The sequence below is a fragment of the Gorilla gorilla genome, chromosome 15 (genome assembly GCF_029281585.2).
Source record: "Gorilla gorilla gorilla isolate KB3781 chromosome 15, NHGRI_mGorGor1-v2.1_pri, whole genome shotgun sequence".
NCBI classification, from domain to species: domain Eukaryota; kingdom Metazoa; phylum Chordata; class Mammalia; order Primates; family Hominidae; genus Gorilla; species Gorilla gorilla.
Genome location: NC_073239.2, coordinates 30,807,654 through 30,879,742, shown reverse-complemented (window position 1 = coordinate 30,879,742; position 72,089 = coordinate 30,807,654). Strand labels below are relative to the sequence as shown.

The window sequence follows — 72,089 nt, the reverse complement described above, 5'->3', positions numbered from 1 at the left end:
TGGTATCTCATTGTGGTTTTGATTTGCATTTCTCTGATGGCCAGTGATGGTGAGCATTTTTTCATGTGTTTTTTGGCTGCATAAAGGTCTTCTTTTGAGAAGTGTCTGTTCATGTCCTTCACCCACTTTTTGGTGGGGTTGTTTGCTTTTTCTTGTAAATTTGTTTGAGTTCATTGTAGATTCTGGATATTAGCCCTTTGTCAGATGAGTAGGTTGGGAAAATTTTCTCCCATTTTGTAGGTTGCCTGTTCACTCTGATGGTAGTTTCTTTTGCTGTGCAGAAGCTCTTTAGTTTAATTAGATCCCATTTGTCAATTTTGGCTTTTGTGGCCATTGCTTTTGGTGTTTTAGACATGAAGTCCTTGCCCATGCCTGTGTCCTGAATGGTAATGCCTAGGTTTTCCTCTAGGGTTTTTATGGTTTTAGGTCTAACGCTTAAGTCTTTAATCCATCTTGATTTAATTTTTGTATAAGGTGTAAGGAAGGGATCCAGTTTCAGCTTTCTCCATATGGCTAGCCAGTTTTCCCAGCACCATTTATTAAATAGGGAATCCTTTCCCCATTGCTGGTTTTTCTCAGGTTTATCAAAGATCAGATAGTTGTAGGTATACAGCATTATTTCTGAGGGCTCTGTTCTGTTCCATTGATCTATATCTCTGTTTTGGTACCAGTACCATGCTGTTTTGATTACTGTAGCCTTGTAGTATAGTTTGAAGTCAGGTAGCATGATGCCTCCAGCTTTGTTCTTATGGCTTAGGATTGACTTGGCAATGTAGGCTCTTTTTTGGTTCCATATGGACTTTAAAGTAGTTTTTTCCAATTCTGTGAAGAAAGTCATTGGTAGCTTGATGGGGATGGCATTGAATCTATAAATTACCTTAGGCAGTATGGCCATTTTCACGATATTTATTCTTCCTACCCATGAGCATGGAATGTTCTTCCATTTGTTTGTATCCTCTTTTATTTCGTTGAGCAGTGGTTTGTAGTTCTCTTTGAAGAGGTCCTTCACATCCCTTGTAAGCTGGATTCCTAGGTATTTTATTCTCTTTGAAGCAATTGTGAATGGGAGTTCACTCATGATTTGGCTCTCTGTTTGTCTGTTATTGGTGTATAAGAATGTTTGTGATTTTTGTACATTGATTTTGTATCGTGAGACCTTGCTGAAGTTGCTTATCAGCTTAAGGAGATTTTGGGCTGAGACAATGGGGTTTTGTAGATACACAATCATGTCATCTGCAAACAGGAACAATTTGACTTCCTCTTTTCCTAATTGAATACCCTTTATTTCCTTCTTCTGCCTGATTGCCCTGGCCAGAACTTCCAACACTATGTTGAATAGGAGTGGTGAGAGAGGGCATCCCTGTCTTGTGCCAGTTTTCAAAGGGAATGCTTCCAGTTTTTGCCCATTCAGTATGATATTGGCTGTGGGTTTGTCACAGATAGCTCTTATTATTTTGAGATACATCTCATCAATACCTAATTTATTGAGAGTTTTTAGCATGAGGAGTTGTTGAATTTTGTCAAAGGCCTTTTCTGCATCTATTGAGATAATCATGTGGTTTTTGTCTTTGGTTCTGTTTATATGCTGGATTACATTTATTGATTTGCGTATATTGAACCAGCCTTGAATCCCAGGGATGAAACCCACTTGATCATGGTAGATAAGCTTTTTGATGTGCTGCTGGATTCGGTTTGCCAGTATTTTATTGAGGATTTTTGCATCAATGTTCATCAAGGATATTGGTCTAAAATTCTCTTTTTTTGTTGTGTCTGTGCCCGGCTTTGGTATCAGGATGATGCTGGCCTCATAAAATGAGTTAGGGAGGATTCCTTCTTTTCTATTAATTGGAATAGTTTCAGAAGGAATGGTACCAGTTCCTCCTTGTACCTCTGGTAGAATTCGGCTGTGAATCCATCTGGTCCTGGACTCTTTTTGGTTGGTAAGCTATTGATTATTGCCGCAATTTCAGAGCCTGTTATTGATCTATTCAGAGATTCAACTTTTTCCTGGTTTAGTCTTGGGAGGGTGTCTGTGTCGAGGAATTTATCCATTTCTTCTAGATTTTCTATTTTATTTACGAAGAGGTGTTTGTAGTATTCTCTGATGGTAGTTTGTATTTCTGTGGGATTGGTGGTGATATCCCCTTTATCATTTTTTATTGCATCTATTTGATTCTTCTCTCTTTTCTCCTTTATTAGTCTTGCTAGTGGTCTATCAATTTTATTGATCCTTTCAAAAAACCAGCTCCTGGATTCATTAATTTTTTGAAGGGTTTTTTGTGTCTCTATTTCCTTCAGTTCTGCTCTGATTTTAGTTATTTCTTGCCTTCTGCTAGCTTTTGACTGTGTTTGCTCTTGCTTTTCTAGTTCTTTTAATTGTGATGTTAGGGTGACAATTTTGGATTTTTCCTGCTTTCTCATATGGGCATTTAGTGCTATAAATTTCCCTCTACACACTGCTTTTAATGTGTCCCAGAGATTCTGGTATGTTGTGTCTTTGTTCTCGTTGGTTTCAAAGAACATCTTTATTTCTGCCTTCATTTCGTTTTGTACCCAGTAGTCATTCAGGAGCAGGTTGTTCAGTTTCCATGTAGTTGAGCCGTTTTGAGTGAGTTTCTTAATCCTGAGTTCTAGTTTGATTGCACTGTGGTCTGAGAGACAGTTTGTTATAATTTCTGTTCTTTTACATTTGCTGAGGAGAGCTTTACTTCCAACTATGTGGTCAATTTTGGAATAGGTGTGGTGTGGTGCTGAAAGAAATGTATATTCTGTTGATTTGGGATGGAGAGTTCTGTAGATGTCTATTAGGTCCGCTTGGTGCAGAGCTGAGTTCAATTCCTGGATATCCTTGTTAACTTTCTGTCTCGTTGATCTGTCTAATGTTGACAGTGGGGTGTTAAAATCTCCCACTATTATTGTGTGGGAGTCTAAGTCTCTTTATAGGTTACTCAGGACCTGCTTTATGAATCTGGGTGCTCCTGTATTGGGTGCATATATATTTAGGACAGTTAGCTCTTCTTGTTGAATTGATCCCTTTACCATTATGTAATGGCCTTCTTTGTCTCTTTTGATCTTTGTTGGTTTAAAGTCTGTTTTATCAGAGACTAGGATTGCAACCCCTGCCTTTTTTTGTTTTCCATTTGCTTGGTAGATCTTCCTCCATCCTTTTATTTTGAGCCTATGTGTGTCTCTGCATGTGAGATGGGTTTCCTGAATACAGCACACTGATGGGTCTTGACTTTTTATCCAATTCGCCAGTCTGTGTCTTTTAATTGGAGCATTTAGTCAATTTACATTTAAAGTTAATAATGTTATGTGTGAATTTGATCCTGCCATTATGATGTTAGCTGGTTATTTTGCTCATTAGTTGATGCAGTTTCTTCCTAGCCTCAATGGTCTTTACAATTTGGCATGATTTTGCAGTGGCTGGTACTGGTTGTTCCTTTCCATGTTTACTGCTTCCTTGAGGAGCTCTTTTAGGGCAGGCCTGGTGGTGACAATATCTCTCAGCATTTGCTTGTCTGTAAAGTATTTTATTTCTCCTTCACTTATGAAGCTTAGTTTGGCTGGATATGAAATTCTGGGTTGAAAATTCTTTTCTTTAAGAATGTTGAATGTTGGCCCCCACTCTCTTCTGGCTTGTAGAGTTTCTGCAGAGAGATCCGCTGTTAGTCTGATGGGCTTCCTTTTGTGGGTAACCTGACCTTTCTCTCTGGCTGCCCTTAACATTTCTTCCTTAATTTCAACTTTGGTGAATCTGACAATTATGTGTCTTGGAGTTGCTCTTCTCAAGGAGTATCTTTGTGGCGTTCTCTGTATTTCCTGAATCTGGATGTTGGCCTGCCTTGCTAGATTGGGGAAGTTCTCCCGGATAATATCCTGCAGAGTGTTTTCCAACTTGGTTCCATTCTCCCCATCACTTTCAGGTACACCAATCAGACGTAGACTTGGTCTTTTCACATAGTCCTATATTTCTTGGAGGCTTTGTTCATTTCTTTTTATTCTTTTTTCTCTAAACTTCTCTTCTCGCTTCATTTCATTCATTTCATCTTCCATCACTGATACCCTTTCTTCCAGTTGATCGCATCGACTCCTGAGGCTTGTGCATTCTTCACGTAGTTCTCGAGCCTTGGCTTTCAGCTCCATCAGCTCCTTTAAGCACTTCTCTGTATTAGTTATTCTAGTTATACATTCGTCTAAATTTTTTTCAAAGTTTTCAACTTCTTTGCCTTTGGTTTGAATTTCTTCCTGTAGCTCGGAGTAGTTTGATCATCTGAAGCCTTCTTCTCTCAACTTGTCAAAGTCATTCTCCGTCCACCTTTGTTCCGTTGCTGGTGAGGAACTGCGTTCCTTTGGAGGAGGAGAGGCACTCTGATTTTTAGAGTTTCCAGTTTTTCTGCTCTGTTTTTTCCCCATCTTTGTGGTTTTATCTACTTTTGGTCTTTGATGATGTTGATGTACAGATGGGTTTTTGGTGTGGATGTCCTTTCTGTTTGTTAGTTTTCCTTCTAACAGACAGGACCCTCAGCTGCAGGTCTGTTGGAGTTTGCTAGAGGTCCACTCCAGACCCTGTTTGCCTGGGTACCAGCAGCGGTGGCTGCAGAACAGCGGATTTTCGTGAACTGTGAATGCTGCTGTCTGATCGTTCCTCTGGAAGTTTTGTCTCAGAGGAGTACCTGGCCGTGTGAGGTGTCAGTCTGTCCCTACTGGGGGGTGCCTCCCAGTTAGGCTGCTCGGGGGTCAGGGGTCAGGGACTCATTTGAGGAGGCAGTCTGCCTGTTCTCAGATCTCCAGCTGCGTGCTGGGAGAACCACTGCTCTCTTCAAAGCTGTCAGACAGGAACATTTAAGTCTGCAGAGGTTACTGCTGTCTTTTTGTTTGTCTGTGCCCTGCCCCCGGAGGTGAAGCTTACAGAGTCAGGCAGGCCTCCTTGAGCTGTGGTGGGCTCCACCCAGTTCGAGCTTCCTGCCTGCTTTGTTTACCTAAGCAAGCCTGGGCAATGGTGGGTGCCCCTCCCCCAGCCTTGCTGCCACCTTGCAGTTTGATCTCAGACTGCTGGGCTTGCAATCAGCGAGACTCCGTGGGCGTAGGACTCTCTGAGCCATGTGCGGGATATAATCTCCTGGTGCGCTTAAGCCCGTCGGAGAACTGCAGTATTAGGGTGGGAGTGACCCGATTTTCCAGGTGCCGTCTGTCACCCCTTTCTTTGACCAGGAAAGGGAACTCCCTGACACCTTGCACTTCCCGAGTGACGCAATGCCTCGCCCTGCTTTGGCTCCTGCACGGTGCGCTGCACGCATTGTCCTGCGCCCTCTCTCTGGCACTCCCTAGTGAGATGAACCTGGTACCTCAGATGGAAATGCAGAACTCACCCGTCTTCTGCGTCACTCATGCTGGGAGCTGTAGACCAGAGCTGTTCCTATTTGGCCATCTTGGCTCCACCCCCTATTTCATTTTTTAAACCTGTTTTTTGAGGTATGTGTACATAAAATACAACTATTGTAATTGTACAAATTTAATTATTTTTAGTATATTTGAACAATTGTGCAACCATCACCACAATTTCATATTAGTTCACACTTTCCCAGGAGACTGTAAAGTGGCTCTGCTGTTGACGGTTGCCTTGCTCACTAAGGAGAGACCAGTTAATCAACTGTCGGAATCAGTCTTATTGCTAATTTTTGTTGGACCATGGATTGACAGAACAATTGGTGGTGACATGAATTAAAATGAATCTGTTGCCTGCACCCAAAACTAAATACCTCTGTTTAAAAAAAAAAAAAAGTGAAAATGTTAAACATACAGAGCACAGGAAAGAAAAAAAAAAAACATGAACTCTTGAGAATTAATTGAAGATGTTATTCCTAAGAAAGCTAAAGATCAATTGAAATGATACAGTTAAACTAGCTTCCAGCTTCATGACACCATAGTGTTCCTTTACCTCTGTCTGTTGTCAATTCACATGATCACCCCCAGGCTTAGGCAAGCACTGGTCTGCTTTCCTTCTCCATAGTTTGCCTTTTCTGGAAATTCCATGTAAACATAATTATATAATATGTGGTCTTTTGTGTCTGGCTTCTTTCACTTAGCATAATGTTTTGAGGTTCATCCATGTTTCAGTAGTCCATTCTTTTGTATTACAGAATAGTATTCCATTGTAAGGATATACCACACTGCATTTATACACTTTGACAGGCATTTAAGTGTTTCTAGTTTATTATTATGAAGAATAAAGTTATTGTTCACATTCAAGTCTTGGACAAAAGTTGTCACTTTCTTTGGGTAGATACTGATGCATGGAATTGATGGGTGATATGGTGTGGATCTGTGTCTCCCCAAATTTCGTGTTCAATTGTAATCCTTAATGTAGGAGATGGGGCCTGGTGTGAGGTGATTAAATGATGGGGGTAGATTTCTCAATAACAGTCTAGCACCATCCTTCTGGTGCTGTTCTTATGATAGTGAGTGAGTTCTCTTGAGATCTGGTTGTTTAAAAGTATATGGCACCTCCCTCCTTGTTCTCTCTTGTTCCTGTTCTGATCATACAACATGTCTGCTCTGCCATTGACTTCCACCATTATTGTAAGCTTCCTGAGGCCTCCTTAGAAGCCAAACAGATGGTCAGCATCATGTTTCCTATAAAGCCTACAGAACCTTGAGCCAATTAAGCCTCTTTTCTCTATAAATTATTCAGTCTCAGGTATTTTCTTAAAGCAATGCAAGAATGGCCTAATACAATGGATCATATGACAGTTTTGTGTTTAACTTATGAAGTTTACAAGCTGTCTTCTACAATGTGTATACCATATTTCATTCCACTTTAATGTTTCTTCATATTCCTACCAACGATTGGTATTATCAGGCTTTTTGATTATAGCCATTCTAGTGACTGTGTAGCTCACTGAAATTTTAATTTACATTTCTCTAATGACTGATGACATTGAGCATATTTTAATGAGATTATTGGCTTTTTAATATTTCCTTTGATAAAAACTGTTGCCAATTTTCAATTGGATTGTCTTCTTATTAATGAGCTATAAGTGTTCTGTAAATATTTATGATTAAATCCTTAATCAGATATATGATTTGCAAGTATTTTCTTCCTGTCCATAGCTTGTTATTTTATTTTTAACAACGTCACCGAAAGTTTTCTTTTTTATGAAGTCTAATTTGCTACTTTTTATTTCATGAAATGGGCTCTGTGTGTCTTATCTAAGAAACATTTGCCAAACCCAAGATCACTGATATTTTTTTCGTATGATTTCTCTGAAAGTTTTATAATTTAAGCTCTTAACACTTAGGTCTATAACACATTTTCACATTTTTAGCTGATTTTTATGTAGGACGTGAGGTAAAGGTGTGAGTTCATTTTTGCAGATGAATATTCAATTGTTCTAGCACCATTTGTTGAATAAACTATCCTTTCATCATTGAATTGTCTTTGCACCTCTGTCAAAAATCAACTGATTATAAACTTGAGGGTTTTCTTCTCCTGCCTATCCTTAAGCAAATACCACATTGTTTTGATTACTATAGCTTTAGAGTTTGTTTTGAAATGGAATGGTATAAGTTATCCTATGCTGTTCATTCTAAAAATTGTTTTAACTATACTAAGTCTTTCATGTTCAATCTATAGATAAATTTGAGGAGAACTGCCATCTTAATAATATGGAGTCTTCCAGTCTGTCAGTATGGAATTTTTCTCCACTGATCTTTCTTAACGTGTCTTCCAAAGTTTTGTAGTTTACCATGTACAGGTCTCATATTTCTTTTGTTATATTTATTCTTAAATGTTTTGTTATTTTTATATTATGAATAAACAACTTTCTTAGTTTTACATGCAAATTTTTTGTTGCTAGTATTTACAAATAGAAGTGACTTTTACATTGATATTTTATCCTTTGATTTTTAAAAACATTTATTAGTTCAATTATGTTTTTGGTACATATCTTAGAATTTTCTATATGTAACGGTATATTGCCTTTGAATAAAAACTGTTTCGCTTCTTCTTCTCAAATGTCTGTGACTTTAATTGCTTTTTCTTACCTGAATACATGGGCTAGAACCTTCTGTGTGTTAATAATAGACATTCTGGCCTTGTTTATGATCTAAAAGAAAACATTGTCTTGCACAGTTAAGTATAGTATTAGTTGCAGTTTTTCATGAATACTGTTTAGCAGATTGAGGATCTTTCCTTCTAACATTTTTGAGTTTTTATCATAAATAGGTGCTGAATTTTGCATTTTCTCTGTTCTTATTAATATCAATAATTCTACTAATTGGTTTTGAATGATAAACGAACCTTACATTCCTGGGATAAATCCCACTTGATCATCATGTATAATCCATTTTATATGTTTCTGGAATGTTTGTTAAAATTTATTAAGGGCTATTGCATCTGTATTTATAAAGAATATTGACCTATAGTTTTATTGTGATGGGTTTGTATGGCATCATTTTGAGAGAGATATTAGACTCATTAATTTGGAAAGTATTTCCTTTTTTTTCTGAGTTTGAGTAGGATTATTTCTTCTGCAAATATTAAATAATTCACCTGTGAAACCACTTAGTCTTGGACTTTTCTCTGTTGAAACATCTTTAATTACTAATTACTAACTCAGTTTCTTCTTTTTTAATTAAAAAATATATTTAGGAGGTACAAGTGCAGATTTCTTATATTTATGCATTGCAGAGTGGTAAGGTCTGGGCTTTTAGTGCACCCATCACCCAGATAGTGAATACTCTACCCAATAGGTAATTTTTCAGTCCTCACATCTCCACCCACCCTCCCACCTTTTCATAGTCTCCAGTGTCTATTATTTCACTTTGTATGTCCATGTGTAGTCATTGTTTAGCTCCCACTTATAAGTGAGAACATACGGCATTTGATTTTGTTTCTGTAACTCAGTTTCTTTATAAATCCTTCATGTCTCTGTGGATTTTCTATTTCTTCTTGAGTTAGTTTTGGTAATTTGTGTCTTTCTAGGCACTTGTCCATTTTATTAAATATCTACATGGTCTAATTTGTCTACATTAACATGTTATGATATTCCATTGTGATTATTTTAATTTCTCTATGTTAACAGTGATGTTCCCCATGTTATCCCTGATTTTTGTCATTTGTCATTTGGTCATTTCTGTTTTCCTTGGTCTCTAAAGTTTTACCTATTTAATTGATTTTTTTAAGGAATCACATCTAGGTGTCATTGATTCTCTGTTGCTCTGATTTCTATTTCATTGATTTTACTCTGGCCTTTATTATATCCTTCCTTCTGGTTACTTTGGGTTTCTCTGGTTTTTCAAAGTGGAATAGATTATTGATTTGAGATACGTATTCTTTTCAAACATAGGCCTTTGAAGCTATAAATTTGCCTTTGTGACCTTGAAAATAATGTGTATTCTGCTATTGTCAGGTGAAGTGTTTTATAAATGTGAATTAGGTCGAGTTAGTGTTGTCCAAGCCTTTTATAGCTTTCCTGATTTTCTGCCTAGTTGTTCTAGCAATTATTGACAGGTACTAAAATCTCTAACTATAATTTTTTGATTTATCTATCTCTTCTTTTAATCCTGTTAGACTGCTTCCTGTATTCTGGGGCTTTTGAAAATTAACATGGCCATTATATTTATCTTATAATTAGAATTTGCAAAAACTATATATATATATATATATATATGTATATATATATATCCTTTTACTTTCAATCTGTGTCTTTGAATTTAAAGTATGTCCCTTGTAAAGAGTATATCATTGGGCCTGCTATTTTGTTTAGTTTTACAATCTGTCTATTGATTGCTGTTTATCCCATTCACACTTAATGTCATTGATACATGAATTTACATCTGCCATTTTGTTATTCATTTTCTTTAACAGTCTCATATTTGTTTCTTCATTCTTCTTTCATTTCTTTTGTATTAAATACTATTCTTTGTATCCTTTTAGTTTCTCTGTCAATTTTTTAAATGACATGTTTCAAAGTTATTTCTTAGAAGCTGCTCGAGGGGTTACAATATATATCTTAATTTATCAATATCTATCTCATACTGAAACTCCTTAAATACAGTTAAATATAGCAATCTTGCTATGTTATACCTTCATTTCTTCCCCATTACTTTTTGCTAGTTTGTACATATATTTTTGCTAGAAATATAGATTTAGAAGAGGAAACACATATTACTTAATGTTTTTGATTTCTTCACATACTTCCCATTTATTGTGCTCTTCCTTTCTTCTCATGGACTTGGGTTACCACATCCTTTTCTTTCACCTTTTCAGTGCTGCTAACAATAAAGTCTCTCAGCTTTTGTTTATCTAGGAATGTATTGTTTTCATATTCATTTTTGAAGGATAGCTTCACTTAATATAAAATGCTTGACTGACAGTTTTTTTTTCATTCAGCACTTTGAATATGTCATTTCACGCCTAATGTTTCCTATTGTTTCAAGTAGGAAGTCAGCAATTTATGCTATTGTTGCTCTCTGTACATGAAGAGTCACTTTTCTCCTGTTGCTTTCTAGAGTTTTTGTTTGCTTTTGGCTTTCACTAGTTCAACTATGATGTGTCTAGGTGTGAAGTTCTTTGTTTTGTTCTGCATGGGATTTGTTAAACTATTTGGATCTGTTGTTTAATTTTTAAAAATTCAAATCTATAAAGTTAGAATTATTTTCTTTTTTTTTTTTTTTTGCTCCCTTTTCATTTGTGGCCCTCCTAGGACCCCATTACAAATATGTTTATATAAGTAATACTTTCTACAGATTTCTGTGACTTTCTTCGTCTGTCTCTCTGTATTTAAGATTACATAATTCCTATTAATCTGTCTTCCAGTTCATTCTTTCTCTTGCTGCTATATACAGTCTGTCATTAATCTGATTTAGTAAAATGTTATTTCAGTCATTGTGCTTTCAACTTTATAATTTTATTCAGTTCTTTTCTATAGTTATTTATTGATATTCTCTATTTGAGTCATTATCATTATATATTTATTTTTTAAATTCTTTGGTTATATCTATAATAGCTGCTGTGAAGTGTTTTTTTGTTTGTTTGTTTGTTTTTATTTTTTGAGACAGGGTCTCACTCTGTTGTGTAAGCTGGAGTGCAGTGGTATGATCACAGCTCACCACAGCCATGACCTTCCAGGTTCTGGTGATCCTCCCACCTCTGCCTCCCAAGTAGCTAGGACTACAGGTGTGTACCACCATGCCTGGCTAATTTTTTGTATTTTATGTACAGTCAGGGTTTCATCATGTGCCCAGGGTGGTCTCAAACTCCTGGACTCAAGCGATCTGCCTGTCTCCGCCTCGCAAGATGCTGGGATGAGGCGTGAGCCACCATGCCTGGCCAGAAGTTTTAATTGCTAAATTCATCATTACCCACTCTGAGAGAATTTATACAGACTTCTTTTCATGTTTTCCGCATATGTCATACTTTTCTGTTACTTTACCTGATAGTTAATTTTATGTGTTAATTTGCTGGGTTATGATGTCTGGATGTTTAGTCGAGCATTATTCTGGATGTTTCTGTAAAGATGTTTTTGAATGAAATTGAGATTTAAGTCAGCGGACTTTGGGTAAAATAACTTACCATCCACAGTTTGGGTGGACCTCATCCGGTCAGTTGAAGGCCTTAATAGGACAAAGACTGATCTCCCTGAGAAAGAAGGAATTCTGCCAGCAGACTGCCTTTGCACTTGAACTGCAATTCTTTCTGGAGTCTCCAGCCTGCCAGCCTACACCGTCATATTTTGGATTCACTAAGGCTCCGTAATTGCAGAAGCCAATTTCTTAAAATAAGTCTCTCTATATATTTACACATCCTGTTGGTTTTGATTCTCAGGAGAATCCTGACTAATATAATTTGCATACCTCATAATTTTTTGTTGAAAACTAGATTATATGATATATGTAGTAATTCTGGAATCTTGTTTTGTTTGTTTTATTAATTTGACTAGATTTAGTCTGTGGAATCTGTTTCCTCCACACTGTGGCATCGATATCTCTGCTCAGTTTTTAAAATGCTATTCTTATGTTTAAGCTTGGTTTTCTAGGGTTGCTCCTGTTTTATCATAGTCTAGCGGTCAGCCAATGATTAATCACAGGTTGTGCTTAAAGATCTTGAGACTGCGTAAGGCTTCCAACCTCCACCAATGGATGTGTGAGTCAGTCAGAGAGCAAATTCAATGTTATGATAACACGACTTGGTTTTCCTAACTACACTTCATATCAAGTCATCCCCCTCTAGCAGCAATGCTGCTAGTTTTCATGGCTAGCCCCATCCTGGTTACATTAACTGTGCCAGGGTTACAGAATCTTTCTGTTCTTATACAAAGTTAAGCAGTTTTTCTTGAATAAATGCTTCTAAGTTTATTGCTTGCCAATGGTTAATTTCCAGATAACTAAAATGGTTATGGCAATTTGATCCAGTTTTATGAAAGTTTTTCTGGAAGAGGGCTGGCTGATTTCTCTACTCTACTATTGCTTGAAGCTTCACTCTGAAAATCTATTTATTATGAATCTGCATCTTTCATGTATAACATGCATTTCATTCAAGTTTGAATCGGCACTTTTGACTTCCTTCAATCTACTTTCTGCTCTGATCACTCAACAGCAAATGTCACAGAGGTCCATTCTTAGCTCTGGTCTTTCAATGTTAACTCTGGCCTATATGAAGTTGTAGAAAGCAAACTTGTCACATTTGCTGAGATCCCAAGGTGTAAAATGGAAACTAATTATATAGATGACAAAAATCAGAATTTTATCAACTGGTTAAAAAGCAATAAGGATTAACATAAAAACAAGTGTTTAGGTTCTGAATTGCACAAGTATCGTTGACTGGTTTGCAGCCTCTCTGCATTACTTCTTTCCCCTATATATCTTCCTAACCACCCAACCAGGGAAATCATTTAATGCCTAGGTTCAGGTTTATTTCCTGACTATCCATATGATGTTTAAGCTTTCATGTCAGGTAAATGTTCATGAGTGTGTCTATTTCCTTGCTTGTTTCATATATTAGGCACTCAGTGAATAGAAGTTTTATTATTGTGAACCAAGTGTTTTTGGATTCCTCCTCTACTTCCTTATGCTTTCTAAAAATTCTAAGCATCTGTCTGTAGAATCACAATTTTTCTCTTCTATGTTGTTAAGAAAACGAGGAGAAATGCTGGCTTCTCCTTATCTTTCATTCCTTATATCCATTCACTTTGCTATCTTATATTAGTTATTTTATCTATAAAATATTACTTCTTGAATTTCTGTTTCCACTAACCTAACCAGGCTCACACCACCTTATACCTATATTATCACAATCACTTTGTAATACTCACCTGACATTGGTCAGAACATGCAGTGGGGTTTTCAGGGATAGGCAAGAATGAGCAATTCAAGTTCTTTTCTTTTGATTTACTCTTGAAGCAGCTATAAAGCAGGAGGCAATGTATATGAAAAAGACAAAAATGCAAATGCTTGGTCACAGTTTTTAGATTTTCTTGGTATCTTGGGGAAGTATGTTCACATTGCATTCTTGGCATCCCACATGGTTTGAAATATCCACATGGTTTGAAACATCCATCAGGACAAAGAGTTCAAGAATAATGATATCGCTGTCTTTTAGAACTCAGTTATATCGGCACCCAGAAGTGAATTATTTTTATCATATAATACTATAATTCTGCTCCTCGGTTTGCCTGATATTCAAACAAAGGGCTTGGAAATTCTTGCTATGTTTGTAGACATTATCTATATTCAATGCCCCCTATTCTTTTTCCATTCACTCCTAGCCTCTTGCTAATCTAGCTTTTGTCTCCAATATTCTGTTCCAAATATATCCCCTTTTTAAATTTTCAATTAACTCCACATTGTTAAATCTTATGGCCAAATTTCTGTCTTCACCTTATTTGTGCCACCTAAGAATTTGACATAGTATCTCATTCCATCCTCCTTATTTGTGCCACCTAAGAATTTAACGCAGTATCTCATTCCATCCTCCTTGATATGTGGTCAATTATCTGCCAAGATGCAGGTGCTGCTGATCTTCTATTTGCTCTTCCCAAGGCACACTTGATTCATCTCCCTTCTCCTGTCTGGCCCTGTGAGGCTAACCTGCATGGATTACATCAGTAGGATCTTGTGCCTTCTGGCTTTCAGTGACATCCAGTCAATAGGAAGCCCTAGTAAGACATGAGAGGGAGAAGAATGAAGTCAGGTATGGATTTTCTTGACTCCCTCCCTTGAAGGTTGCCTTGAGCTGATTATATGCCTTCTCTCACAGTAGTGAAATCTACCCGACTCCCTCAATTTATAATCAACTCTACCCAACTGTCTCCCTCAATTTATAATAAATTCCCTCCTTGACTCATGAAGTCTAGAGACAACTAGCATTGGGACACTTTACTATTGCCTGTGATTTCCTGAACCCACACCTTTGTAAACAATTTTCACTACCTCTATTTCCACTGGTATCACTCTACTCCAAGCCTCCTATTTTATGTGGATTATAGCACTAACCTCGTCACCTGTTTCAATTTGTGACCTCTTAGCTCTATCCATGAGTCTATTCTCAACACAGCAGCCAGAGTAACCCTTTTGAAATCTAAGTTAATATCATGTACCACTCTGTTTCAAAGCCTTTTAGGAAAATTTATTAAAAGTTCAAACCAAAGTTCTTATTGTTTTCTTAAAGCCTTACATTCCCTTGCTTTTTTAACCGCTGTGATTTGATTTTGAAGGGGTGGCCTGCCACTCCACACCTGTGGGTGTTTCTTGTCAGGTGGGACGCAAGACTGAGAAAAGAAAGAGACAAAGTATAGAGAAAGAAAAGTGGGCCCAGGGGACCAGAGCTCAGCATACGGAGGACCCGCGCCGGTACCAATACTGAGTTCCCTCAGTATTTATTGATCGTTATCTCTACCATCTCGGAGAGGGGGATGTGGTAGGACAATAGGGTAATAATGGGGAGAAGGTCAGCAGGAAAACATGTGAACAAATGTCTGTGTATCATAAACAAGGTTAAGAAAAAGGTGCCGTGCTTTGATGTGCACATACATAAACATCTCGATATATGAAAGAGCAGTATTGCCGCCAGCATGTCTCACCTCCAGCCCTAAGGCGGTTTTCTCCTATCTCAGTAGATGGAATATACAATTGGGTTTTACACGGAGACATTCCATTGTCCAGGGACAAGCAGGAGACAGATGCCTTCCTCTTATCTCAACTGCAAAGAGGCCTTCCTCTTTTACTAATCCTCCTCAGAACAGACCCTTATATATGTACATATATGTATGTGTATATATATATATAGATATATGTATATATATATACACATAGGTGTATTTATACATATTGTCTTTGTTATTTGTAATATATATACACATATATGTATTTATAAGTGTGTATACATATTGTCTTTCCAATCAGCTTATAAGCTTCTCAATGGTAATTATGCCATGCAATTTTTTGGTGACTTCTGAATGTCATATAGAGAATGTTCAAAAATATTGTGAAATTAAATAGAATTTGAAATTTTTTCTTTTAACAATAATTAATATAACTTTAATTCATTCAAACATACTCAAAATACTTTCTCAAATATAAGATCAAATTTTGCTAAATTTATGTGACTTTGTATTTGCTTTTGATATAAAATTCATTATATGCTTGCCCTGAAAACTTAACTTCTCATACATTTGTTCTGAAACTTTAAAAAAAAAGATAGATTTTTTGAGGTGTTTAGATTTGAATAAAATGTTAGAAATTTATAAAGACTAAGGTCCTCAGAAAATATGTCATGTGCATGGTCTGGGTCAATCATGTATTTGCAAACTACATACGGATACAGAATAATATCTAAGAATTCTTGTCTTGAATAAATTACCTGCTCATTAATGTTCTAAAAGTGATTCCACATGTGTATTGGGATATGGAGTCACTTGTCCAATTTGTGTTTATTTCCTAACTCGGTTAATATGTTGATTCCACATGGGATTTGGGAGGCTGGTGATTTTTCTTACAACATCTATGTTACTTTAATAACAAACCTCTAACAATAAAATATTATTTTATAACATCATTATATATATGAGTCTGATAGGCTCTGGGAGAAGGCATTCAGAAACAGTATCTCCAAGTTATTGTACTGCCCACTGAATTTGATTCTTTACCATCTTTGTTTCTAAAGCATAAAGGAATAAAAAAGAAGTGGGAGAGATGAAAGGACAAAATTACAGGTGGGCTATATTGACCAGCACTATGGAGCATATGTCTCTTTTCTGTAATTTAGATTTCTATCCTTTTCTTGATTGATATTTTGTTTACCATTTGATCATTCCAGAATTGGTCACTTCATTTTATTAATCCCTTTCAGTTCTCATTCAAATTGCTTAACAACGTGAGAGTGTCTTAATCTCCTGTTTAAAAAAGTGTGGTTGGTTTAATTTTTAATATTTTCATATTCTAACCATCTGATACCTAAGTGAAAACTTAGTTTCTGTTGTTTTGAAAACAATATTTTAGAACAGATTATTTAGAACCATGTAATTTTCTTCCCAACCCTCATTCTAGGTCATATGTTCAAAATGTTATTGCTATTTGGCAAGTGCCCAGAGTCACACTACTTGAGACTGCTACCTGGTCTACCTCCCGTCCCTCGTCATTTCACCCTGCTTTCCGAGCCCAACCCCACAACCTCTTGCCTGTTCCTCTCTGTCTCTTCTCTGCTCTCAACCTCTCTTTCAGACCTCCTATACTTCTCCTTTCCAGACTTCAACAAAGTTCACATAAAAGAGACACAGGGCTGAGAGAACACATAAGTGAACTCCTTTCAAAACTAAGTACAAATGCCAAAGCTCTCTCTTTTTAGTTTATTCAGCAGCAATATAACCCAGTGGCTAAAATTACGGACTCTAAAGTTTGGGTTTGTGTCTTGTCTTTGCCTCTGTTATTGGAATCTTGGTTCATAATTTCTAAGAGCTCAGTTTTCTTAATTGGATAATGAAGATAATAAAAGTCCCCTACATAAGTCTGCATGAGGATTCAATATATTAGTATTTGTGTTAATATATAAATACTTAATTTTAACATATAACACATAAGTACTTAGAATAATACTTGGCCCATAGTAAGTGCCACTTATGCTATTACTATGTAATTATCAGCATATTAGTACACTATTACTATCACTATAGCTACATTATAGATACACACATTTTAGCTGATACTATTATTATTAAGCTTGTTCGCAATAATGAAGGGGAGACTATTCATGGAAAATCATGCTAGATTATGTTCTCTGTTATAGAAATATTTTTTTAAAAAACTTACAAACAATCTCTCCTTGATCTTTAAGCACATATATGGAGTCTACTAGGACAAAACAGGGCTACAAAGCATATTTTTTATTAATCCTAATAATTTGTTACAAACTCTTGATTGCTTCTTCTGTTCTTTGTTAAAATTTTTTTAATTGGCTTTTATCTTTGAGGAAACATTCCAACATCTCCAAATCTATAATTTTACTGTGGTCTGCAGTTGTAACTTAGCAGACTTAAAAGAAAAAAAAAAGATAGCAAGTACATTGAGGGAGAGATGCCAAAACTATAGACAATTTAAGTCTTCTGGAATTTTCACTCTTCACAGTTTGCCACAGTCATGTGAGAAATCAGTGTCTTCCTTTCCAATCGCATTATTATCACTGGGTCTTTTTCATTACTTTTGCAATTTGGGGCATCTTGGCTGCAAAATTAAGAGATTATTTTCTCTCAAAACTGAATAGATAACAAAATAAAACCATAGACATATATAAATTGTACACTTTAGTATTTACGGATTGAGATGTCAATCACAATATTAGCGATATAAGAAGAGACAATTACAATAATTTTACCATCAAAGCATCTACTCACATTCATTTTGTACCAATAAAGGTTAGGCTCTGTGCTAGTCAATGCTGTGGTGGATAAAAATAGATATCATTCACTTTATCATTGTCTTAGGCATTACACTAGGTGCTGGGGAGAAAAAAATGAATAAGACACAGTGCAGGTCTTCATAGCCTGGTGGGAGAAAAAGCCATAGCTATTAAGCATCTCCAGCTTAGTTATCAGAAAAAAAAATAACACATGTAAAAGGCTTGGCTTGAATTTCATTACCAAAAATCTAAGGCTTGCAGACTATCATGAGCAAAGCTTGAGTGAGAGAAACTAGACCTGAAAGAGTACATTCTTTGTGTTTGCATTTCAATAAAGTTCAAAATGAGACAGAACCAAGCTATGGTGTTAGTAAAAAGGAAAGCGTCTCCCCCTTGCAGGGGGTGGTGATTGGAAGGGAGCACAAGGGAGGCTTCTGTGATGCCGAGCTGAGAATAGTTATTCAGTTTCTTGATATGGGTGCTGCTTATATGAGGTTGTTCACTTTCAGAAAAAACACTTATGATTTTTACACTTCTCAGTGTGCATGTTATACTTCAATTAAAAAAAAAATCTCATGACTGGTTAGAATTCCAAAAGGATTCTTCTGATATTCTGCCAAATGTCTAGAGAGAGGCATAATAGTATCCTCTTGTTTTTCTCTTTCTCCAGGACCCCTGCATTTCCTCAGGGCTAGCCTTGTGTCTTCCTGGGCTAACTCAAATATAACAGATAGTCATGTCTTTAGGGTCCACCAAATATATATTAGCATGCATGTTTCATTAACATTGGCTTCACAGACTTGATTGGAGGCTTTTGAAGCATATAGAAAAGTGGTTTACACTGGGATCACGCATGGAACTTTAAATGTGATAGGTATCATTGTTCATAGACACGTTCTTTGTCCACCTTTATGGAGTTTTCCTGCATCTAGGTCTAGATTCTCCCCATTTTTCTCATTCTGACTTTTCTTCTCTATATTCTCTTCCCTCTGTATCAGGTGCTCCTTGTGCACTTCTATCCTCTCTCATTTACCTGACTCCAGCCGTCACTGCAGGGAAATGCTCTTTGTAGGCTTTGACTCACTGCATTCTGGCAGCATCTCACCCCAGTCACACACACCAAGTGTTGCATGAGGCTCTTCTGATGCTGTGGCCTGGGATGCCAGGAGAAGCCTGCACACATGCAGGACCCGAGAGTGCAGGAGTTAACATCTGACACAATCCTCAACCAATAGAGAACTGATGGATGTTACTCCTTGTCAGTCTTCAAGCGGACAATCCTGAGAGGCATTTTATACGTTTCTTAGAACTTCCCGGAGTGATTGACATGCTGTTGTTACAGCAGTGATGGACTGAATAACACCCCTCCTTTTCTTCTTACCTGTTTCTGTTATTGATTTCTTATTCCTGCTCACTGCGATTAACTTTCACATAAACTATCTTATTAAAATCTTTGACTGAGGCATTGCTTTCTGGGGGCCGTGGTTAGGACCAATTGGTACTAAAAAGTAGATGTGCAGGATAGGATTCCAGAGCGGATGGAAATAAGAGCCTTATTGGGAGCAGACAGTGGGATGAAGATGAAGCCTAGGCATGTTGTGGCGTCACAATTAGTAAGTTTCTCACTTTTGGTGGAATAGGATGAGGCTGGGTGAAGGGTGAAGCGCTGGGGGATTCAGGGGCTCTAACAGTGCTTTGGGGGCAGTAGTAATTTGAAGGATTCAGGAATTTACTGGCCGCTATTTACAATTTTAGAAGATTGAGCCTATACAGAGAGTTAAATTACCAACTCTCAAATTAAGGCCTTCAAGGTAGCATCTAGAAAAACTGTCATATCCTGCAGCCACAGAGCAGATTTTACTCATAACCAGACCAAGGAGCTTCAAAGGAAAGTCCAGCCTCGAAAAGTTTCCTGTGCTTTGTCTACTGGGCCTCAACCAGTCTCTTTCCCATCATTGCAGTGCTTACATAGTGGGCTGTGAAAGTAGAGACCAAGGTGGAAGCTATGCATGGCTCTAGAAATATGTACGCCCTCTTCCCAAGGCTGACCTAGCTACTACACTTCTGAATACCCAACCTGTCAACCTCAGAGACTGATGACGATTCTCCTATGTAAGATCATCCTGAAGAGACTAGTCAGCCACTTGGATGTCTTTCCACCCTGGAGGAGGCAGCAAGAGTTTATCCAGGAATTGATAGGGACGCCAGATCTGCTTTCATTTCCTTGCTCAAAGTTCCTTTACCCCCAACATCATCTAAGAGCACAAACAATGCCTTATTCATTGGCATGCACTTTTTTCACAATATTGTCTCCAAACGAAGGATTCATTTTATAGCTATGGATATGTGACCATGGAATTCTGTGGCCCTCATATAAATATATGCATGCAATCCGCAGAAGCAGTCAGCTTAATAGAATAAGACTAGTCTATTCAAATATTTGCTAGCTGCTAGCTTGGAAACAAAACCTTGCAATGTTAGAGTACTAAATCAGTGTGCTGTTTCCTCAAAAGCTAGAACACCTAGGTTGATAAACTAGCACTGGAAAAAAGGATTGGCCCCTCTTGCCACCATTTCCAATGACCTGTTTGTGGATTTTGGGCTTTCAAATTTAAGCTACGTACTTTGAACCTTAAATGTCCACATTCCCCAGTATGACTCCTTGCACCACGGGATAGACTAACAAGGAGTAACATTTATCCATCAACTCCCTTTTTATTGAGGATTATAGTAATAGGTGTTAACTTTCATGCATTTATAGGCTTTGCATGTGTGCAGGCCTAGCAGGCTTCCCCTAGAATCTCATGCCATAGTTTGTTTTCTATTGGACACAAAATTTCTACTGAGCTTGAAGCTATGACTATTGGCAGATCACTTTAGGATCCTCATGTCAGTGGACTAGAAGACAAAGAAAGAAGCTCCTAATTAATTTGAGGGGATAGGGTGTTGTTATATTAATGGCAACAGAAAGGAGGATATCTGGAACTCAAGGTATTAACTGAAGCATTTCTTGGCATTTTTATGCCCAGTGATAATAGTGAATAGGCAATTGAAATAATTCTCAATAAGGGCAAAACTAATGACGGCTCAGACCCTTCAGTAGTGAAAGTCTGCATCACCCCCATAGGCAAGCAGCCAGATTAGCTGAAGGCTTAGCATGAGAGAAATTTAAAATAGGTGATAAAGACAAGAGATGATAAAGATCAATTAAGACTTGGTGATCAATTGCATTGGAAAAGGGGGAGAATTGTGTCTTGTTTCCCAAACTGCCCTCTACTAAGTGATTTGAAGGTCAGAACCAAGATGACTCAATTAAAGATTGGACTTAATGAAAGGCAGGAACACAGCAAAGAGTAAACTGTATTATGACTCTTGTTCACTAACTCACATTTTCTTGACCTCGTCTCTGATTCCAGTTATAGCTCCATCAAACTAATTCTGTGTAAGCTTCAATATAGCTTGAACTGACAGTATCTTTTCTCAAGCATGCACCAAAATATCTTTCAAGCCTTCATTGACTCTGCACCATGGGATGCTGGTGGAGCCTATTTAGGGAATATGCAAGCACACCTGAAATGTGAGGGTATTCATGCCCTCTGGGCAATGCTCTACCAATGGGGGATGGAGGATGATCCATTAATGCTTATTGTTTTTTTTTTTCCATTTTCAGGTGGAAATTTGAGATGCAGCAATATATTGGTTTTTCTTCCTTCCTAGTTTCAATCTCTGTGGTCCCTTATTCCTGCTCCCTGGAACCACCTTTCAATAAACTCCTTGTATCTAAGTTTCTGACTCAGGTTCTACATTTGGTATTAAAAACATACTTTCTTCCTCTCATTCCATGTAAAGCATCTTCCTCCTTTTACTGATGTCTTGGTACCGGCCACATCTCTGCCCAGAGGATCTCACTTGTCCCCAGAAGGCTTTTGAAATTATATTTTCCAAATACAGAAATGTCTCCCCTGAAGCAGAATTCAAGCATCTCTTTTTGTTTATTTACTGGCTGATTTTCCTTAGCCTACAACTATGCTCAAGTTATTCCTATCTAAAATATCCATGCACCCATACATACCTACCAACATCAATTCTAAAACAAAACAAAGTCACAAAGGGCACAAAAACTATTCATTTGACTTTATGTCTCTCTTCTCAAAATAATAGTGACATTTGTTGAGTGTTTACTATATGCCAGGTGCTATTTTAGCCAATTACATATAACATCTCATTTTATTTTCACAAATCCTTGGGAGATGTTATTACTATCCCAAATTGTAAAGACAAAAAGCTGTGGTTCTTGATGTTAGGTAACTTTCTCAAGGTCTAATCTTAAATGTGCGAGCATGGATTAAAACGCAGGTCTACGCAGGTCTCTGCCTCTGGAGTATGCATAATTACCTAGTACATCAGGGTTGCCTTAAGAACATGGGTACTGTTTTCAACTCTTCACTTCTCACTTTACTCTCGATTCACTACAATGACTTCCCATTGAAATAGCGTTTGCTAGGGTCACCAATATGCCCCCAACATGCAAAATCCAATGGATGCTGTTTATCCCTAGTCTTATCTAGACGTCTGTAGCGTTTGATAAAATTGATTAGTTCCTCACCTTCTTAATTTTTCCAGACTTGTATTTCTTACTGTTTGTTCATGATCTTTTTCATAGGTTTTTCTTTTTCTCACATTTTAAGTGTTATGATTACAAGCTTCAGTGCTCAACATTTCTTTTCATTTTATTATCTCTCTTTGGGTGACTGCAACTACTTTCTTACATTGATCTCTTGACTGCATTTACAAAAACCAAAGTTTTACCTGAGTTTTCTACAACTAATTTGTGTAAAATTTAAATAATCATTGTCTCCTAAAGTTATTTTTTTTCTCTTTCACCTTAGTCATCTCCTTGTTAAAAGCAGAAATTTGGAATTTTTCTTGAGGTCTGTAGGAAAGTTGTTTCAGACTGTCCATTTTCCCTAATATTATCAACTTTAGGGGACAAAGCCAGATGTCCTTAGAGAAACCTTAACTCAGTCAAAGTCTTAATTGCAGGAGCTAAGACGTAACTGAATACTTTATGCTCAGTGAGCAATAAGAATGACTTCAATGGGATATGACGCGATGCTTTAGACTTACTTTGCAGGTGATTGTCAAAATACAGTTATTTTGGAAGTTGAGGAAAAAAATCTTCCAGGGAAAAGGAGATTTCTGTTAGTCTCTAACTGCATGCTATCATTTTTACTAAATAGTGGTATTTTTTATTAAAACATTTTCTCATGGTCTGCTGCCACCTAAAAGCTTTGAACTGTGGATATATAGAAAAAATCTGTTCTGACTTGCCTTAGCCTTGGGACCAATCTTAATAGAATATGCAGCAGTGTTTATTTGCAAGCTGATTATGAAACTTGTTTTCATTTAAACTCTTCTTGATTTATTAACCTCATTTAGAATTTTAGAGTTTTAGATTCTTTGCAACTGATTAAAACAAAGTGCTGTTGTCCTTCCAAGAATAGAAACTGTTCCTTCCTTCTCTTCCATGTGGAAGTCAGTTTTTTGAGACTGTGTTTGTTTTTATCTTGATATCGCTATGGTGCGAACAGCTTTACTTTGACAACTGCTAACCATTTGAAGTAAGGACAATGAAGACACCCACAAAAGCTTTCTGGAATTACCAAATGCATGTCCCTTTCTGTATTGTCTTTGTCAGCCTTGTCTACTAGTCAAATAGCAGTTTAAAAAAAGTTAAATTATTCCACCTAAGAAGAAAAGCATACCTATGAACTCTTATGAATAAAATCAGATTAAACCAATTATTTGGACGGCAGAATTGTTTTTCATGTGCTGCAACTCATCTCTTCCTAGGGCATTTCACACTACATGGGAACACATGGACCTAATGACAAGGTCTTCTTTATGTGGCCCCAACGAAGATGTGTTTGGATTGCAATATAGACCTTGTGTTGTTCTGCATGTTCTTTGTGCTATGTTGACTGCAAAGGCATTACAGTTACCTGATTATTCACATTATTAGGATTAATATTATTTTTAAAGAATAAAATAGTCTCATTGGCTTAATGAAATGCTAACACTTGCTTATTTCATTGGTATGTGTATACAATAATTTTAAATATATATATATACACACATATCTATGTATATGTATAATCAGTGATTGCCCTTGTAACTGAAGCAAAGAGTATCAGAATGAGGTGATGTGAAGTTATTTTCATACTTACAGTCTTACTAAATTGATATTAAGAATTTGGTTCTTATTTTACCTGCTATGCTCATTCCATACTATATTGCTATTTTCAAATATCATTCCCATAAAACAGTTGTTGACTTTTAAATCTTTAGTTCTGCTCATAAGCAGAAGATACAAATAACTTACATGGCCAATATTTTTTAAATGTAGACTAGAAGTATTTTTAAGCAAGGATCATTTAGTCTAACCCCATAAGAAAAATTAAGGACTTAAATTATTAAATTTTCCTGTGACCTCCTAATCAACACTTTGTGCTTTAGTTGTAGAAGAAAAACCTCTCTTTATCTCTGTTTGATAAATACTCTAAAATGCAATGTCTATACACACAGTTTGGTTCTTCAATTACTTTTCCTCCACACTGAAAAACCATCTAACACTATTTAATGGTCTCTCCTAGAGCACTTCATGATTCAGAGTCTTCCAGCTGTGACAAATCAAAAGGCACCTATATATTCTTCGGGGTTTTTATTTGCAAAAATGTCAAAAATTTAATTTAGTTTGGATTTTGATGTGCATTAATCTTCACAACCTTTTATGCGTCAATTAACTGGTAAAAGTTACCAGGGCATCTCTTCACTGAACGTGTCATGAAGGCCTTTAGTCTTTTTTTTTTCCCTTGTATACATTCTTTGCTGTTTTCACTGTGAAATACTTGGGTTTTTCATTCTGGAAACATGATTTATGTAAAAACAAGTTTAGCTGGGTTTTCTAAAAGTGTATGCTCTCTACCCAGCATGGCTTTGGTGAGGCAGGGTCATAGTGTGAGCCCTTACAACAGAGCTTAAGGGAAGCATATGTGTGTGTGTGTGTGTGTGTGTGTGTGTGTGTGTGTGTGTATTTATTATTTATAACTGATAGAACTGGAACAACTTCAGAAGGCATGAGCCCCAACCCTCTCACTTTGCAGACGAGAAAAATGCAGCAAAATTAAGTTGGGTGTTTTGTAAGATCAGCCAGTTAAGAGCATATTTAGGACCAAAAAACTCAGCGATTTTAAGCCCTTCTAGAATATCATAGTACCATTGTCACTTTAAGACAGGGTTTGTGTTTGGAGGTTATAATCCAATTTTACCCACCTTCTTTACCTGCGCTGAGTGCCTCCAGATCTTTCAATGAAGGTGATGGCAAAATCACAATGAGTTTTGTCCAACCTATTACCTTTAGTCTTGCTAGCAAGAATGAGGTGATTCCTAGTTGTGAGAAAAATTTGGAGCTGCCTTAGCCCCACTGAAAGGAATGAACATCCTATTAATTTTATATCACCACTTTAGCTTAAAACTTCTAGCATAGAAAAGTGGTGTGGTTATTTGGCTGGCCTCCCTCAAACTCATCAGTAAGACATAAATCATTTCTGAATACTTCTAGCTTTCTCCCCATTCTTTAACTTTCGGAGCCAACTTTCCACTTAATCTATTATTCCTGGACCCTAGACATGGTAATTAACCTCAGAGATGGAATTTAGTCAAAATTGCACTCTGCAAACAGCATTACATTTGAAAAATTTTAATTGTGTTCAGCAACATTTCTTAATTTAATCTGAAAGGTTACACTATCTTCCATATGAATCGATAACCATTTAATTTCTGGATGAAGGTTAAAATGATTTTCTCTGACTTACTAGCTTAGCATAAGGCTGTGCTTTGGGCCATTAATTCACCTTGTAAAGTCTTCGCTTGAATTCCTCTGAGCTCTAAGAGAGTGGAGCATCTTTTAAGAAATAGGTCATTTTATTAAATGTTAAGTTGTAAGACAGACTGAACAACAGCTTCTCTCTTTGAAGAGCATTAGCTCTAAGATAATGGAGCATTTTTATTTTGTGCAATACTTGGAATGAGAAGATCCACAACTCAGGGGCAAGACTATGGGATTAATCATTTCTCTCCCTCATTGAAGAGATTTCATTGTTAGAATTCAATGTCTAGCTGAATCCATAGGTTATTTCTTATTAGAACATAATTCTTTTGATTTAAAATTTTTTTATATTATATAAAGTCTCTGTTTATAGACATTATTAATGATGACCGTTACGTTAATAAATTACAGTGATGATTTGGGAAAACTTCCACCTAGTCCCGATGACTTTTGTTTCATTACCAGTCTGTTGCGACATCTTTTTAGTGTAGAGAATTTGTTCTCAGTTGTAGGAAGAGAAAGAAATATCCATGACTTTGAGTTATAAAAGCTTGAAAGCTCTATAGTCATAAAGTTAGAATTATCATTAATATTTTTCTTATCACTAATACTCGAGGAGCACATGACACTATAGCCTATAATATCATGTAATATATACTTCAATTAAAATACTCTAAAGAAATGAGTGAGAATCATTGCATTTGAAAGCAAGAAAGAGAGACCTTGGAGATCTCCTAGTTCCACAGATCAGGATGCCACGTCTGAGTTAGATTAAGTGACACGTCAAAGGTCACATAATTAATGGCAAATTTGGCACTAAAACCTTACTATGTCAGAACTCTTTCCACTAAAACTTTACATTTCTTGAATATTTAGAACATTTATTTTAAGAAAGAATGGCATAAATTCTGGGCAAAGACATGCCAAGAGTTCCATTATACTTAAGTTTTTAAATGTTGCTCTTCTGGCCTCTGCTCCTTGGCTAGCTTTTCATTTCCCTGTGTACAATTCTCCCTCTAATATCTCATGCAAATACTGATGACCACACTGCTGGTTTTGCCCAGATATCCTGTATTGATAAACAATACAGGAAATTATCTCAATCCACTCTGCCTCACAAAGTAATGACCTAAAGGTTCTCAAGTATGCACTAATTTGTCCTCCAAGCATACCATTAGCCACCAAAGTCTGCTAATTCCACTTCTGGAAAGACTCCAAAATTGGTGCCTTGATTTCTCGTGCTTCTCCTGTCTTCCTCCTGGGATCACTGCAAAGCCCCATCATCTTCAGTCTTCCTATCACATGATCACATGCTTTGACTTCCCAAATACAGCCTCTATACTCTTCTAAGTTAGTTCTTTCTAAAGGCAAATTTGAGCCCATCATTTCCTAACCTAAAAAGCTGCATGACTCTGCAATGCCTTCATGTTCTGGCTCATCCCACCTCCCCAACATAGAGTTCCCCTACTACCTGGCAGACCTATGCTGTCATTGAGTAGACCACATCTCAACCTTCTCCACACCAGCCATAACTCTCATAACCCTAGGCTTGGCATATGATTTCCTTCCTCTGGAACACCTTTTCTTTCCATTTATTGCTTCCAAAACTCTTATCCTAGCTCAAAACAGCAAAGAAAAATACTACTATTCTATATAACATTCCTTGAGACCTTTGGTGGTAGTGATTCCTGCTCCCTACTGCTACTTCATTGTATTCATACATTTCTTATGGCATTTACTGAATTATTTATTACAATTAGCTACTTCTCTTATGTTATTCGACTCAAAACTTCCTATGGCCTTGTGAATAAAAGGCAGGCAGCAGAGTTGAGTGAACCTGCCAACCAATCAGCAATGGGTTTGATCCCTGCCACCCAATCAGCAATGATGTGACCTTGGCAAAATCTTGGTAATCCTCAGTTTGTTAATTTGCTGAGGGTTGATAATGAAACTTACATGTAGATCTGATGTGTGGGATGGTGATGATGCATGGAATGTGCCTTAAACTGCTTTGGCACCAGTCATGAGTCAATAAATGAGAGACATGCATCGCTGTATTCCCAACTCTTAATTAAGTGCCAAGCACATTCAGCACATTTGCTGAAATGAAAATCATACAGTATTTATACTGTTATAAACTTAGCTATGTAAAAAATATGTCTTCCTTTGTTTCTTTATACCTGCATACATTCTCAAACTCAGATTTTTGCTGACGGTGAGTGCTTGTCAATCCAAGATCACTCAGCCACTTTCGTTATGAGAAGCAGTATTTTGGAAACTAGTGCTCGGTCAATTCAAGATTCCCTCCCTGATTCACCTTTCTGCCCCACAGGAAACAGAAGCAGGATGTGTGTGCTCCAGGCATCTGGGGGATATTGCATTTGTATGCCATTTGTACTCCTGTCTTCCTTTAGCTGAGATATAGCGATTGTCACCTGGTCTTAGAAGTCAGTGTCTAGCCTGCTATATTCACCACTGATGTCCTTAGGTGACAGAAAGAGCAGTGAAAATCCTGAGTAAATTTGAAAGGATTCTAGAACACAAAGAACTGGAGTCTGGCTTTCCAGGCTGTCTTTCCTCTGGAAAACTGTAAACTTTGTAACTAAATCCCATTTCTGCATGACACCAGGGGCTAGAAGTCTGAAATTAAAGTGTCAGTAGGGTTGGTTCCCTCTGAGGGCTGAGCAGAGAGAATCTGTCCAAGCCTCTCTTCTTGTAGATGGCCATTTACTCCTTGTGTCTCTTTCCATTGTCTTCCCTTTATGCACGTCTGTTTCTTTGTCCAAATTTATTCTTTTTCTTTCTCCATGCGCCTCAGATGCTGGTTTTCTTCAATACACATCAGATCAAATTGAAGAAATGTTACTTATCACGAACTTTTTTTTTTTTTTTTTTGAGACAGAGTCTCACTCTGTTGCCCAGGCTGGAGTGATGTGGTGCAATCTCAGCTCACTGCAGCCTCGACCTCCCAGTGTCAAGCGATCCTCCCACCTCAGCTTCCCAAGTAGCTGGGACTACAAGCATGCACCACTGTACCTGGCTAGTTTTTGTATTTTTTGGTAGAGATGGGGTCTCACCATGTTGCCTAGGCTGTGTTCAAGTGGTCCACCCCACTTGGCTTCCTAAAGTGCTGGGATTACAGGTGTGAGCCACTGCAACTGGCCACAAACTGTTCCTTTCAGCCCAGCTGGAGTTCTGGACCCTTCTCAGGGAACAACAGTTATCTCTACATCAGTTATGTCCTTCCAATTCTCTTTCTGTTTTGCTGGCCAAACACATAACCCTTTTTGAGCAGAAAAATGACTATCTCATCATGTCTTCTTCTCCATGATAGGGTTTAAGCAGAGCTACTCAAACTTTACAATGGATAAGGAAAATTGGGTTGTGTGTAAAAATACATTATCCTGTCTTTGTCCTTGTAGACTTAGGGTATGGCTCCTCAACCTGTAATTTATGACACATACTACATGTCTGATACAGATGGCTTGCAGACCATTCTTGTATAAACAGTGGTTTTACATTGTGGAAAACAGTGTGGCGATTCCTCAGGGATCTAGAATTAGAAATACCATTTGACCCAGCCATCCCATTACTGGGTATATACCCAAAGGATTATAAATCATGCTACTATAAAGACACATGCACACATATGTTTATTGTGGCACTATTCACAAAGCAAAGACTTGGAACCAAACCAAATGTCCATAAATGATAGACTGGATTAAGAAAATGTGGCACATATACACCACGGAATACTATGCAGCCAAAAAAAAGATGAGTTCACGTCCTTTGTAGGGACATGGATGAAGCTGGAAACTGTCATTCTGAGCAAACTATCGCAAGGACAAAAAACCAAACACCGCATGTTCTCACTCATAGGTGGGAATTGAACAATGAGAACACATGGACACAGGGTGGGGAACATCACACACCAGGGCCTGTTGTGGGGTTTGGGGAGCGGGAGGGATGGCATTGGGAGATATACCTGATGTAAATGACGAGTTGATGGGTGCAGCGCACCAACATGGCACATATATACCTATGTAACAAACCGGAATGGTGTGCACATGTACCCTAGAATTTGGAGTATAATAAAAAAAATAGTGGTTTTAGTTATAAACTCATGCCTTGAACTTTCAATATTTTTAATATTTAAAACTGAATGTTTGGAATAAGAAAATAAAAACAAACTTTTTTTTCTTAAATGCTTATTTATTGAAAATAAAAGTTCCAACTTTCAAGTTCATTACTTCCACTAGATATTTTCATAATCTATCTGAAATTTTAAAATCCAGCAAATTGGACCTTTATTCTTTTGTATTATCTCTTCTCGTGTTCACTGTACATAGTAAGCTCTTCTTTCTGCTTGAATAGTGAAGGAAAAGACAGAAGGAAATAATTTTTAAAAACCTACCTAGTTTATTTTTGTATATTTTCATGCTACATCGTCACCCACATGTGTATGTAGCACATGTGTGTGTGTGTGTGTGTGTGTGTGTGAGAGAGAGAGGGAGAGAGAGAGGAATGTGGGAAAAAATGTGAGGTACAATGTGTAAAGAGAATGGTATATGGAACTCATCACAACTAATTTGGAATCCTGGCTATACTATTTTTCATTCGGGCCAAGTAGGAGAGTCATTTGATTTATCTTAGTTTCAGTTTCCTTCCACTGAACTTTAAGATTCTTTTAGAATGCAACTATGTTTTAATCTATATCTCTTCAATCTGGCACATAGTAGAGAAATTGTCATTATTGAATGAATAAATGAGTAATGTCCTAGCTATCAATACAAGGCATTACAAGGGTTCATTTTACTCCCAATTAATTTACGTTCAGTCCAAAATACTGTGTTTAAGAAATGAGCCTCAATTTGGCCTTGTCTTCCTTTCAGAAGCTGCATGTGCCAGTCTTCAGGGATACACTGATTTCCTGGCTGCTTTAGCAAATATTAGATTGCCCTCCTATGACTTCCAATAGAACTTACTTCTGTACTCATGATTTAATATGTGGCAATATGTTATTTTATCAATTTAGGTCATAGTTTTGGATATTTCTCTTTCTCTCTATGAAATGCTCAGCTCCTTAATGGCAGAGACCACACAATATGCCTCTGTTTTTCATATTACCAGCAAAGGGCCCCTTTCTTAGGAAGTGCTGAGTGTGTTCTTGTATTTAAGAATAATAGTAATGACAGTAAAATTAAACTATTGTACACAGTTCTTTCAAAAAAAAAAAAAAAGACTATGCTGATATAGTTCTGTCAGATGAAGAGACGTAGACTCACAGAATTTCAGTGACTTGAGATATGCCCACAGCCAGAAAGCGGCAATGACTCAGTTGTTCAGACTCTGATTCCAGGGCTGTTTCCACTACACCATGATAAATAAGGTCTCTGTTTTGTGTTCAACATTAGGATATTTGGTATGAAGTTGTTAGATCTGACATGAATTTGTTTCTAATAGGATTGAGACACCCTGAACAGGTCACCAGGGTATGTTACATAATTTACCTTTGCTTGATGCCTTTAAAAGGAGGATCAATACCTGCCTTTTAGGCAAGGTTTAGGCATTGCCTTGCCAAAAGGAAAGAAATTAACTACATGTTTTTAAAGATTCCTTTTGGTTCTATAGCCAAAGGAATCTTGGTTCTTGTAACTTAGTTATATTCACTTTTTTAACTCTGAATTCTGCCTGTTCCTGGGCATTTTGTAAATATTATGCAAATCTAAGGTTAAATCAGCAGTGACAAGTCAAATTTGGGAGGTCAGGGAAGGCAGAAATCAAGTTACCATCCAGAAGAGCTAAATATACATGTCACTACTAACTAGATGAGAAGGAATAACAGCACACAATATTAATCTTCATATCATGCTTCAACACAGGATTTTTAAGCCACTCTGACAAATTCTAGATTTTAAACACAAATGAGTGGAAGTTTGTGTAGAACCCTGAGAACTTGGAAGTGTCTTTGTTGTTTGCCTTGGTCCACCTCCATTCCGAGTTTTTCCTCACCTTGAACATTACTTCATTTAAATTCTTAACCCCCTTTCCAACCATTTTTACTCATTTGTTGTTAATATGCAGATTACAATGGCTGGTGTTCGGCAAGGGGATCAGCAAAACATTTATCATTCAATGCAGCAACTTGAGGAGTTTTGAAAAGCAAAGCATGTGGAACCCCATTAACAGATAAAGAACACAGGATTGAAAGAACTGAAGGACAAATCATTTATTTCAGTACATCTTGTATAGCAAAGCATTACCAGAGGCAATAGGTACAAAAGATCAGACCAGCTTCAGAAGGGCTAAATGATATTCATTTGCCATCTTCACCAAAATAAGATTGCATGGAAATATTTTTTATTTTGAATGTTGAAGATAATTTTAATAATGTGATTTTTTGACCCACAGTCTAAGGCAAAGCCTTATCCCGGAAGATAACAGAGATGAGATGAATTAAGGACTATAGCCAGATACAGAAAAAAAAGCGGAACCTTTTAATACTAACAGATAAAACAGGCAGTTCAATGCCGATAAATGCAGAATAATGATGCTTTTGATGGGTCTTTATCACAGAAGGCCATGTTCTTCATAAATTATGAGCCATAAAAAAAGGAATTTCAGTCAAAAGACAAGTCTGTTTGTATCATCAATGAATGATGAGAAATAGAAAGACAAAAACCAAATAGGAATGCATAAAATAACTGCTTGATGACTTTATCAGCTAAGTTTCTACACTGAAAAGTATAGAAGAACAAAAGACTACCCAGAAAAAAACATTCAAAGATAGCCCAAAATTATAGAAATACTTTTATTTTGAAAAAAATGAAACTACTTTATTTGTGGAAAATCGGTTGATCTAACAACTACTGAAGTCAATTTCACATGTAGATGTTCTTAGTATTTTCTTACCTCAAAGGGCATCTAAAATGTATTTGAAGTGATTATTTAATGTGGATTGACATTCATTCTTTTTGTGAAGGAGGTATCCCAATGTATATACATATGTACTTCTAAATATTTTGTCACAATTATCTTTAAAAAGTTAGCTAGTGAATTTTTTTTGGTGAAAAATATAAATTGAATTTGAGCTTCTGATTGATGTATTTTCTAAAATATAACATTTAGCTTTCTGGTGACGTTTTTGTAAAGAGAAAACAATGTGTTTGAGCTTCTGTTATATATTTTTTCTAAAATATAATATTTATTACCATTACCTAGTTCAGATTTGTAATATTTACCATCAATAAATATGGGTTAAATTTGCCAATTATATTTTTGGACACAGGTCCTAATATTTCAGGTATTATATCTATAATTTAAGTAGCAACCTGCATGTGGTATCTTTTATAGATCATGATTTGGTACTGAAAGTGGTAATAATTCATCAACTATAACATGCAACTTTATTAATATATCATGATGGATCTTTGATCTTTATTAATATGTCATGATGGATCAAAGTAACTACTCTTATACACCAGCACTAAGAATCAATATTATTTGGAGGAAGATATTTTAAAAAATAAGAAAGCAATGTGTCTTAATGAAATGGGCCATGGTTCGAGAACCAAGAGCCCTAATACCTGCCTTAACAGACAAGCTGTGTTAACTCTGAGAATGTGCTATTTTTGCCTCAATGTCTCCAAACTTAAAATAAGAAGGCTGAGTAACTAAATTGTTTTTGAATTTTATAACCTTATATTTTACTGCTGGTATATTTTTTGTGACTCCTTTGCTTAGTCAGTACTTAACCTTACTTTTAAAATTTATTTTAACGTGTCTACTAACATCAAAAGCAGTTGTCTTTTGAAACTGACAGGTGTTGGGGAGAAAAGTATTTGAATCACCTAAAAGGCTTTTCCAGCCCCCCTCACTCTATTCTGATCTACCTCCAGAACTCAGAATCACTACTTCTAGGGGACATAGTGTTGATGAGCTTTCTTCTCATCTCTCCAGCATGCAGGGGTGGGAAAAAGACGGAAGACCATTGGTCTAACACCTTCACAGAGAGCCTTCTCTGAGGACACAAGTGCTTGTCAAGCATATGTGTTCAGGGAAACGTCTCTTTGGGAGATACTGTCTTCTTAGCATCACTTTTACCTCTTGAGACTCCCATAGTGAGTCAGGGCCAACAACCAACAACTTTCTTTTTTAATGACATGATTCAAAATTCTGTGTTGATGACATTGATCCTCTCTTTTTCTTACCACATTTGATGTCCTCTCAGTTTCTAAGCTGCCTTAAAGATTCCATATTTCATAATTATTTTGTTGAGAGCAACAGAAATGGTTTTGACTAACAAACAAAAGCAAATTTATTGGAAGGATATAGTGAGCTCAAAGAATGTATAGGAACCTGGAGACCTGGGCTTGAATGGATGGGGAATCAAGGCAATGCTGGAGACAAGAAAGACAAAATTACAATAGTGGTCTGGTAGCAATGAGGGCTGACTCTCAGAAAAAAGAGAAAGTGAAACATTTTCTTTCTTTTTATTATGTTACTGTATATTAAGATTCCTGGCAGTGTACATCCAGTGAAGGATACTGGATTTCTGTTAGAAAGGCATGGGGGCATTGGGTAGACATTAAAAAGACACACATTCATGTATGTTCATATGAGCGTCTTCCTCCTGCAAAGCAGGGTCTGCAAATAGCTACCTATTTCATTTCTTCTTTTGATAAATTGACTAGATCTCTCTTCGTACCATCGCTTTTTTTAAAAGTATGAGTTACCTTCATTTATGATCTCAATTTCATCCTGATCATTGTTTTTCTTGGAAAAGTACAGGTACCCCTCTTAAAAAACCCCTATGTAATTGTGTTTAAAATCAGTTCTCCATTATGGTGAAAAGGAAGTTAAAATATTCAAAAGTTAAACTGGGAAAACTTCTATTAAAATAGGAATTATTTGATAAATTAACACTTATAATCCCTAAGAGTATTGCTACCTAAACTGATACATAAGGTATTCTCAAGTTAACAATACTATAAAGGAATATGGTATGTGGGTAACATCAAGTGGGACTGCTGTGTGATATTTCAGATGAGCTCATATATTAGACCCCACGTCTAATACTTTCACAAAATGATGGTATTTTTCTCCTGCTTTCTGATCTCTTTTTGATAGAAATGGTCTGGCATCTTTTTCCTACATCAGCTCCGTTCATCTATTGAACTTTAATGATATGTTTTTCTTCCAGTCCTCTAACAATTTCCAGTAGATGTAGCTACTTTTTAAGGAGCTTCTGTGTTTCTTATGGCACTCTATTATTTTCTTTGATCATCTAGTACTTTTTTTTTTTTAACTTAGGGACATTTTCATTTGCAAAGATCCACCCAAATTGTACTCAGCACAAATCCAGTCAAATAGAAAACCCCCTACAAGTGAAATCTGACTGCCAAATAATTTCTGTCAGCCTTAACACTGGAATTTGCTAAATTTTGACATGATTCTGATAAAAATTAGAAATTATTTGAGTTCCCCCCAATACTGGACTTTTCAGGGGTTTGCTCTCCAGCTGGTGGGCTTTCCAGCTCTTTTGCTTCCCTCATTTCCTCCTGCCACCTCTTTAGACCATTTCCATCCATCAGACATGCCTTTAGGGATAAAAAGAGAAGGTGAGATGAAATGCAAGCTGATCCATTTTGTTGTTTAGCTACAGTTCTGGTTAGAGAGAAAGTAGAGGGTTTGTTGAAGAGAAAAGATGAAACGTGGCAACTATTGGCTAAATTGAAACCAGAGAATTAGCTTGGGAAGTTGTTGGTTTATGCAACCCATGCTCCCATTTGCATAGATAATTGAGTTAGCTTTACAAGAGTTTAGATTTCCCTCACTCATCGATATTTTATTCACGAGTTATTGCCCTTAAAAATACGTAACCATAAAAGAAGTCCTCTAAAGAAAACCCAGCCTCTGAAATGAGGCTCACAACCATTACACTGATGATCTGAAAGGCACACTTGCCTCCTTCAGTTTATGATGATATCATTGCCTTGGCCACAATCTCACTTTTGTTCATTTAAATGGCATAGGAATAAATGCTACTTGCATCGTAGTTTGTACATTAATAGGCACAACATAAAACCAAATTATGAGGCTGTACTCTTCCTCAAGCTGTTAGCTACCGCTAATGTTTTTCTGTGGCAGTGACAGATGCTCTGATACCTATATGACCTCCAGAATAGGAGTTTAATGAATGTAGTATTTATAGTATTTAACTTTGGAAACCTTGAAATTAGTGAGATTTATTTTTGTGATGCTTTAGAGTAAGAAGTTAGCATTTCTTTAAAGACAATCATCTCATATGGAAAATCTCATATCTTATGGAAAATCTCAAGAGTGCTTAAAGCTCTGTTGAAGAAAGAAAAAACAAGGGCAGTTCAAGCAGAAATATAAAGAGGTATAAAAGAAACTTTTATATGGCCAAGAAACATATGAAAAAAAGCTCATCATCATTTGCATTAGAGAAATGCAAATGAAAACCACGAGATAGCATCTCCTGTCAGTTAGAATGGTGACTATTAAAAAGTCAGGAAACAACAGACGCTAGCAAGGATGTGGAGAAATAGGAATGCTTTTATGCTGTTGGTGGGAGTGTAAATTAGTTCAACCACTGTGGAAGACAGTGTGGCGATTCCTCAAGGACCTAGAACCAGAAATACCATTTGACCTAGCAATCTCATTACCGGGTATATACCCAAAGGATTATAAATTATTCTACCATAAAGACACACACACACATATGTTTATTGCAGCACTATTTACCATAACAAAGACTTACAACTAACCCAAATGCCCATCAATGATAGACTGGATAATGAAAATATGGCACATATACACCATGGAACACTATGCAGCCATAAAAAAGAATGAGATCATGTCCTTTGCAATGACATGGATGAAGCTGGAAGCCATCATTCTCAGCAAACTAACACAGGAACAGAAAACCAAACACCACGTGTTCTCAGTCTTAAGTGAGAGCTGAAAAATGAGAGCACATGGACACAGGGAGGGGAACAACACACATTGGGGCCCCTTTGGGGGCTGGGGACAAGGGGAGGGATAGAATTAGGACAAATAGCTAATGCATGTGGGACTTAAAACCTAGGTAATGGATTGATGGATGCAGCAAACCACCACGGCACATGTATATCTATGTAACAAACCTGCACATTCTGCACATGTATCCTGGAACTTACAATAAAATTAAAAAAAAAAAAAGAATCCAGCAGCCTTTCCCACATTGCCATGTTCAGTGAACCATACTACTGCACTGATAAATGTGAAAAAAATTTGGCAACCTAAGTACTTTCTATCCCACACCCTATCACTGCCCTGTTTGTCAAACAAAGAAAGCACCTGTTGAGACAGAAGCCTTGCTGGGAGTTTCCACAAAGTTTGATGATCCAAAATATCATGAGCAGCAACTGCACCGTCAGAGCATTATCATAATAGCCCGACCTCCTGAGCTTTTCCTGATTACCTGGATCTTACCTCCCAAAGGGAAAATGACTTCAAAGACTGAAGTTCTTGCCTGCATTTTTCAAAGATTCAGCAACTTGAAGCTACAGCCTCTTCCAGCTTGTTTTCAACATGCACAATAATGCCAGAAAATGACACCGAGTTCCCCTAGGAGCCCAAGAGGACATGGAGCAGCACTCTCACGGCTGGTCTTTTCAGACAGATCTGAACAGTCCTCTGTGTTTTCTTAGATACCAGAAAGAGGAAGGCTCCGGGTTTCACTGTTTTTTGTTTGTTTTCTTTTTCGCCTGTTTGTTTTTAATTCAATAGTTTAAAAACAGAGCCTTAGCTTCCTAAGTCCATTTTGAAAGTCAAATGGATTAAAAAGAGTTTCAAAACAGTGCTAGCCCAAATCCGGTTGAAACTTTTAATTAGTCTGATGTTATTTTTAGACTCTCTCAAATCTCTGTAATTGAGGCCTTTGCAGTTGTACAAACAAATAGAAACCTTGTAAGATCTTGAAATTCATGATAGTTTACTAATGAAGTCAGCTTGGCAAACTCTTCATTGAATATTGTAATTTGATTGCCATCTTATTCTGATTGGACCCTGGTTTTGCATTTAAATGAGTATATATTATTTGAAATGCAAAACAGCATGTTATCTGGGGTATTTTGCAAGAACAGACAAGATTAAAAACATCTAATGTTCCATTTTATAAAAACATTACAAAATGGAAGTGCAGAGCTGACTTTTAAAATTTATTAGTAACAGCTTACAATAATTGGACATTAATTAATCCCAAATTACAAGACATTTCTGTGGAAATGCGTATTACATCCTTTCCATCAGTATTCAGCAGATTCATTAGTATTATTTTTTTGTTTGCAACACTGAAGGCATTAACAACAGTTTCTTACTATAGCAGTCATTGTTACAGAATTCACTGTTATGCATGTGAGTTTAACACAATACATTATCAATTACTGATTCTACAACTACTGACCTTGAGTATCCAATTAAAAAAAAAAAGTGGCAGCAGTAGCTAAGGCAAGCTGAATTTGTGAATTGGGATCTGTATTGACTTGTTCCAAGCTTTGACTTTTATCAGCCTTTGTGGTAGATGGATTGGAAAGAATTTTCTGATTCTATAACTTATTTCTCAACTGTGGTTTTTGTGTCTTACATAGAAAATTGTTTTCAATTGCATTACCCCAAAAAAGAAGATTTCCATCTGAGAGAAGCATGGGGGCAGCTATCTATCTATTTGATTGTTTGGCTTTCTGAAATTTCCATTTCATCTATTTTCAGACACATATAGTAACCCACAATCTAATATGCTGGACTTTTCTCTCCCTTTAGTATTTTGCTGACAAAAGACTGTCAGAATGGGACCTTAAGTTTATAAGTGTATTATCCAGGTCTTTGGAATAATTTTTAATCATTTAGGTATCATATCAAGTGAGTTATAATCTGAGAATTAATACTTTATGTGGAATATGTACTGTGAAAAAAAGATTTCTTCACCAATTTATGTCTCTGACCTCAAATAAAGGGAAAGTCTTAGTGTAATGGAGGCATTTGGTTCCTTAGGGGTGTCTAGTGATGGAAGAAAGTGGCAGTGACAATGCTACAACAGAGGGAAGAGGGAGCAGAGAAACAGCAGGGCTTTGCACTTGTCTTCTATTGCAGGCCTGTGCCATCCCACCCACCACATTAATTCAACCTAAGTCCAGCCTGATGGACAGTTTTAAGAGTTTTACAGAATTGCTCTGTCACCTGTAAAATGCATGCAAGTACCATTGCCATGTAATCCATTTGGTGAAGTCTATCAAAGTAATTTTGATTTCTGATTTTCTAAGACTAGCAAGGGCTGCACTTAATCTTTCTCTCTGAACTCAGTATCCATAGATGACATAAAATCCTGATTTTTTAACTAGGAACAGTTAAATTTTCAGGACTAAAAGATTAAAATCAACTTTCCTGGCTGAAAGAAAGGATGCTTAAAATTTGAGAGCAAATCTTTATAAAGATTGGTCATTCTACTAAAATAAGGATCAAGTGTTGGGTCTGGACTGATTTTGGCTTGAGGTTGGTGCTATATAGGTCCTCATTTTATGGATCTTGTTTTATGCAAATGAGAGCTGTCAGCTTCTTGTATGACCCTATATGCACAAGCAATCTGATGGATTGGGGTATTGGGGGAGCAGTTAGTATTGGATGAATATTCTTTATCTGAAATTCTTGGGACCAGAAGTGTTGCAGATTTCACATACATATATATTTTTATTTTGGAATGTTTGCACATACATAATGACATATCTTGGGGATAGAACCCAAGTCTAAACAAGAATTTTATTTATGTTTCGTATACATCTATACACATAGCCTTAGGAAACAATGTTTTGTCTGCATTTTGACTGCAACTTATTGCATGATTTCAGGTGTGTAATTTTCCTCTTGTGGCATCACATTGGTGCTCAAAACTTCTGGGTTTTGGAACATTTCAAGTTTCACATTTTCTGATTAGGGAGGCCCACCTTGTATATCTCCTCAACTGGCCCTACAAAAGTCTTTTCTACTTTCTTTTTTCAAATTGGAGCTACAGGAAACAGATTTTTTTTCTGTGTTGAAGGAAAGGAGATTATATGAACCCAGACTTCAAGTGGCCATGATTCAAGTATCGTCAAAAAAGTTAACCAAAGAGAACATAGTTGAAGTGAAAGAAAAGTATGGTCAGGGGATAACAAATAATCAGTTGTTCTAGTTTTCCCAGAGCCACTGCTTCCCTTTCCCAAGTCTAATCATGCCTGCGAATACATCCCCTACTTTGGCCTAAGCTTGTTTGAGCTGGATTTCTCTTGCTTGCTACAGAAATGATCCCTCATTACAAAAAACTTATTTCTCCTTTTTCTCCTCATAGTAGGAAGGGAGTAAATTGGAGCTTGGGCATGAGAAATGTATTTTCTCTGAACTAAATCCCCACCTAGCTGTAGAAGCAGAAGATAAATATGCCCAAGCATCATCTCACCTGTTATATGTCAACTAGTGAACTACTTTTCTGATTTTTATAGCTTTAGCCCCATTCCTGATTTTAATATCTGACTTGAAGTTTTCCAGAGTATATTTCTAGAACATCTTAGGCACCTGAAAAGAGACTGAGATGTTCAAATTGAATACTAGATGACAACATGGCAAGTTAAATGTGTCTCTTCTCCCCTGAAGTACACTTCAGGACTTGGGGACTGATTGCACAAGGGGTACAAAGAAGAAGGAAGAAACAAAATTGATTAGAAATCTGTGTGACTGAGAGTGTGGGATTAAGGAGGAGCCACAAATGGGAAGCAGGTAAGAAGTATTTGAAAGGGTAATAGAACAAAAATGTGGCAGTGTCAAAAAAGTTACTCTTACAAAGAATATAAAATAAGTGATAAACAGCACTGAAAAATGCAAGGGTTTAAGAGGAATAGAATTTAGAAACAGCTTGCACTTGCCAATTGTGAGCTCACAGTTAACATTTGAAAGAGCTGCTGTAGATAAAAGAAGTGAATGAAAGTAAGACAATAACAAACAGAATAGAAATGGAGAGGAAAACAGAGAGAGGGAGGATGAGTGTAAGAGAGAAGACGAGGGATTCAGAAAAAAGTCCCAGGGATTATGGGATGGGAAAGAACAAAAGAACAAATTGATCAATTAGATAACAAAGATGGACAAATAAAAATAGAAAAATAACAATGCAATGATATTTTAAAAAGGGAAATAGGAAATTAAGGGAGCGAAAATGAGGTTATTTAAATTTCACAGGTGGATTAGGTCATCTAATAAGACTGAAGAGTGTGGGATGTTGGGAGACTGAAGATTCTAGAGCATTTGGGGAATATGTGCTATGATAGAACTGACTGACTAGAAGTATTATACTATATGTCTGTGAAGTATCAGTTACTATTTTACAGAGTATATTTGCTTTAGAACACATAAACATATCTTCAAAACTTCTAGTTACAGAGCTACTTCTGGTCACCCTTGACAGTCTGGTAACTTGGCAAAGACAGATGAGAGAAAACGAAATGCAAGAATTCACTAAGATGGCTAATGATGGGGTTTGAGTTTGGTAGTGAAGTAAATGAACTCAGAAATAAACTGATGTCCTAGAATGAGAGGAAGGGTTGACGTACTGGAGGCCATCAATCATTTAAGTAACCATAAATAGCTTCTACAGTGCAGAAGTAACATGCTTAGGAATTGGGGGAGCAATAATGCATAAGATGTGCTCTTTTCACACAGTCACAATTTGGTGAAGGGTGCAGCCACCCATAAAAGCAGAGAGATTCAGTAGCAGTGAGGAACTGGGAGGACCAAATAGACAGGACATGGTGGTAATAGAGACAAGGCTTACAGTCAGATGTCTGAAAAAAGTAGCAGAAATGGTAAGCAGATTTTTAGGTCTTTGTTGTAATTGCATACTTAGTATTTTGTAACGAGTATATGTACCAAAACAAGAGTTGGGGCAGGGGTGGAAAGAAGAGTAGCTCGGCTTAAGAAACCAATGCTCTCTTTTTAGTGTTGTTCTTGTGACCACAAAGGAATTGGCTCCAAGTCATTTGTGGCACTCTTATTCCTTCTACTCTAAACTGAATTATGATCCAATGTCAAGTCCTGAATCCATAAATCTGGCCTGACATTTCGTGTGCTCCTAATAGATGGTGCTGGAAAAGCAGTTTCTGACCTAAGCTCCATAAAGGAAATGAGGAAAATGCAGAGAAGGCTTCAGGCTAATCTCTAAAGCTATTTGAGGCCTATTCCAGAAGTCTTCCTCAATTCATCTCATTAGGTGATCTAAAGAACCATCACTTCTTTGTGATACACAAAGGTCTAAGTCCACATTAGAAGTTCATAATACATGCAGTAACATTACTATGCCTATAGAATCTCATCTGGAATTATTGGAAAGTAAATAGTTAAATTGATTATATGACATCATAGAGCCAGTGTTCTTCCCCACTGTGGTACCATTGGAAGCATTCCACTTGATTTTCAGAAAGGTAAATTTAGACCCATCCGCTTGGATGTGGACAAAGTTTAAAGGCAAGCTAGAGTTACAAACTCAAATATCTATGAATGTCTGACAACTAGTAGAAATGAGTGAGTCTGGCCAAGTGTGAGAAGACAAGAGCAGAAGCTAAATGTTGAATACTGCCAGCCTCTGAGTCCCACCGATGTCAGGGAGGTTGGGAACTGCAGCAAACTGGACGCAGTCCTGGGGCAGCTGCTGCTCAGTATTAGCCTATTGTTGTGATGGGGAATGCCAATCTGGTGTTGCCAGATCTTCCAATTTTTGTTCTAGAGTGGCCAGAAAACTGGATTTTTATCTGAAAAGTACTGATTCTAAACATTAAGGCTTTAAGTGGTCAGTCTGTGTTCCCTGTTTTAGAATTCACTTCTCAAATGGGTGTTTGGATACCGCACGGCCACAGCCTGAAGCACCCATGTGCACAGTCAGGTTACCTTAAACCAGCCTTGGACAAGCAGCATGGAAGAACAATCAGACAAAAAGGATGGTTGCTTTTTTTTAATGTTGTTTTTTAGTCTCTTCTACTTAAGAAAATGTCTCAGTGTATTGTATAAAGCCTCTTGAGATGCATAGATAAATTATAGGAAGGCTCAGCTCCAAACACGTAACAAAGACAGGTAATTTCTGTATTCATAAGCCGTCTAGAATCAGCACCTCTCTGGTATTGTTTTCTCCTGTTACCTTGGTTTCCATTCTGAGAATTAGCAGCATTCAACACCTCCCTCCTATTCATCTTCAAAGAGGAGGGGAATCACACTCCTCTGCAAGAGAAGAAGAGCTTGTACAATGCACTACAAAATTCAGTCCACCCCTTGGCCTCCAGGAGAAGATTAGAAATGTTGACTCCTTAAGCTTGACCACCCTTCAGGCTTTTTTAGTTCAGTCTCCTTATATATTAGATAAACAGAATTGAGGGGTGAGACATTTTAGTATGTAGATTATTGGATGTCAATGCCCAGACTCATCTGTAATCAAATTAACACTGCCAAGGCTTCTGAAATCATATGCTCCTAGATAGAGTCACATTTGGACTAGGACTCAAGTTTTCTGACTGGTGCTTTTTCTGTTATATTGGTAGAATGCCCAGATGAGGCTGCTCAGCCTAGGCTAAGCACTGGATCCATGTAAGTTGAAAATAACAGAACAACCAAACTCAAAAAGAGTTAAAAAATAAAAGGGGTTTATTGACTTCCCAATCTAAAATGTGCAGCGGTAGGATGGGCTTCAGGAAGGATTTAGTCAAGTCCTAGCTCCATTTCCTCTACCACCATCATAACCAATACTTAAATTGTGTTTATATGGGACAGGTGCTATTCTAAGCACACCCTCATGAGGTAGATACAATTAACTGCATTTTCATACATGAGAAAACTGAGGCACTGGGTTTAAATACCTGTCCCAGGTTTGCATTTTAGAGTCAGGATACAAACTCACACTGCTGACTCCAGAGCCCTTGCTCTTAACCTCTGTACAGATTCTGATTAAATGGACTAGGAAATGGCTTAGGGATCTGTGACTAAAAAATACTTCCCAAAGTTTGCAGTGCACATCCAGACTTAGAAAAACAAATCTGCTATGCAGTTGGCTAAGGGTACCATCCATGTTTAAAAAAAAAAAATTCCCTAGCTTCACTGCAAAGAACACTATGGTGGAATTTAGTCCCAAATTCTTCTCTGCAATGCTTACATCCCAATGGAGAAGAGAAGTAAACGCTATCTACTGATGAAAGAAAATTCGGGATGGAACTGCTGAGCACTGCTGAACACAAAAGCCTGCCACTGCAGGGCCCCTTAGCCTGAAGAACCCAAATATTACAGTCGCAGTATGTCTTCAGGGTGTTTATTACCTAGGTATTATAATTCTTGTGTGATGGCAGTCAGAGACTGATTATAATCAGGGGAGAGAGAAGAACTTCCTGGGGACACAGTGCTTCACTATAGATTCCCTGCCTCTAATTCTCAATACAGAAATCCTTGCAAGAGTACTTTCATGGATGTCAATGACAACAATTAAGCTTGAAGAGCATGAGAAGACATTTTAATCAGAAGCTAATTAAGAACAATGGGGGCATATGTATCACTGATTGTATCTCAAGTACTCTGACTGATCTGGAAGATTATTCCATTAATATATGGATGTAAACAGACACCAACATTTTCTCAGGATGAGGCAACTTCACTTTGAAGGTTCCACCTCCAAATCTGGCATTTATTTATTAGATGACAAATAAAAATGAGCAACATTTACCTACCTAGGGAAGACATTTGGTGCTGGTTTCTTGTCTTTGGGTAGGACAAGCATCAAGTGTAAGAAATAAGGTGATAGGAGTCAGTAAACCAGAATGTTTTTCATATTTGACTATTAATTGTTGCTCCATTATAAAATGGGACTAAAAATATGTCTGGCCCTAAAGAAAAGGGCATAGATGTTATGAGTAATAGTAATATCTAAGAGAATATCTTGAGCTCTTCATAAAAGAAAAAAAAACCCAAACAAAAAAAGCCCACAAAGTATCAAGCAAAGCATTATGTGTAGTTTTCACTTTCAGATAGCACATTACAAATACAATGTGGTGTTTTCAGGGTAAAGGAAATTCTCCTCCTAGCTTCCTTATCTAATCTCCACTTAAATCAAGCATCAGCCCATTGCTCCCCCACTTACCAACAGTGTTGGGTACTGTTTTTTCCATAAATAAGCTTGAAATGTTTTTAGTTCATATTCTTGATTCTTGCTGATTAATAGTGCTTGCTTTGTGGCCTCACTATCCGTGGCCATGTCCCACAAAGGAGCCCTCCAGGGAATTTTATTCTACTTTGTTCTGTTGGTAACAGAGCAGAGAGATCCTCATCATGTAAGGAGTGAACTTTCCATATGGAGAACTCTATCATATGATTTTAGACCAGCTTCCCAGCGTTTTCTTCCAGTTCCTTCCCAAGTGAGCACTGAAGTATGTGTCAGGCAATCTGGGTTGTAATCTTAGCTATGCCAGTATCTCCCACTATAAGCTATTTAAACTCCTCTGAGCTTCAGTTGTCTTTCTTCACAAAACGAAATATAAATGAGATGATCTCTTAGTGTTTTCCAAAGTCGAAGTTGTTTGGATACTATTTATCTTTCCTTCTGGCTTGTCTGTCTCTTCTTTAGTCCGTGACTGTCATACTCATTTGGTTTCCATGTCTTGTCAACTTGTTTTTGCCCGAATAGTAACTTCTGCTCTCATGCTCCTTGACTTAATAGTCTAACCATCTTTTATAGTTCTTCTCCAGTCCCAATTCTTTTAAATACCCTTCCCATTTTGTGTGTGTGTGTGTGTCTGTGTGTGTGTGTGAAGAGAAGATCCTTGTTGGACCATATATCAGGGATGTAAAGATGACTGAGACAGACTTGGCTCTGTTCTCCATGAAGCTACAGACTAATTGATAGTAGCTAACATTTTTTGAGATGATATAGTATCTTCACTTTTTAATTGAGAAAACTGAGGCCCAGAGAAGTTGAATAAATTTCCTAAGGTCCCAGAGCTAACAAGCAGCAGAATCCAAGTCTAGTACATTACAACCACTTTTCTTAACTGTCATGCTACATAGCCAGCACACCATGAAAAAGATGTAGCAAACTGCTGATGCTTCTGATTCTTGTGACATGACCAACGTTGGCCCCTAAGCTGTTTCCTTCTGAGTCTGGCAGTCACATAATCACTGGCAACACAGTTTTCTAGGCATCTACTTCCAGTTGATATGAGTGGCACCTGAGGTAAAACTTTCGGTATTTGCTATCTTTGCTGATGTTTTTTTCCCAGAATTTCAAGTCATTTATTAAACAATTCAATGGTATTTAATCATATATTTCATTTTATTTTTGTTTATTTCTATTATAAGATACATCTTCAACTATTTTTAGCTACCACACGGACAGGGACACTTTCTTTAATAGATCTGTTTCCTCTAACATTGTTGACTTGGGTTGTGCATTAGTCTGTTCTTATGCTAATAATGACATACTCAAGACTGTAATTTATAAAGGAAAAAGATTTAATTGACTCACAGTTCCACATGGCTGGGGAGGCCTCACAATCATGGCTGAAGGCAAATAAGGAGCAAAGTCATATCTTACATGGCGGCAGGCAAGAGAGTTTATGTAGAGAAACTCCCCTTTATAAAACCGTCAGATCTCATGAGACTTACTTTCATGAGAACAGCAGAGGAAAGACCCACCCCCATGATTCAATTACCTCCCACTGGATCTCTCCAATGACACATGGGAATTAGGGGGGTTACAATTAAATATGAGATTTGGGTGGGGACACAGCCAAACCATATCAGGTTGTGAGGGCACAGTTAGCAGTGTGCAGGAAGGCACAGTGAGGAGGAGTAATTGAATGAGTGAATGAATGGATGCATTTGTGCTGCTTTCATGGTGTTAATAAGGAATACCCGAAGGAAAGTTTTCTGCGTGTGACCCAAGTCTCTAACTTCTGAGTTGGACAATCATTATATTTTTTTCCAGTTCTCCGAGCATTATAGATGTGTGGAAGGATATGTTTTTAGGATTTATTGACGAACGAGAAAGAAGACTTTGTCTTCTAACCAGTTGAATGTCAAACAACGAAAGAAAACTGATGCATGTCATTAAACAACTCTAGAAAAGTCTACAAGGATATAGGGAGAAAACCTTTCCTGACACCATTTCCTCCCCTACATGAGACTGATTTAAGCTCCATTTTCTGGTGCTCCCATGCTCCCCAGTGAATACTCAGCATCTACATTGCCTTATTTATCTTTGTGCCCCCAGCATCCAGGAGTATCTGACACTTCAGTAAATATTTGTTGCATGAATGACTGTATATTGCTGTAACTTCAGGGGCTTTGGCTGTGGGCTGGGGTAGGAGTTTTCTCACCACTTGATTATTAATGCTGTGGATTTCTTAATAACTTTTAAAAAGTGTTTTTCTTTTCACAGTGAAAGACGAAAGGAAAGATAAAAAGGTTTTGGAAAAGGGCAACATTTTGTGAGGACACAATTACACAAACAAATGACTCGAACTCTTGCTAGAAATACAAGTATGCAAAAGGACAAAAATAATATTGGAGACATTTAAAATACAGAATGAGGTACTCTGGAAGTAGGGATATTTACTGAATTAGTAGAGTGGAGGCCCTGAAGATTATAAGAATAGCTAACATATATTAAGCTCTCAAGTGTCATTATTATTCTAAGTAATATTTCATGGATTAACTCTCCATATCCTTATGGGTTAAGTAATTGTATAATTCCCACTTTATAGATGATGAGCTTGGAGCATGAAAGATTGAGCAATACATCCCAAATCACAAAGCCAGAAAGTCTTCAAGCAGAGTTTCAAATCCAGTTTACTTGCCTCCATCTCATGCCCTTCACCACTGTGCTGTCCTGTTGTAGAAGATGAGCTTTTCCTGCTTAATTCTGCCTAAAGCCAGCCCTAAAATAGTTCCGTCTGATAAATCCAAGGTTTCTATTTCTAATATAATATGAAGACATGCTCTGCTTTACAATTATTCTTTTACTATTATTCCTAATTATTCTGTTTATGTTTACTTGGAATGCCTGGGGGATTCAATAAAGATATTCCAATACATGTGCACAATCCTGAAGAAATCAATAGATGGAATGAAAATGAAGTGAGATGTAAGCAGGCTTTCTATATCGAAATCATATTGTTCACTGGAGACTGTGCCATTCTGCTTCTTCAGGAAAACAAGCAGCCTTGTGCTTCTGTGTGTTAGGAAAGCAGAAGTCCTGGTCTGGAAAGCTGTTCTAATCAACCAGTAGCTGCAAGCTATATTACTGAACTTTGTGTTACAAGCGATGGTGGGTGCATTGTGACACACCATAGTTTTCATCTGATGATCTCAATCTGCTTAGAGTATAATAGTTTCTCTCAACCTTTACCATCTTAAGCACCACTAAGGGATTGAATCATCACAGGGAGGCCAAATGGAATGCATGCAATAGATTGTATAATGGGATGGTTGTTTCTGTTATATAATGTAACAATCATGCCAAATAAAAAATGCTTGGTGTTGCTCTAAGACATATATTTATGCTAGAGCCCCCACATGGGCTAAGGTCACTGCAGGATAAGCAGAGCAGGCAGCTGTCTATGGGATCCGTCTGTGGAATATGATTTTCGGCCTTTTTCCCCCTTCCCCAAGAACTCTCTCCCCTTAATATTTATGCATTTATTCTGTCAACAAGAACTCATTGAATACCTATTATGGACCAGACACTTTTATATTAGAGTTGCAGACTTATACATGAGCTAGTTTTTAATTGTAATAAGGTGTGATGAAAGCTATATTAGGAGGTGCAGACTGTCCCAGGATCCCAGCATGTCATACAAGGCCTTTGTTTTTAAATGCAGCTAGCTTTGTCTTCCTTGCCTCCTCCCAATTCAACCTAGTTTTGCCACATTGAAATTCTGGAGGTATCATTAAAAAGCCACAGTTTTCACATACCATGATTTCTACAAGCTTCTTCCTTTACTTGAAATGATAGCCCCCATCTTTTCTGTTTCATGAACTCTTATCCAACAGTACAGATTTAGTTGAAATGCAGCCTCCTTTTTGAAACATTCTCTGATTTTTCCACCTTTTTCTCCTTCCTCTCTGTCAACCTGCCTTTTTTAAAACTCCAAAGCATTTTGTTTTTCTCTATGGCATTTTTTTATTATATGTCACAAGATATAACCCTATAGACAATTTTTTACTTTTATTGGTTTATAAACTCTTTAGAGCAGAGATCATGTATTTCTTCCTCTCCAGCATTTATTGTAGAAAATTGCATAGTGTTCAATAAATGCTAATTAACATAGTGAATAAATTGAAAAAATAAATACCACTTGCTTAGGAGCTATTGTGAAATTTACATATTTCATAACATTTAATTTTTAGAATTCTGCAAGATAAATATTATCCTCACCATTTTACAAATGAGGAAACAAAAATGTTGATAGGCTAAATGAGTTGTTCAAAGCCACACAGCTTGGAAATGGTGAATTTGTCTGGTTTCAATGGTCATCTTCTATTTTACTATCCTGCAGAGAATAAATGAGAATGGTTGTGTAATTATATAAAGGGTCCCTTCATTCTTGCTACTCAAAATGTATTGGACAGATCAGCAGCATTGAAATTACATGGAAGCTTGTGAAAATGTAGAATCTTAGGCCCTAGTTTACATCTATTGAATAAGAATTTGCATTTCTAATGTGACTTTCAGATTATTCTTATTGACATTACAGATTAAGAAGTATCTATTAAGTTTTTCCTAGATTTATCTTGTGACCTAGCCTTTATAAGACTTCCCAGTCTATACAGCTCATCTCAGATAGACAGAATATTGATGCTAATTATTACATCCATCCAATAAGCAGAAGGAAGCCTACGGTTATCAGTGAGGGTCTGTCCTGGATTCTGGAAGACTAGTAAGATCTTACCTAACTTTCTAGTATCCTTCCTTTCTTGTTTTTCCCTTCATCTCCCTAAATCATCCTTTGAGAGAAGAGGGCTAAGTAATGCAAAAAACAAAACATCTTTAACTTACTCACAAATGTGAAAATACTCCAAGTACTTTTCACTAGGATTATTTGATTATGAGGAATAAAGTATTACTTAAGCTAGCTAAAGAAAAGCCAGCTTAAGAATACATATGGAGGGCCAGGCGCGGTGGCTCACGCCTGTAATCCCAGCACTTTGGGAGGCCGAGACGGGTGGATCACGAGGTCAGGAGATCAAGACCATCGTGGCTAACACGGTGAAACCCCCTCTCTACTAGAAACACAAAAAATTAGCCGGGCGTGGTGGCGGGCGCCCATAGTCCCAGCTACTCAGGAGGCTGAGGCAGGAGAATGGCTTGAACCCGGAAGGCGGAGCTTGCAGTAAGCCGAGATTGCGCCACTGCACTCCAGCCTGGGCGACAAGAGCAAGACTCCGTCTCAAAAAAAAAAAAAAAAAAAGAATACATATGGAGTGGTTTCAGTAGTGGGCTTTCGTAGATATCTAAGTAGATGATCAGTAATAGGACTGGCCCTCAAGGAAATGGATCCAAACTCAAGGTCATTTAAGGATTTTAGGAGTTTTAGGGTCTTCTTTTAGTGATTTACCATTAATAGATTTCAACTACCACATCTCTGTCCTCACCACCATCACCATTGTGTGCTCCTCTGTCATTTCCTCTTCTCACCATATTTTTTTTTCTTTTCATTCAGGTTCTAAAGATTGACACTATGAGTGGCTATTCTCATATATTTTGTGAGGCCACATGGATCCTAGATCATTGGGTAGTAGTATATGAGTTGTGAAAAAACTTCTGTGGTCAAATTGCTATTTCCGGTTCCATACCCATGGTTTGAGGTATATCATCATTTCTTTTATAAATATCCTTTTAGCTTCTGAAGAGACTTGAGAAGACCGGTTTCCTTTAAAAGGGTTACATATAGATCACGCTGTGAAACATGTCTAGGGTAAAAAGGAATGAAATAAGTTAACTTTTTCCAAGTCAGTGTTGAAGAACTAGCTAGCTTATTATATACTCCGTGGATATGACTAATTGTTAAAATTCTGCAAGATATGGTGTTACATTAAGAGACAAATCATAGGTTATAATGTCCCATTGGCTTAATTTTTTAATCGAGTATTTATTGAGTACCTACTACTAGTCAGATATTCTGTCATCTGAAATTACAGGGATGCAAAAAACCTAGCTGAGTCCTTCAGGAGTGTTATAATTTACTGGTCACAGCTATACAAGGAAATTTTTCCAAGATTTATGTCAACTAAAAAAATACGTGCATAGCCCATGAGCCTAAGATGTGGCTTTTATGTGTATCGCTACTCTTGTTCAATTTTATTCAAAATTTTGTGTAGTGAAATTAACATTAATTTGCTGCTAAGATAATTGTCTTCACTGATCCAAGCAATATGGAAGGAGGCAAGAATGAGTAACTCTAGCTTATGCCTGAAAAACATTTAACAAATATTGAAAGACTAAGAATTAAATACACCGTTTCTTGGTGGCTATTTTAGGGGCTGTCATAAATGTTAGGTCTAGGGTATTGCCTTATCCTTGGATAAGGAGGGCACATAATGTAAAAATAATAGTGCTCTGTTCTGTCAGCTCTTTGGAAGTATCTATTCTAAGAACTGTTTGGGGTACAGTTTATTTGTAATGAATATTAGTCCATTTTATTCCAATATACAAAGTCAAGACAACTTTGTAACTCAGTTACAATTGAGGGAGACACGCTATGAGTCCTTGCGTGAGTATGCATCATGTATGAGCCCAATATTTACCCTGCCCGAAGTACTAGGTTTCAGAGATTATCACAATCCTATGGTGATTTCCTATTTCCAGGTAGGGTGAGTTAGCTGAGACAGTTCTACTTATTCAAAGTCTATTTTCTAGCATGGCTAGAGCTTGGTGATGATTGAGCTATAGAGAATATTAAATATTGCTAGACCAATTATACCATAATAACAGAGTATTATGCTGCTACATATTTTCAGGGAAAGTATTAAAAGCACTCCAAGAAAAGAACGATTAGAACTGTGTGATAGGTGAAAAGAAATGTCTGGTAAAACCTTTTCTAGGATTCTCCTAGAGGTCATCTATGTTAGAGAAGAATTAAGCGTATACTAAATATATAGGCATGGGTTGTTCTTATTTTTGCTTTCTCTTCCATCCAGTTGATTAGGAGCAATTACCAGCACAGAATATTCTCCACAGAGCTCCAGAGAGAACATAAGGAAAGTATTAGAGTCTGCTCTTGACTTCTTTTTCTCAACATTAGAATTGTTATTTTTCTTCTTTTCTTTTTTTCTCTCTGGTGGGTGGCTTTGTAAGGAAGAATCTTAGGGCCTTGTGGCACCTCAGCAGGGATGAGAAATTGATGTACTCAGTGATTGGTTTTTAGTTTATTCTTTGTTTCAAAGAAAGCTGATGCACTATTTCTGCTCCTATATCAACAGTAGCTGGCATATTTGTGTCAAATTTGCCCAACATGCTTACTGCTTTCTTGGTCCAATGTAAATGGCAGTTCATTCTGGCATGTGGGCCCAGACAATGGAAGCTGCTTTGGGAATTAGACTTAAGAGCACTAATTTGGATCTCATGAAGAAACAGGAACGGAAGCCACTGGCATACAATAAATATTTTGTTTGGTTTGTTTTCATTAGGTAGGTTAATTTAAATGGATATTCCTCATTACTATCTAGTTTTATGTTACTCTACATATTATATGTCATAAAGTATAGAAACAGTTAACAAACAGTAAACTTCCAAATTGGTCCATCAAACTAGCAGTCAATATGCAGAGGGGTGCCAAGAAGTAGGGATGGAAGATTTTTGCCATTGTCCATAATCCCCTTCAGGCTATCCATTATTATTCCTGAATAGGTATACAATCATACACTCTAAGTAAAAACCATATGATTGCAATTCTTTAATTATCTCTCCCAATCAAATTGCTACCCATAATCTTTTCCAAAACAGAAATTTTGGAAATGCTACTGTTGCTGTTTCATCGACAACATTAGCTGGGACTTTATTAAGTATCGAAAATATATTTCTGATATTCTGCTTTCCTTTTCAGGACAAAAGAAAAAAAGTCTCTGACAAGTTCTATAGTTCAGAGACTTGGTCAAAGACATTTCTCTCTCTTTCTCTTGGCCATGTCATAGCCTTTTCCAAATATGAGAAAAGCAATCATCAGTAGCTAGAAGAGACTCTAGACTGAGGTATGTTGTTATAGTCGGGTCAGTTGAGCCTACTTTCAGCTTATTTCACATCACAAAACTGTCATAAGACCAATACTTTCTTTGGAACAGGTACATTCAAATGCCACCAGGTTGCAAGCCTGGGGCAAAGGAAGGTAAACTTGTGTCAGTGAGCACATCATGTTGCAAAGGCATCATAATAATTGTATAGACAGCAAAGGATTGCATTTCACTACTGTGTAGCATCAAATACATAAGGCAAATGCAAACAAACTACTGTCACCTACCAAGATTGGGAACCCGAGAGTAAAAATCCTAAACTGTTCATTACAAGCCTAAATGAGCCCGTTAGACTTACATTAGACTTAAGACAAAAGAGAAAGTAGTGCTACTGAACTGTCAGGGATGCAAAATTTCCTAATACCAGAGAAAGATCACCACAAATTCAAAAGCTGAGTCTATTGTATTAACTATGTTATTTTTAATTTGGAAAATTAATAAGGCCAATATTAATATTAGTATTGTTTTTATGAACTTATTAATAGAGGTGACAGAAGAAAAACCTGAACAGCATCATTTCCATATTTGTCTTTTTTTTCTTGCTAGGAGTATTGCTAGAACAAAATGAGATTTTGGAGAAACTTGTTTGTTTCTGGTATATCTGGTGCTGATCAAAAAGAATCAAACAGAAAAGAAACTTCTGGTAAAATTTTGAAACCTGATTTTCATCAGCAGTTTATTTTGATTTTATTATGTTTGATGCTACTGAGAGATAAGACAATCATGAAAGGTTTTGAGTATAGATTTTTAGAACTGAGTGATGAGCAAAACTGACAATTCATATTATTATCAAATCCTTTTGAGTCTACAAAATAGAAGGTTCCTTGAATTTTCTGACATCTTCACATCTCATCCTGACCCAGACTTAGAGGCTCTGACAAACATAAAAGTTGAAAAATACAAGCAAGAAAAAATCTTCAGCTGCAAACCTGTAAAAAACAAAGCAAAACCCACCAACCAACTAACCAAGCAAACAAAAAATAGTCTAATTCAGTTGAGGCTGAATAGTCTTTTTAATATAAGGTGGCTCCACAAGGGCATTTGACCTAAAATTGAACTAACATAAATAAGAAACTGAAGTAGAATGTAAATTACAATGTTGAGAATTAGCTTTGCTTTGCTAGTTTCAGGTCAAAATGCAAACTCAAATCAGGAGAAGTATTTGTGTTGCCTAAAAATTTGTTGTACTTTTGTGTGTCCAAGTAATCCCAGGAAATCTAGCTAATTACCTTTAGTTTGTTAAAAACATGATAAAGCAAAGGAACATCTAGATAGTCTCATGTACTCTGCACACAGCTCACAGCAGTACTACAACCTCTTTTGATTTGCTTCAGCAAACTGAAACCTCTTCCATTCAAGGATGCTTTCTTTTTTCACCATTGTCATCATGTGGCTATTATTACCACTATTATGACTACCACAATTATCTGAATATTTGTTAAGTGTACATTTAATGAGAGACATTAGGCAGGGGAAGCATGAAAAGCCTCCACCTCATTAGCCTGGATAACTTATCAGACTTAATCAACAACTGATGGCTGTCGTTTTTCCTGATCCGATTGCATCAGCAACATGGATACCATATGATTCAGACAGCTCCCTATTCAAAGAGAGCTCTAAGCATATCATTGCTTCCTGGAACAAGACGGGTGCTAACACTTAGGAAATTCTATGTTTCTTCTCTGAAGCATCCCACCTCTTTCGGAAACAATCCCAGAAGAGAGCAAAACAGTTCATGAGTTGGAATGATGAGGCCAATAGTGAAAGGAGTTACAAACAAGTAACCAAGTAATCTTCATATTTGAGATGCTATTTATTTACTCATTTATTTATAAGGTATTTTCTCTAATCATAAAGGAATTAGAAAACAGTTTTAATTATTTAACTTCTTTGAGGACTAGCAAACGAGTTGTTTCTTGTATTGTACTGTCTGGTAAGGGACTAGCTTTAACCATATTCTCAATGCTATGACAGATTTAAAGGGTGTTAGCACCACCAATGCTGAGTTTCTAACCTACCTTTTTATGCATGATGCTATTTAGAGCACTGTTTGGAACACTACAGGAGAAATGTATGGGGAAAGGAGCCTGGAGGGACACTGGCTTTAATTTTAATTTCTTCTGAATTAGATAGCATTTTAAAATCCCAAGTGTACACATTAGTCTACAAAGCAGGAATAATTATGAAAGTGCTCCAGCCATCGCTGCGTATGGCCAGGCTGCTTGCTAGAAGCAGGGATAGGGGACAGTGCAGAGTGGTGAGAACATTGTGTCCTGCATTAAGTCCTGCTTCCCTCAGAGGCTATGTGTCAGACGACTGGTACCCCGGTACTTCGGGCGGGTGAGCCAATTAGCACATTCCCTAGTCTGGAACTGTAGTTGCTGTGTATGTGATCTGCATACTAATTCATCTGAGATTTGACCTTCTGGGCGGAGAAAAACAAGAATCCCAGGTGAGAGAGAACATTGGCCTAGATTTTCCTATCCCTTCTCCTCTGTTCTTTATTTCCAGGCATCTTAACCCAGCTACTTTTTATGACTAACTCTGAGACTGGAAAAGTTTATTTCCCTTGAAAATTCAAATCAATGTATAGGATAAAAACTACCAAAAAATCATAGTTTTTACCTCCCTCTGCTAATGTCAAAAATGCAATGCAAGTGCTCCTTGTACGATTGACACCCTTGGCCCACATGGGGGCAGTACTACGTAGTCAAAAGCCTCTGGGAGCTTTCAGGATGTACGAAGAGTCTGGTTGGAGACAAATTTGAATGCATAAGGCAGAAGCAGGATAGTTTTTCATAAACACAAGATTCCTTAGAGCCAATCATTACAGCGTTCTAAATGTTCTTGCTGAAGGAATTAGGAAGGAAAGATGTCTACCAAATTTCCAGCTGCTGTTGCAATCACTTGCCGGGAGATGTTGGGGAAATTTTTTGATTGATGATTCCAGTTAATGCTACTTCTTTTAACATACACAATATGAAACAAACAAATTTTCATTGAATTATCAAATTATATTCCAGGTTTGTTCGGAACAGCAACAATATGTCTTAGATATAGATTTTTAGTTTCTTACTGTATGATATGATGAGTTGCTTTTTGGTTAATTTTCAGATAAAGAATTTCTAGGGAAGCTGTAAAAGTAAGAATGCATTCATAGCCAATGGACCAGTATATTGAGTGCATGGAAGTTATTAGTGGCTTGATGATACTGAATAAATGTTTCCTTCAGATCTCTTTTAAGTTACAACAGCTACATAAATAAACATTGGCCTTATTATGCACTCATCTTATCTGAAGGGTTTTTGATATTGGGAGGGGAAATCTTTTCCACCAAGATACTTGGGATTGATTAAGTTGGTTACTCATTAGGCATATTTTAGAAATCCATGGAAAGAGCTATAATGGTACATTGAGCTATAGTATCCCAAATCGTATAGTACTGAAAGACACAAAGTCACGAAGCATTTGTTTCCTTACTCAGAGGTGAGACTATAGCAAGTACACCTTTAGATGGTGTCTCATTTCAACCTTCAGAAAACAAATTTTGAGTTAGCTGATGAGCTCCTGATCACGTTAGGTTGTGTCAAAACAGGGACAATGAGTCATTAAGACAGTCTGAGGCACAGTGTCATGGTGCAAACTATACAAATTCTTACAGAAGAGTCAATGGGCTGTCGTGATAGTTTCACTGAACAGAACAGAGGAGTATCTGCCTCTGACACCATCAGCGTTGGTTCTTGATACCCTTCCTCTCTGTACTTCTTTTTCTTCCTCTGTCTCTTATCTTTTGGATAAAATTAAACACTGATTTCTCTCCATCTTCTTCCTTAACTTTATTCCCCCTTTCTGCTGATACACATACCAGAACATCCAATTGCACCCATGGAAATTGTTTATCCCTGAGGGGATCATTTGGTACCCAAATGGCTATGGATCCTGTGCCAGAGCAACAAGAGTATTAGAGAAAATTCAGTGTTTGCTTTTGCATTCATTTGTTTTTTTCAAAATCTCATTAGTACAAAGGTTATTTCTCCCATTAAACCAGCTACTTAGAATAAGGTATATTAAAAAGCACAACTTTTTGCTTGCTTTAAAATGGTAGCTTGAACTGGCATGATGGAAACTATCTTCCTGTTTTGTGAGTGTTTTAAATATGGAAGAAAGCATCTGCTTTGCCTCAGTCTGGGATATGGTAGATGAAATTTCTCGGACTGATTTTTCTATTCTAGCTCAGAAAATGATTTAAATGGCTATGGATTTGAACCTTGCCATAATGTCACCATAGAGTCATCTGGCAAGTTGTGATAAGCAAGTGTTATGCAAAAATTACTGTGTCCACCCCAACCCTTCTGGAAGTCAGTACACGAGCTCTGCGTGACACTTAAGCAAAATTACACAATTGCTTTGTCTGTGTGGTCTGGTCTATTTTAATGAGCATACAGGGAAGTGAATTGCACAGATGATATAGTGATAAACAACAGATTAATCTTTTTAATAACTTGAGATTTTGCTTGCTGGATTTTAATTTTTCTCTCCTCTAAAATACTAAGTAGAACTTATAACATAGTAACGTGGGTTTCTATTGCTTTTGGTGTAAAGAAATAGGATTAAGTTTAACTTACCCTTTTTCACTTATCATGTCTCTTAGGGCACCCACATAAAAGCACGTTCTTCTTTGTGCTTTCTGCTCCAGCAGCACCAGACTCCCACCTCTTCCAACCATACTTACTTCCTCTTCCTAGTTCCAACTTGATCATTAGCAAGAGAGAGGGATGAATAAGAGGAGAAAGACAAAAAGTAATTAATTCACCGAAGTGCAGCTGCAAATGAATTTTTGAAATAAATTATTAATTTTCTCTTTAATATTTCTGCATTGATACTGCTCTGTATCTGGGGATTGGAAGTGAGAGCTGTTTTGCTTCACAGCAGCAATGCCCTGGGTAGAGACAGCAGCGCCTCATTGTAACTAGAATGCGTTGTGCTAACGTGGTATTTCTCTAATCCATCAGCAACATGCTTTTAGCCAGCAGCATTTTAAATATGCGTGGATTTTTAAGTTTATGGCAGGTAGGGGAGGCATGCAGGATGGGGGCAGTTGCAATAAAGGAGGTCAAGTGCCTTATTTTCTGTATCTTCTGGTGCCAGCTTCCTAAAGCACTGAAATCAAAACAAAAGCCAAACGTGTATAATGATTCTTGAGGAAAAGGTGGCATCACAAATCCAAAATCTTTTTTGCTTATTTAGGAGGGAGAAAAGATGCTGAATTGTATAGGAGATGTTACAGTTGGGAGTACTGACTATCAACAACATGGAAAAGAATCTTTGTATTTCCTGACCAACCCAGGGCAGAGATCATGGAATGGTAGCAGGGTGACAGCACAGGTCTGCTCGATTATCTTCACTGGACTCCACGTCTTCAGTCGGCTTTGAATCCAGATTACAGAACGCACCTTTTATCACTCCCTTTGCTCAAATCAAATGTTATCAGGAAATCTGCTTTTCTTGACCTCTGTGGCGTGTGGTTGGAAGGTAAACCTTAGCATTTTATGGAAAAACTATTTTTAGCAACAGAAAGCAATGGTGCTGCTGCTTTGTTCAAAGATGTTGGCTCCAAATGGCAGAGGAATGATTGTTTCCACTTAAAGTGATTGATATGTCTACATACACTTGAGAGATAGAATTTCATTACCTATTCTTTCTATGGGGACTGACTGAATACAGTTTCAAAAGAAATAGGGAGCAGATTTGTGTAACAGAGTACCATTTTCTTCAATGAAATGAAGAAAAAAATGCCAATGTATGACTATGTGAGGGGAGAAATGGTGGATGTTAAATAAAGTGAACAAAGATATGGAAAGAGTGAAGAAACTAACACAAAAATTGTTCAATACATACCGTAATTAGGTTTTTAGCTTTCTGCTCAATGACAGTGAAATATTTCTGTTGGTGCACTTGCGAAAGTATTTATTTTAAATTACCTGTAATGATTAAGCACAGAAAAAAATAAGTATTATAAAAGGCTACCTAACAGAATTCAATTCATTCCATAATAATACCTAAGAATTAATGCTTTCATTTTGTATGGCATTTGAAGACTTGGAAACTCAAGTTACCAATACCTTGCAGATGATTTTAGAAGAGAAAATTAAGAAATCCAAACTCTAATTTGGGGTCAAACATAAAGGAAAACAACTTAATGAGCTCTTAAAAATGTAATGCTCTTTTATAAAACAAGAAATACTTCTGCAACATAAAAATCTGTTTTCTCTCAAATGTTTTTCTCTAATGCTGTTTGGTTACCTCCTAAAGCCATTATTTCCAGCAGAGTCACAGAAATCCTCAGCTGTGTAGGCGGTCCCAGTAAATTTAGCAGCCAAGCCACATTTTGACATGTTAAGAATAGGCGTCTATAAATCTTCCCCAGCTTCTCCTGAGAAGATTAAATCTTTCTTTTCAAGAATTTGCTAAATTTCAGGAAATGCTGTAATGTAACAAATGACTTGTAGACAAGGCTGAAGAAAGAGTAGAAGATAATGGAATCTCTTTGTTCAAGAACCAAGGCCCCAGAAACTGAAGGAAACTCCTGAAAGTTCTACATTATCTACCAGAAAAGAGAGAGAGGCTGGGGCAAATGAAATCCATCTTCCTGCAGTAGCAGTTGGACTCATGAACAGGGACATGTCACAACCTCTAAAGAAGCCCCTATGTTGTCAAGGGAGATTTCTGCTTTCACAACCCATTTCTTTAGAACAGAGATGCCACAAATAAACTTTCAATTAAAAGAGACCTTCAAATAGTCTGAATTGCCGTGTTTTTTTCTTATACCTAGCCAAACAGGGACCCAGGGCCCTGCCCTTTGTCTCCCAAGTGTACTTCAAAATGCATTTCCTAACCTTTCTCTGAACAAGAAGAGCTCCTTGGATCGAGTGACATCTGGAGGAGACTTAAGCTACTTAATATGAACATAATGAACTTAGAATGTACAGCATAGAGAGATAAGGAACTTATTGCAGGAATATTGAGAAGAAAAGCGATTGAAGAAAGGATTAAGTAGGCTGTGGGAAGGTGAGAGCCAAGGTTGCCCCAAATACCCAAATGAAGGGGCATTACACCAGGGAGTGACTTTGCACCAATCATTTCCCAGGCATATATTATTTTTCTTCAATATTTCTAAATGCCAAGAAAAGATCGTCTAATTGGTTTTCCATGAGTCTTGGACTTACCCACAGGCTGAGGATAAAGCTGAGAAACACACAGCCATCAGAACCACATCAGATGATGGTGGAGTAGTTCTCTAAAAGAAAAATAGACTACTGTTACCAACAGAAGAAAAATAGATCTTGAACAGGAAGAAACAAACATGAGAAAAGAGAGAGAATGCCATTAGACAGCAAGTTTAACTTCCTAGTCAGATCATTCTGGGGTGCAAAGCTGATCTTTCTCTCTCTTATCAGCACTTGCTCCTCTCCCCAGTATCTTACTTTTCCTCAGTAAGTAGGAAAGTTGCTTCATAACTCACAGAAGGATAACTTATATTCTATTGGATGGGGCAGGTGGAAAAGAAAGAGTAGGGATGCTCCAGAAATACGAACATCTGAGTTAGTCTCTACTCAGATTCATGCACATGGGACATAGATACCTAGGCAGAGCTCCATATCCTCAGGAAGACCCCACAACCACACGTTTATCCTTCTCTCATACCTTTGATTACCTATCTCCTACATCTACCTTCAAATTTTGAGTTTTGCTGTTTTAGATCACTGTCTTACAGGAATGTCTCTAACCATTAATTATTGGTACTACTAGGCTAAAAGCCCCCAAAGTGTGGTTATTTGTGTCCCTCAGCATCTGTAGTTTCAAGATTACTTTCTCAGGATATAACTTTGGACAATAAATGCTTTTGTTCCTCTGCAGTGACCTCCAAACCCATATGCCAAGCCTGACTCATAAAAAACAAAAAGGACCCACAGCTTGAAGAATTAGTTTTTGAGAAAATATGTTTTCACCTAAGGAAAAATATATATCTAATTTTCACTAGTTTCTGAGCTTGTTATTTATCTGTGTCCAGGGCACCTAATTTGTGTTTAATACATGTTCATCAAGTAAATAACTGAATAACTGAGATAGAAAATGAATACATATTTACTTGTATCTGACTTTCAACCCCTTCTAGAAAGTTTAGAGAAGAAATCTTAGAGGTTATCTTGTCTAACCCTGTCATATGTTATAAACTTGGGCATAGAGGCCAAGAGAAGGAGAATGACTTAATCTTAAATCTAATCTGTGACAGAGCAGAAAATCAAAGTCAGATGTTCTGAGTTTAAATCCAGTACTTATGACACTGTAACACCCAAGTAATTAAAGTTCAAGTATGATATCTCATGTATATATAAATAGATACCCTTGAATAGACTAAAAACCCAGTGGGATTTAAAGGCATAGTGTTAGAATAATAAAGGCAGGCCTTGAGGTTGAGGTTTAGCCCAGAGAGTGCCTAATTACAACATTAGTCTTGTAAACAGAACAAGATGACCCATTCATGCAGAAGGAGAGAGTCCTTCACTCCCCTCTCATCTTACCCATAATCTTCATTGTTCACTTTGCAGACTAGAAACATCCATCTCGGGAACATTTCCAGGACATGTCATGATAACAAGTTCCTCTATTTATTGATAATCGTGACCAAGTTAAGGAACTCCAGAGCAACTGTTAGGAGAGGAGAATGACCTTTTATTCTTTCCTTTTGCCTCAGGCTTTTGCCCAAACTCAGAACAGTGATATGTGTCTGTGCTTCAGTTGTAAGAATGAGTAAGAACCACCCCTGCAACAACCTCTGAAATGTCCTGGATCATCCTCCTAATGGGGCAGTGTCTCGTCTTCTACACTTTCTTCCTCTTCTCTCCATTAAAATGTCTCCTCTGGCCGCATCATATTTAATCTCCTAAAGACTCTTTAATTTAGATTATATGCTGATGACTCACAATTATCCATTTCAAAAATGGACCTCCTCCTTGAGCTCCAGACCCATATATTATATAATATGCCCTAATAGACATCTCCAACTGGATGTTTCAATGATACCTCAAGTTCAATTAATTTAAATGGAATTCATGACCAAACCTACTTTCTGTCACCTGTTCTCAAGCCAGTAACATGGACTTTGTCCTAGATTCCTCCTTTACCTCAGCAACTACTTTCAGTTTGTAACTAAGTCTCATCAATTCCACCTCTAAAATATTTCTTTGACATTTCCATCATTGTCCTACCTTTCCTTGATCACCTGCAGCTTGTTTTAGTATAATATTCGTCTAGCTGGCATCCGTAAGTCTACCCTTTTCTCCCTTCAATCCACCGTTCATACTGCAAAGAGGGTTACTGTTTTGAAGTGTCAGTCTGATCCAGATACTCCGTGGCCTCCATAGTATTCCGTCACAGATGGGTTGGAATCAAGCCCCTTGGCAGGCCAGTTAGGCCCTTCCATGCTTTATCACCCAGGCAAGATCTTTTATCTCACCAGTCTACTCAGGGCCTTATATGACTAACCCTCTGGCACCATTGTAACCATCCTCCCTGGAACAAACTGCATTGTGTTTCATTTCTGAGGACCCACTATGATGTTTTGCTTCTGTCTTTTTAAAATTATTATTCTTACTTATTTTTGAGACATGGTCTCACTCTGTCAGGCTGGAGTGCAGTGGCATGATCATGGCACACTGCAGCCTCTATCTCCTAGGCTCAAGCAATCCTCCCACCTCAGCCTCCCAAGTAGCTGAGACTACCGGCGCACACCATCATGCCTGACTGATTTGTTTTTTTTTTAATTTTAAGTAGAGACAAGGTCGCGATATGTTGCTCAGGCTGGTCTCAAATTCCTGAGCTCAAGCAATCCTACTTACCTCAGCTTCCCAAAGTGCTGTAATTGCAGGTGTGAGCCACCACATGCACACTTCTTTTTCTGCAGTCTTCCCATTGCTTGGAATGCCCTCCTAAACTTTGTCTAGCTTTGTCTCCACTTAAGTATCACGTTTTCTGTTGTTTTTTTTAAATTCCTTCAGCAACTTTCCCACCCTACTCTTCCTTGGATATTCCTTGTTTATATAGCACCAATAACCCTCCGTTGCAATTCTAACCACTGTTATTATTCATCTTGTTTTTTCTCAATGACTAGCAGAGTGCCTGGCACATGCTATGGTTGAGTAATCAGTTATATCATAATGGGTGGTTTGGAATTAACTTGTTACAAGAAATATGCATTGAACTACAAGAAATTCCTAAAATAGTGCTCTAATCCAAAGGCCTGGATTTGCTGTCACTACGGTAAGACTGCGAAACATGTTACCTCTGGCAACAGTTTGGATGCTTATGAAATTTCTTAAAGGCTAAAGACTGTCGAAGAAATCCATTTCTCTTACCATCCTACCTCTTACCTTGGATTTCCTAGAAATCCAATACCAGAGGCCAGCATTAACTAAATATTTAACACATGCATTTTGTCAACCATGGCTAATACCTATAGAACTTCTAATGCTCTACCTTGAAGCTGATGGTTCTAGGTCCTTCTGAAAGGCCAAGCATTGTGCTGGGGCAGCAGGTCCACTCACCAGCTCTATTCTGTGCACTATTTAACGCAAGGCACATTGCCTGGGATTAACTAGAATCATGTAAAGACACATGGAGTGGCACCTAGGGGCTGGGAAGCCTAAAGAGGAGTTAGACAGTCAGTTTAATCCTCAAAAACAGTTTGAACATATTTGGTTTGAATAATTGCTTTCAATAGGCAGCATTTCTCATTTGACTATGGAGTACTTTCCTCATGGTATGGGTATTTACATAATAAAGATTTGGCTAAAAAAAAATGGCCTTATTACTCTGATCAGTTATTGCCCTACTTTCCCATTCCTTCAAACCTACCCAAAAAGAGCTAGTTTTTTCACTTGAATAAATTTGTCATGGGAAATGTGAAGAAACAATTTTTATCCAATACTTTAATGAAGGAAAAAGAATTTTTCTGAACCCCTTTTGCGTTAACAATGCTGTGTTGGTTTGAGATCACCAAATCTATTCCTAACACTGACAGGCAGCATGAGGCTTAACTATCTGATATGTGAAGTAGAAGGGTCATTTTAATTTTAAACCAACTGTCTTTACCAAACTCCAGGAGGATAGAAATCATATCTGTTAAACTGTTTTGTTTACAGTAACCACAATGCTGTGGGAAAATGGAACATTAAACATTCATTTTAGAGATTATATCTTGTTTTCATTTAGGAGTATAAGAGCAAAAAAATATTGTTTTAAGATACCTAAGTTACTACTCGCTTTATAATAGTCACTATCTTTATATCAGTTCTAAATATGAAAAATTAAAAATCAAATTATATTTACTTATATTGCCCATGAAGTGTTCTCTATTGCCTTCAGAAAGCAGAGCCTTGTGATCTTATCTGTCAACATAGGAAAATAATACAGGTATAAATCCCAAGTCCCAACAGTCAAGGGGTTGCTTAGATCTTGTTCTTGTTATTCACCTTGGAAAATTTATGTCTAATATAAAAACAGACACGTTCCTCAAATAATTTTTTATCAGTCTCACAATTTAGAAGATATTTTCAAGGCAATTTTCAGTCCAACCTTTTGATACAAAAAACTATTCCAAACCCATTCCCTGCCCATGCAGTGAAAGTATGTCACCACCATTTCAGCCTGAACTGGAAGTATCACTTTAAATCTAATCCATTCTTTGTCATTGAAATAGTTGTGTAAAGCTCTTTTTCTTTCTCCTCATCTGCTAAATGAGATCATCTTCACCCACTTAAGACATCTTGATGAAGTGTTATGGCTTTTAAGGAAATTTAAATATAGGAAATATATTTTTAAGAACACTCTGAGTATGATTTTATGTTTTCTACCTAGAGATGTAAAATGATTTTTAATTTTAGATTTGTGTTTTTTTCCAAATAATATTCATTTCCTAAAATAACGTTTGCTGGCTAGGGCACTGAGGTTATGAGTGATTTAGTCCCTTTAAATTCTAAACTCTGTATAATATTTCGATATATTTAATTAAATGAATTTTAAAAAGGAAAAGGAACAAATTATATATGCGTGTATATATGAGAGACTCTTTTTCTACATCAGGCTTTGTAATAGATAATATATATTTGTTCTATAAGATATAAGCAATAATGAGTAAGAAGTGGAGAAGACCAACAAAAAGATGACTAATATATAGTGTGGTAAGTACAACAGAATCATGTGAACAGAGGGATATGCTCTACGAGAAGAAAGAAAAGTCTAAATGATATTGCAGATTTCAGATGGACTCTTCCTTTGTTTAGGATTTCCTGCAATTCTACCTTCAACAGCACTGTGATTAAAAAAGCTTATTTCTCTCATGGGGGGACATATTTTCCTCCAAAGGAGAGCCAAACTGACTTCCATATCTACATAATTCCTAGGAATAAATCTCAAGAAAACATTCTCAACAATGCATATTTTGTCCCCAAATAAGCACAGCTGTTTAGTATTAGTCTTTCAGTTTATGCTCATCTTTTTCTAGCCTCTTTATAGACAAGGCACTGCAGTTGCACCACCAGAATATAAGTTTCAGCTGTATCTGTGTTCCCATCTACTGTTCTGTTACTAAGCTTCAAAGAGAGGTCTAATTTAAGACCTACGGTGTGTTCAAACCTGTAGTTTCAGATAAGGATTCTCCCTCTTATATAATGCATTTTAAAATGAGAGCAAAAAGCCCACATCCGTGTTGGATTTCCACTGTTTAGCTTTGAGTATTCTTGAAGCCTTAAATTGAAGAAAGAGTACAGGGTTTGTGAGCTACAGTAATTAGTGCTGGTGGCAGTAAGGCTTGTAGCAGTGTTGATGAAAAGAAACCATAATTCCTTTTAAACTCCTTAGGGTCTCCTTTCTGAAAGGAAGACTTGCAATGTTTCTTTTTAAAGCTTGGATCAAATAACTTAAGCAGACGCTGTGACAATACCATTTGCAGGAAACAAACCTATGGTATGACTCATTCACCCACCAAAATGACACTCTATACACCTACTTGTTCCTTGCCTTTGCTTTCTGAGTCCTCTGAGTCAAAGCATTTGAAAATCAGTCTGCATGTCAACGCCCCATGAAAATTTACTTGCTGACATCTTTTCTGCTCATCCTGGTCCACTTTACCTTCTCCAGCATAGGCAGAGTTATGAACAATGTAGTGATTGTTCATTAATAAGGTCTACATGTAACAGAGAACTCATTTTCCTTTCTAAGTTAATATAGGTAATGTGACTTGCTTTGCCATGCTTCATTACTCCATTCCCTAAAGGCTGAGAAAAGATTCTTTTACCCTCAGAATTTTACTAATCTTCCAGTTTATCTCAACTCTCTTCCCTGAGAGCATCTGCCAACGAAGAGACAAACTAGCAGACCAAGGTCAGCACATTGTCCTTTGCAGCTTTTACCATATAATACACATCAACTAATTTCATTTGCCTTCGAGAATATTGGGGAAAATTCTGAATCAAATGGTGGTAAATTACTTTTAAAAATTAAATTTGGTACTCATGTCATATCCAAATACCACTGCAAATAAATATACTGCTTGGCACATAGTAGGTTTGTCAAATTAAAGCTGGAACAAATTGTGGAGCTCGTGTCTGGGATTAGGTTGTGCATTCTTTTATTCCAAAAAAATTGTATTGATCATCTGTGGGCAGACAGAGAGGCACTGTACTGTGCCCTGTGACCTTGAGTTCATCATCCTGCCTCTAGACTGGAGAGTGGTTTTGATCATTTTATTAATAGATGGATGGAAATTTATATTAGACATACCTCATCTTACACAGTATGTCTGATTCTAAAGAGTATTAAATGCCCTTTATTTTATAAATCTAGACACATTTTAATCAGAAAGAAACCAACTACCTAAAATTATACTAGAACTAAGTTAATTCAATAGTTCCCATTATATACGAGGAGACTTGGACCAAATATTTAACTTACCTAGGTGAAAAGGATAGTTACAAATTCAGGATAAAAATAGCTGCTCTCTTTCCTCCATATTAGGCTATCTCTGTAAACCCTTTCTTCTTATTAATAGTTTTTTAAATTAATCTAACAACTTCCCATATTTGTCACCTATTATCTTAGAATGTTAGTATAATTGTAGGCTTTCACTGATTTTGTTGGCTTGAATTGGGGTTATATCTGCTTTTCCATAAACTTCTGTGCATTCTCTCCTAGAAAAATATCCTAGATTTTAACTGTTATCATCAGGAGGTTTTTCTTTGTACATTACTTCATTCTGAACACATTTTACCGTGTCTTTCAGCAGAGGTGAAAACTAATAGGAAGCCATAATTTATTGAATGAAAACAGTTCATTTATTTGAGGACAATTAACTAACCCCTTTTTAGTATTCTATTTTTTCCAGTTAATTTATCTCAATTACCTTGCTTCTATATGAGATAACTTGTTGATATATTTTTGACCCAGAGTGAATGCTTATTAAAATAGGATTAATATATCAGCATTATTTCTCTTTACCAAATATTTCCAAGATATTTTATTCATGAATATCAACAAGAAATGAGAAAAATAGGACATTCATTGAGTGTCTATTATGTATCAGCAACGTTTTAGTTATTTAGTCGTATCTAACCCTCACTGTATCACTGTGAAAATGGCTTCTGGAATGTTTAAATTTTCAAACACGAGAACACTGAAGCCCAGGAAGGTTGAATAACTTGCCAATGTCACACAGTTAATGAGAGGTGAGGACAAGATACAAATCCAAGTCTGCCAATAACAAAGCCTATTCTCTAACACAACAACACTCTGATTCATAGACAAATGAGAAAAATAAGCCTCCTCTACGGATGAGATTTGGAGTCTGGGAAGGTTAAATGACATATTTCAAAGGGCCACTTGCAAGCCTTCCTTGGAGCACCAGGTCCCATTCCTGAGTTCTGGACTCCGAGTCTGCCCAGAAAGTATCCTTAAAGCCCAATTTTTCCCATCTGTGCCTGAGAGCTGGAGCACTCAGGAGAGGTTCCAGATTGACATCTGGCGATTTAAAGTTCCCCTAGAGTTATATAGAATGAGAATCTGGCTTATATTTTCTTTTCCCTACATAGCAGCTCATAATGACTCGTCTGTCGCTGGCTGTTAAAGTGGTTGGCAGGCCTGGTGTATGCAAGAAGCCGGGGTAACAGAGCCAGGATGTCTCAGTTGGTTAAGGGCGAGAGTGGAGGGCCCAAGCATAGTCTCTGATTCCAGCTTTTGCTTTGGGCAGTCACTTAACGTCTCTCTGCCCAGTCCTCCCATCTGTAAAATGGAAAGAGGAATACTGATGAACCTCTCAAAGAAGCTGTGAGGCAGAACCCATCCATGATTAACACAGTCTTTTGGATACAGAAAGGGCAGTGGAAAAGTTTAAAATCACTTCAGTATGGGATCATTTGATATAAATGTGTTTAAAATTACTATTTGGAAATCCTTGTGCAACAAACCTTTAATTTGGCATTGGCTGTTAGATGTAGCCAGTCTTTTAGGAACTACTGCAGCAATAACTGCCCTGTGGAAATTGTGTAGGAAAATAACAGAAATACATCAAACAAGAATGTGCATTAGACACTCCATTCCCCAGCCCCTCAGCAGGCTTCTGGAGGTCATACTCTAAGTGTTCTTCATGTGTTCTTCATGTTTCACTTGCCCCGTAGTACCTACTTCAGGGCCTTGCACCAAGGAAACCATCGGCTGAGAGTCATTCTTCATGGCATGGTTCAAGGCCACGAGAAGCTATACTGAATGGTCCTGGGACTTTAATTTTTAGACAGAATGGCTAATGGCCTTGATTTGCCTTGTGTCACTTTGATAGATTTTCTAAGTGCCAAATTGTTAAGAGATTCCATATTTCTAGTTTCCAATTTCTCTGGGCTCTCTGAATATGCAGTTGCACAGGTGTATGGCTTGGGCATACACCCAATATAGCTTTACTTTACCCTCGAACTCATTAGAAAGTAGCCAACTACACCTGTTTAGGCCCGGGTGAGTCCTCTTTTACATCTTTATTTCTCTCATCCATATGAGGAATAAGACTTGCTATTGGCAAGATGTGGTTTATATACTGTGACTGCACTTTGGACAGTATTTTTTTTAATGTCTTATGAGGGAAAGATAAAAATAAAGGCTGTTTATTGGACTTTACTGTTTCCTGGCCCTGCCAAATTGTGATGCAGTACCATGCTACTACAGAGGGAGTGCTTGTACCTACAGCACTGATATCAGTTGGAAACTATCAATACTCAGTCCAACCTAGAATTTCAGAATCGGAATTCTTATTCCAATAAGATCTCCAGGTTATTTGTGTACATATTAGGAGTAAGAGGCACTGGGCTAGGATATGGGCTTTAGAATAATTAGGAAAGGTTAAAAACCCAGGTGTCTTTGGAGTTAGCAGTGGTATTGAGTTCTATAACTATCATTGTGGCATAGCCTTATATGAAAAAAAAATTAATGAAGCATAAAGATTGAGTCTTCCTTCCTGTGCAGCTATGAAGATCTCCCCTCCAGAGTGTCTGTTTCTGCTTTGATACTTGGTTTCTCCTTCCATATCTGATGCCACTTCTGCCCTCTCTTCTAGGTAAATCAGAAGCCAGAGTATCTCCTTAGCCTCCAATACACTCTTCTGCCTTACCTTCATTGAACTGACAGTTCTCTGAAGAGCTCAGACTAGTTTTCCTTGCAGATAACTTTGAGTCCTTTAGACTTGTCACAGGAAGAGGGAGAAAGAAGCAGTGCAACTCCCTAACTAGCTTACTTTGGCTCCTGGATGCCAAGGCAGATGTTACAAATGACACGACATCTCTGCTCAGGGCCTCAGTGTGGAAATTACTCAGCAGAGCAGACATGGGCCTTTCTGTTTTACTGCCAGTTATGAGCTTGTGAATAGCACACCACACTGCCCTGATTAGTGGACGTTTTCACTCCCTCCTCATAATCACAGGACTGGAGCAGAATGATAAGGAGAGCTTCCATGATAGAGTTGGTGATGTGGGGCAGCTCTCCCTCTTCTCCTTTGTTGTGCTTCTCTTAATGCACACAACCCTTTGAAGTCTGATTCTTTATTTCTGCCCGACTCACCTGAGCCATCAGCAGCCCCTCATTTCCAATATAGTTCCCTTATCACTGTCCTGATTCAGGCTTGAAAGCACCCATGGGAGCGCTTCGATGTTAGCGCACAGCTGGTGGGTTGTACAATTCCCTGCTGCCTACCAGGAAATGTTGATTCTCCTATTGCACTGCAATGAATAATCACCTTAACTTTTATTAGAGGTTTATCTTCAGACCTAGCCTAACTTTTCTGAAAAGTCCAAGGGAATTGGGCAGTTGATTAAGAGTCCAGTTAGTATTACTAAGGGATTTCTTCACGGGGGGCAGGGGCGGGGGGCTCATACAAGACTTCAATTCTATGCTTTTCTTTTTTGAGTATGCATGCAAGGGCTGATGAGTGAGCAACAGAGGATGTCTGAACTGGAGCTCATAGTGCTCAGGTGGGTATGACTCATTTTCTTTGCATCCCAGTGGCATAGAACTCTGACTCTCATCTTCCTTTGACTTACTGAAGGGCATAGAAGAAAAACAAGTGGCAAGTGGCTGCATTTAGGTTCTGATAAGAGCGTAAAGATGCTGTTTGGTAATGGAAAATTTACCCAGTCTGTGTAAGGAGGTATTGAGTTACCTCTTACATAGAATCAGACTATTTTCCTTATGATAATAAACATATATGTAATCTTAAACATCTGTGGATCAAAAGCCTGCTATTTCCATGTATAAATCTTTCTAAAAGCAAAAATAGTACTTGGTTGTTTACATAGATGAAATTTACTTTAAACGAGAGAAGAAAATTGCTTCATCTTAAATTGTTAACCGTGATCAATTTGTAGTGGCTATTTGGAGTCCTGTGTTGAAAAGAATATTGAAGCAATATTCTTTGGGCTCCATGGAAGAGAATACCATGCTAAATTGCAAAGAAGGTAGTGGCAGCATTTCTACTACATGCTTTCTTTATGCCATTCATACATATTCTACTTACTATTCAAATAGTAATAGTATTTGTCCTTCCCCCAGCAACAAATTACCATTTGGAAGGAAAAATATCTTCAACTGCTGATAGAGAGTTAGCTCTGATTTACTCATTGGTGCTTTTTTATTTCAGAATACAGGGTTTACTGAATAAAACAAGGCATCTTGCCTGAATAAATGCTACCAGCCTGTCTTAAATATACCATACAGTTCCTATAGATTAGGACATGCCTAGTATTCAGAATTCTATGCACTTTCTTTTGTTCTGTTTCAACATTTCTCTGGATTTGGTGTCAGAGGGTTTAGGCTAACACTCCGGCTAAAACACAATTTAAGATCTGTATGAGCTTGGGTGAGTTCCTCAACTTTTTTGAGCTTTGATTTCTTACTTTGAAGGTGGATGGAAAAGATATAAAACAAGATATGTTAATATAGTCACAGTAGAAGTTACTAGAAGTTACGGGAGTTGTAAAATAGAAAAGGGGGAAAACAGGATGGTGTTAGGGGCACACACAATAAATGTTAGTTAAATCTAAATCTTAATAGTCTCCTTATGAAAGCGAAACACTAAAACACCAAAAATATAAGGAAAAGCAAAGTATTTTAGCTGTAGAATGAGTGTTAAATATTTGAAAAGAATATAACCATTTACGTGTGGGCTAGGCCCCTCTGATGATGGTAACAGATGTCCATAAACAGATGAGTCTCTAGATTGCCTGGAGTCTCGTAGAGCTTCTGAGATACTGTGTCTTTTCTTCGAGTGTGCAGTGGCAAAGCCTCTTCTCCAGTTTATATTGAACAGACACATAAATGTGTCTATCTTTTACATGGCTGAATACGTTGGGAGTCACTGTTGGTAAATTTCATTGTAAAAGA

At 37.3% G+C, this 72,089-nt stretch overlaps 1 long non-coding RNA gene and 1 other non-coding gene across 2 annotated transcripts; both read right to left on the bottom strand.

Annotated features, from left to right (window-relative positions):
- Positions 1 to 17,427: 17,427 nt before the first annotated feature.
- LOC129526592 (uncharacterized) lies at positions 17,428 to 61,820 on the bottom strand. The gene is made up of 5 exons (XR_008671260.2): positions 61,703 to 61,820; positions 60,347 to 60,417; positions 59,019 to 59,101; positions 57,746 to 57,871; positions 17,428 to 17,718 (listed from the first exon to the last, which is right to left on the bottom strand). It is a non-coding gene; the product is annotated as an uncharacterized lncRNA (long non-coding RNA).
- On the bottom strand, positions 28,594 to 28,658 carry LOC115930704 (small nucleolar RNA SNORD37). The gene has a single exon (XR_004067319.2). It is a non-coding gene; the product is annotated as a small nucleolar RNA SNORD37 (small nucleolar RNA).
- Positions 61,821 to 72,089: the final 10,269 nt, after the last annotated feature.